Consider the following 69,252-nt stretch of genomic DNA (forward strand, 5'->3'; position numbering starts at 1 on the left):
GAGACCAAATCTCATCCACCCATTTAATCACATCTAATGGTTATTAAAAATTAGAACTTATCTACTTTTTTATTCAATCAAATTGCCAAAAGGTTAGTTTTGGAATTACGTTGCCATGATCCTCGCCTACGGCTCCGTCAAATGGTGGAAAATCTTCACCCCCGACCAGTGCTCCGGCATCAAACGCTTCGTCGCCTCTTCGTCGTCCCTCTCCTCTCCTTCCACTTCATCTCCACCAACAACCCCTACGCCATGAACTACCGCTTCATCGCCACCGACACGCTCCAGAAGCTTATCGTCCTCGCTGTCTGGTCGAGGATCAGCGCCCGAGCTTCCCTCGACTAGTCCATCACCCTCTTTTCCCTCTCCACCCTCCCCAACAGCCCTCGTCGTGGGCATCCCCTTGCTCAAAGGCATGTACGGCGCCGACTCCGGCAACCTCATGGTCCAGATCGTCGTCTTCCAGTGCATCATCTGGTACAAGCTCGATCCTTAATCTCCGAGCAGTTCCCTGACACCACTGCTTCAGTCATCTCCTTCCGTGTCGACACGGATGTCATTTCGCTGTACGTGAGAGAGCCGCTGGAGACGCAAGTTGAAGTTGGCGAGGATGGGAAGCTTTATCTTATAATAATTGTACTTCATCTTATAATGAAATAACTTCACCCGAGAAATGGAAACATTTCAGTTAAAACCTCCCTCCTCCATCGTCTACATCTCACTCACAGCATCTTTCTCCAGTGCCTCTACCTTCGCCGGCGAGTGGCGGCAGGCCACCCGTCATTCCCCCTCTCACTCACATCTGGCATCTCTCTCTCTCTCTCTCACCATCTGCTCTTGCTCAAACTCGTTCACTCTCATCCCCGTCTCCAATTTCGAACCCTAGCCATCCGAAAAATCCTCTCCATCAATCTCCTCTCTCAGCAACTTATAGCCACCCTTGATTCGTGACATCCGGTGTTGGTAACCGCCATAACTCGGCTCTCCCTACTCGCGGTACAACATTGTTGTTCAGGCACCGACTCGAGGTCAGTCTCGGGTTGAATTTCACCCGCAACTCGGCCCCGATATAGTGTGCCACCACCGCCGCTACTACACTACCGTCGTTCAATCACTTCATCTTATAATCACTGTACTTCATCTTATAATGAAATAACTTCACACGAGAAATGGAAACATTTCAGTTAAAATGAGCCAAAATTTGAACAGTCCAAAATAAATAACTTCATCTTATGATGTAATTTATCCATCTTATAATTGCATTGCTTCATCTTATAATCAAATAACTTCACCCGAGAAATGAAAATAACTTATAATAATGTATTATGACTAAATAGCCCATGGTATGAAGTAAATTGCTCTTAGGATGAATGATGGAAATTATTTGTACAATATCTCATCTCATCCATCAAAAATTAGATCCAATGGCTAATATTTGGTCTCTAGTTCTACACTAAGGAAGTGTTGTGCATATAAGGGGACTCTATATATATATATATATATATATATATATATATATATATATATATATATATATATAGATGTGTGATCAAATACAAACCCCTATCTATAGTACAAACTACAAACTTTAATCCTACACACTCCTTGTAAGTAATCAATGGTTAGTAATGGGATCCATATGTCAATGTCAACGCCTAATACAAATTCTGTCACTGGGGGGAATGTCAACGCCTAATACAAATTCTGCCACTGGGGGAATGTCAATGTCAACAACTAATACAAATTCTGTCACTAGGGGGGAATGTCAACGCCTAAATTTTGTATAGTTTGTATTATAGAGGTCTTGTAGATTATATATATATATATATAGGGATGTATTCATTTCCTTTTTGTATCTTTTGTTATATTGTTCTTTTTAATCTCAGCCCCACGATTTTGTCATGCGACGGTTAGATTGATGCCACGTGTCATTTAATAATGAAGATTTTTAGTTGAATAATGCACACCTACTAATAATGCACCATTATAGTGTAATAATGCACACCGACTAATAATGCAAATTTTTCATCAAATAATGCAGATCATCACAACCATTCAATTCAAGGATCCAAGGGCTGTGATTAAAAAGAACATTGGACTGAAAAGCTGCGAAGGACCTTAACATATATATATATATATATATATATATATATATATATAGAGAGAGAGAGAGAGAGAGAGTTTTAATCTATGAAAACTATATTTAAATACAGAAACACAGAACAATATCATGCGTAGAGCATGTTTAGGTCATTGTTAGTTTATGTTTAAGTCATACTAACAAAGCATGACCTAAAATGATCTTAACATGACATTAAACTCAAATCTTATAATATGACCTAAAACTGCTTAATTATGACCTTCCGTGTTTTTGGTTAATTATTGACCATCAGATCATCTAATCCTAGGGCCAACATTTGGGCTACATTTCTAGATTTAAACACATACTTGTTTTGATAATCTCCCTATACATACATATATATATATATAGAGAGAGAGAGTAGTGATCTATGGCAAACACCCCTTAACCAAATAACTAGAGAACAAATAATAGCCACAAGATCAAAAAAATCAAGGGCTTATATTAATTTTTGAATTTAATGAGATTTTAGCTCCCTTAATCACAAATTTACTCCATAATAACAAGTCAGGGGTATTATTGTCATTGCACATCGAATTAAATCCAAAATCATGTTAGGTGCGAAAATTGAATTGATTTGAAAACCGTGTCTCGTCATCTTTTCACACAGCGTCTTCGTCTCTCTTCTCCTATCTGTTTAGCATCGTAAAATCGTCGATTAAACCGCATTCGCCATCGCCGTCGCCGATTAAACCGTATTCAAGTCGTCAACATCATCTACTTTGTCGAACAAATGGATACAACTCAAAAGGATTTTTCGAAAAGTAAATTTCCTACTGATTAACAATCATTTCTAGGTTTTATTTTAGATCTGATTTATATTTGTATTTTTTGTAGCTTTTGAACGAGCGAAGAAAAATACAACCGGAAGTTCCGGTTCTATTCACTCAGGTTCGAACCGTGAGTCATTCCTACTATTTATTGTGATTATGAAAACCGTAGTTTCTGTGTATTGTGATTATGAAAACCGTAGTTTCTGTGTTTAGATTTATAGTTGTTTCACTAATGTTAAGTGATTATGAAAACCGTAGTTTTTGTGGTTAGATTTATAGTTGTTTCACCGATGTTAACTGATTATGAAAATCGTATGGCCTTTGTATTATGTTTACTTGGTTAGATTTATAGTTGTTTTGCAAATAAGAGTGAAGTGAAATCATAATAAGAGTAATGTGTTTTGTGAACAAGAGTGAAGTGTTTTGTGAACAAGAGTGATGTGTTTTGTGAAAAAGAGTGAAGTGTTTTCTGAACAAGAGTGATGTGTTTTGTGAACAAGAGTGAAGTGTTTTCTGAACAAGAGTGATGTGTTTTGTGAACAAGGGTGAAGTAAAATCAGAATAAGAGTGATGTGTTTTTTGAACAAGAGTTATGTGTTTTCTGAACAAGAGTGAATTAAAATCAGAATAAGAGTGATGTGTTTTGTGAACAAGAGTGAAGTGTTTTCTGAACAAGAGTGATGTGTCTTTGATTTTTTGCTATATTGATTTTTTTTCTCATATCCATGAAGCTGCTGCAGCCGAAATAAGGTCTAAGATGCATGAGGATAGAACGCAACAAATTGTTGCACCTACAACTGAAATAAGGACAAAAAATCAACAAGATGTCCTTCAAACAACAACTTCTCCCGAAATAAGGTCCAAAAAGAAACATGATATGCAGAAACCAGAGAGTGAGTTATTTAATTATTTATGTATTGGGCATAGTCATTAATGTATAATATTGAGCTATATTAAGTGTGTATTCATGAATTTGATCACTTTTCTTGTATGTCTTCCAGCCTCAAAGCGTGGGAGGTCATAATGCATCGACGAACCAGAAATGTCTGCCAGAAAGAAACAGGCTAAAGCAAAGAGTGTTAAATCTATTACATGTAAAATCAGAAGACCTAAATTGGTCGTAAAGATAGGGGTGAAAGTTCTGGTTGATGCCATTGAGAAAATGAACTCCAAACAAATAGCTGCTCTGGAAGAGATGGGTTTTGGACAGCTTGTGCATTTGAAGATACGATGTATTCCTGCTGACATGGCATTTTCACTACTTGAAAATTTTAATCATGACAACTGCTCCAAAATAAAACTTGTTGATGATCAACCATTACACATCACTGAGAAGGATGTGTATGCTACGTTAGGACTGCCAAGAGGAGAGTTGATGATTAAAAGAGAAAAGAAGCATGAAATGAATGATGTGATGAAGACTATTGTCAAGGCTAAGAAGGACAAAGCAATAACCCCAGCTGATTTGCAAGAGCAACTTGATAGTGATCTAGAAGGTGGTGAGTGGTTTAAGAAAATATTTTTTATTCTGTTGGACAATGTTTTGATCTCACCAACTACCAACGGAAAATGTCTTGGTCGTATCTTGGACGATATTGGCAACATTTCAAATGTGAGGCAGTACAATTGGTGCAGCTACGTGTTGGATACGCTAATCACAACACATGATAGCTGGAAACTCAAGAACAAATCCACCCCATTCACTGGACCAATCACTTTCCTCTTGGTGAGTTTTCTATTTTAACCACTCCTTTATAGTGAAGTAAAAACATGCTTAGAGTGAAGTAAAATCATATTTAAAGTGATGTTTTACACGGTTAAGTAGTAAATGCAAGGTTAGAGTGATGTGTTTTTTATACATGAGTGAAGCAAAATCAGAATAAGAGTGATGTATTTTGTGAACAAGAGTGAAGTAAAATGTGAATAAGAGTGAAGTGTTTTGTGAACAAGAGTAAAGTAAAATCAGAACAAGAGTGAAGTGATTTGTGAACAAGAGTGAAGTAAAATCAGAACAAGAGTGATGTGTTTTGTGAACAAGAGTGAAGTAAAATCAGAATAAGAGTGATGTGTTTTGTGAACAAGAGTGAAGTAAAATGAGAATAAGAGTGAAGTGTTTTGTGAACAAGAGTGAAGTAAAATCATAACAAGAGTGATGTGTTTTATGAATAAGAGTGAAGTAAAATCAGAATAAGAGTGAAGTCCTTGGAATGCATTTTATTATTAATCTGTTTTTGCAGGCATGCTATGTAGATAGGATTGTCTACAGAACAAGACTGGTGGTTAGAAGATTCCCAACTGTCCGTAACCGGACAGAATCCATTCTTAAGGAGAGAGGACATATGGAATTCGATAATGGAGGCACCATTGGAAGAGGAAGCATAGAAAGTATCATTGATCCTGTCTCCATTGAATCTTTATATACCAACAAGGATTCAATAACTGTCACTACCTCTGTTCCTTCAACTGATGAAGCCCCCCCTTTCAACTGATGAAGCCCCCCTTCAAGTGATCAAGTTCATTCGTCTGATGAAATTAAAAGTTCAATTAGGGAGGCTGCAGATGCTATTAGTAAAATGATGAGGTATATAAAGGATGCTCCAGCAAATACCAATGACACCAATTGCTTCAAAGTTGCAGCTATAAATGCACTAAAGATGGTTGGTGTGGAGGTTGATCAAGAGGACCAAGCTGTGTCTAAGCCAATTAAAACATGACACAAGCTATGGAAGAGGATCAATAAGATGATCCAGAATGAATTCAGCTTATGGAAAAAATGATGGAAGCCCAGGATGAAAAATGCAAATTAGTGAATGAAGGCACATCAATTTTGCCTGATATTAACTTGGGAAAGAAACCAGTAAGTTGAAGATTTGGAACAGAAACCATGGATATTTTAAACAATTTGATTGTGGTCTGTTGTATTTTAATACTTGACATTTGATTCAGAGTGAACTAAAAACAATTTGTATTATGTTTTGTACTAATGCATAATATTTATGTACTTTTTTGAGGTTTTATTCTTATGTTATATCACATTTAACTATTTGCAGGAGACAAATGAATTTTATGAAGATGTAGCTAAAGCAACATCACAAAACACACAGATGAAGGTATAAAAAAGTGCTTCGAGTGATGTGTTCCATTGTTAAGTGAGGTTTATGCTGGGGTTTGGAGCCCCTTGCACAGCGGAAGTCATGCATTCACAAATAAATCAGATCTACGGATCTATTTGACCGATTATGGGATTAATTAACTACATGTTAAACACAGAATTGCATCCAAGAACACACATAATTCATGTAAAAGGAATAAAAACCTAAAACATGAATTCCTACGGTTTAGAATTACCGATCTGATTCTCCACATAATCGACGATTGCTTGCGCCTTCTCCACGTGATGTTCTTCGTACTCAACCACAAATCTTCTAATCTGTATCCCGAACTCAGATAATGACCTTTGGGTGGACAAAGCTTGTCAGAATCGAAAAGGGCTTGATTATAAAGAAGACAGAATATCAGTTTTCTCAAAAACCAATTTTTTGTCCACTCCCACAGGGGAGCACGAAAATTAATGATAAAAAATCTCATTTAATCTCCTTTCTAATCTCCTTTTATAAAGAGTTATGATGGGCCAGATTAGGGATCCATGGAGGTTGGACTTGGGCCAAACCTGTTGGACTTTTACTAATTAAATTGAGCCCCAATTTAATACAAGTCCAATAGAATATTATTATCATCCAATTTAGTATAATAATATTGACTGCCCGTCCAATCCCAAATTACGAGTAATCCGGGCTTTACCTCTTTAATTAATTATTTCCCGTGTTTAAGATATAAATATCCATTAATTAATTTAAGTCTGCTATTTGACTATAATTAATTAATATCTTTTTTCCAAGAGTTGTCTAGTTCAAAATCTTTATTTATTATTCTGGAATAAATTCCAACCGACCGGGTTTCTGAATAATAAAACCTTTTTCGAACACCTCTTGAGGATATTATCAAACTGGACTTACCCAGTACACGATTCATTGCAATAACAATACTAGCACCTCTAGACATTGATCACCACTACCCAAGATACCAGGATTCTTGGATTGCGAAAAATCCGCACCATTTGATAAATCAAAGTAGTGCATAATCAATATCGTATGCTCAATGTTATAATAACATGATTAAGAAATAACAATCACCGAGACCTCGTCTTTCAGTAAATAGCAAGAAAGACATATCTCAACTGTTAGATCCTTCAGTGCTATACCACACCAATGTCGTTTATTTCCTAAGGTAAGGAAACATGCGGACTGACACTGCAACCTTTCATGATAGGTAGCCAAAGCCTATCTAGGTTGTGAAATTCTATTTCTCTTCTACAAAGGACCGACTAAGTCACCTTCTGTGAACGTCGTTCACGACCAGTCTACTATGTAGAAGAATTAGACTTATTTGCTTCTTATGCATTTAAATGTTTGAGAAACATCTTATAAATGCATAAGCAAACACCAATGTGATAAAATTAATCCTTCTCGAAATATGCTTTTCAGTATACCAGTCCTAACAATCTCCCACTTATACTCAAAATCATGCTTTCGAGTATACCACTGCCAAAACTCTCACACTTATACTCTAAGCAGGTCTCGGGCCATGATACATAGAACTACCGTACTTTTCACTTCATGTATAAAACATGTTGCCATGTAGGCATTTTGTGCAAAGTTCTGCCAGGTTGTTCTCTGATGATATCTTGGAAACCATAACGTCTTGCTGCGCACTTAATCCTTAATTAATTTGATATTTCATCTCTATGTGATTGCTTAGCTTTAACAGATCGTGTTTCCCTTGAGTTAGACATATGACTAGAGTAATTATAACAAAATATAATACTCATACACATACTCGGAATCACGGTCAAAGCTATTAGGAAGTTACTGAGATTAACAACTACTTAGTAGTTACTGATGAAACCACACTTGTAATTTTTATGATAGAGTCTATGATGTAATCACACTCCTTCATGACTCAGTTTTCAACTCCTAACGTTAACACATAGTCAGAGGATAACTCGATCATCAATCAATTATAAAATCGAGTCGATGTAACCTAAACGACATAACATGGATGTCTGGTAAACTAGAGCATACCGTTTAGTCTTCTTCAAGTACTATAGTATATTCTTTACCCAATCCAATGTCCTTGGCCATGGTTAAAATGATATCATGCTTCTATGCCAACAACGGCAAAGCTAATATCTAACTTAATACACATCATAGCATATATGAGACTTCCAATTATGGAACTTGTCTCATTCTTCTTGATCTCATTCAATGTCAAAAAACACTTGACTAGAGACAAAATAATTCCGTCTAGAAAAAGAAAAACTTTTTCTTGGAATTTTCAATGCTAAAGTGTCTAAGTATTGTGTAGATGTAGGATTCTTTAAGAAAACATACATTCTTTTCTAGCAATCTAATGACACAGATGCTTAGAATGTAACTAGATTATCTTAAATCCATCATCCTTAAACTGGGTAGACGACCAGTTTCCTACGCTAGATAACCCTCTTAGTTGTTTATCAACTTTTATAGATGTTATCATCGTAGAGTACCAAGAATACCAAATATAGTGCACTTTCAACTTTCTTGCCTTGTATTACATAACCATTAAGATATTCCATGCAAATGATCTCCTCAAGACTTCTACTTAAAGAAAACTGTCTTGGCAATCATAGTACATACATCCTAATTTATGTAGGCTACAATAGACAATATACATATCGACTTAGGCAAAAATAGCAGGCGAGAATATAATTCTCTCTGGGTATAACCCTTTGCCATTATTCTAGTCTTTTGAGATCCATGTTTACACTTGCAGGTCCACTAGCTCCCACTGACTGAAATAGTCTATGGGTAGTATCGCAAGTCTTGCAAACATTCTTGTCTATTTGAAATTGTTATTCAGAATCTATCATCTTATCAAGAATGATTATCTGAATAAGTCATTGCGTCCTTGTAGTTACAGGGATTATGTTCAAGATGATCTAAGATTGAGTCTTAAGACTCTTTTAGATCCATGAACTTATTATGTTCGCAAAGAGCGCTCCCATTACGACACGACTCTTACAATCTTAGACACAAACGTTGATTTTCTTAGTGCATAAGTTTCTAATGGTATGACTTCTTGGTTAAGATGGAAAATAGATATTCTCATTATCTTGAGAATTATCATGTTTGTTAGGCTTGTAGTTCTCCACATAATCTTCATCAAAGAATCTAGTATTCGTGTAAACAAACACATATCTTGCCTTGAAGATTATAGAACATGTACCTTTTATATCATTTGGGACAACCTTAAAACATACCTCAGTATACAACTCCAATTACTTGGATACCTTTTCCAAAACATGTGTTGGAATAACTCCACACCTTGTGATGTGGTGAACTAGACTTGCCTCTAGTCCACAACTCGTGTGTTGTAGAAGGTACTGATGTTATGGTAGTTTCTTTAAGGTATGACTCATTGTTTCCAACGTATATCTCATCAATGATAAGGTGTTATTGAGTAAAACTGTTCACTTATCGAACTTGTCTTCGAGAGACTTCGATATCTTCTTATATGACTATCCCATTCTTTAGAAGAATGCTTGGAGTAGTCAACTAGGATTTAACTCCTACCACTGATCTTAACTCATGTGCTCGTCTCCTATGGTGTAAACCATTTAGACTTACTAGTCTTTTTATGTTGCATCTCTATAAGAATTCTGAATCCCTTGAACCACCAAAAGATTCTAACTTATTGTGCATCAACCAGACTTACTTGACTTTCAAGCTATTTAATAAGTAAGCTGTTAAAATTTCGATAGTCACTTGAGTTAGACAAAATCAGTTTGAACAATTACTAAGTACTTTCTTGGCCTTATTTTTAAGTACCATAAATACTTTATCATTCATTGTTTAAGAAGTTAAACTGTCGTGTTAAACTCAATCTTGTTGCATTTATATAGTTTAGGTACTATGATGTATAATTTATTTTTCTATGGTACTATGATAGATATTCGATCCACATTTCTCAACAATGCACGCATTATCAAATGACATCGAACATCGTTTAATCATTAACAAGTTTAGAAACTGAATATAAATTCATTCTAAACAAGACTGTACCAATAAAATAAAATCTCTAACATCAAAATAAAACAATAAAGTGAGCATAAATAAATAGCTCTCACTGCAACAACTGCCCAACTGGATCTAGATCTCTCTTTTAGAAATTGCATTGTTATCTAAGTATTGACCTTCTGTAGAAGAGGTCAATCCGACTCACAATGCATCTTCTCTTTGCATTCACCAAAATTTTTCTGGTCTTTCTTGTTTTCAGCAGACATTGATGACAATTCGGCTTTTCCCTCTTTCCATTACTAGTCTTCTGTTCGATTGAACTAAGACATAGGAAAGATCAGCTTTAACGAATTTGTCATCTATCATGTTATCTTCCTCTATTAGTAATAAAGTGAATATCATCTAGAAGGTTTCCAACTATTAAGTAACAACCTTCATATAATCACTTCCTATTATATTTGGCGATGAACTGAGTGTAGAAACTATTTGAGTAACTGAATCAGAAGATTCCTCAAAACATTCTATCTCTTGTGGATATTCCAATAGAATCTGGACATCGTTCTTATTGGATATTCATCTTTCATCAATATAAATCAAGACGTGTCTTACTACTTAAAAGAAAGTAGTTTGACCTTCTATCTCAAAGAACTTGTCAGGTACATGCATGAAATGCATTCTTAAACTTTCTTTATAGAATTTTGTCAAGGAAATAGAGGACATGAATTGGTGAATACAAACTTTAAGTTTTCAGCAATGAGAATCTTATCCATTTTATATTTCCAGTCTACATAATTTTGGCCTTCGAGTTTGATTTCTTTAAGGTTCGCAGACATTATTAAGAATTTGGCTGAGAAGAAATAAAACTATTTATCACATACTATGCTTAATACATAATCGCAAAGAACCACAAAACAATTTATGTATCTCGCAAACGTGAAAACCAAAATAAGTACGCCTCTAGGGAGGTCATACAAATGTGGATTCCAACAATTTCCTGGTCACAATACCGACGGATAGTCCAGAGACCACTAAGGTGGCATGGCCGCCAAATATTACCTAAGCATTTACCATAAATATTTGCATCTAAGAATTTCATTTCTGTTTTGATACTCCTTCTATGGAAGGTTGTACGCCACTAACAAAATTCCATAGCTATCTTATAAATATGTTTAAACACATGAACTTGCAATTTCGTAGGATTACGGCTCCCACTAGGGTGAGTCACGATAATATTAGAAACATGCTTCCAGTTTAAACAATTTACCATTAAGAAGTCTAATCTTATGAACTTGCTATTTCGTAGGATTATTGCTCCCACTAAGGTGGGTCGCGATAATATTAGAAACTGCTTCATATATAGACCAATTTATGTAGACCATATACAACGCACTGTTGTAATTATCGCTTAGTCATTTTAAACATGGTTTTTGCATAATTATCACATAAGTAGATGAGGCAGACAATCCACTTAAAACAGATAATCACCAAATAAACAGATAAATCCATTTAATAATATGATAATTAATCTTAATGGATAATTATTGATATGATTTAATAAATCTAGGGAGATTTAATTAAATAATTAATTCTTTATCTTATCCAAAATAGGAATTTCGGATTTGATATGATTTATTTGGATAATGACTATCCAAACTAATTTAGGATTTATTTAGATAGAATGGAATCTATCTAAATCCTTTTAGGATTATTCTAGATTTTACATGGATAAAATCAAATCCTAAAATTCAAGATAAAACTGACCTTGGATTATCATTATCTAAATCTTACCAGGATATTTCAGGATAAAAACAAATTTCTCCAAATCCGTAAGAAGAAGATAAAATCCAATCATTCTAAGATTTAAACTATCTTAGATTATTTAGAATACGAAACTAGAGTATATCATATCTATTATGATTTATTCTAGATAAAATTAACTTTATCAAAATCCAATTAGATTAGGATTATCTTATATTATCTTTATCCAAATTTATCTAGGATATTTTTTAAATATAAATAAATATATATTTATATCCATAAAATTAGGATAAACTAGAATTAATATTAATTAATTCAACTAGGATTTAACTAGATAGAACTAAATCTATCTTAAATCCAAAAGATAATTACAATACTGGATTAACAATTATCTAAATCTTCTAAGATATATTCTAGACAAATATAAATCTATCAATATCTATAAGATAAAGATACATTTAATTATCTAAATCTAATAGGATATTTTCTAAATAGAATTAATTCTACAAACATCCACAAGATAAAGATAAACATGGATTTTAATTATCCAAATCTACTAAGATATATTCTAGATAGATATAGATCTATCAATATCTACAAGATATGGATAAACTTAATTAATATTTATCTTAGTCAATCAAGGATTCAACAAGATAGAATAAAATCTATCTAAATCCATATGTCAGAAATAAATTTAATTATTCATCCAAATTTATCTAGGATTTATCTAGATAGAATCAAATCTATCCAAATCCATAAAATAAGGATATAATCCAAACTTAATTAATTTATCTAGTCTATCTAGGATTTATTTAGATAGAATTAAATCTATATAAGTCCATAAGACAAAATAAAATTAATTATAACTATCCTAATTTATCTAGGATTTATCTAGTAGAATTTAATCTATCTAAATCCATAAAATAAGGATAAATATCTAATTAATTCATAATTTAATTAAGATTAAATTTTAGATATACTCAATTCTTATTCACAATTAATCTTGAATCTAGCCAAAATTAAGTTTTGTAGGGTTTAGGAAAACCCTAACTAATTTCGAAACTTTCTCCAAACTAGTTCCTAGGATTTGGGAAACCCTAACTAATTTGGAAAGTTGCGCTTCCACACGAGCTCGGGAAACGTCCCCAACGAGCTCCCACTCGTTCCGCCACCTGGGCTGCTTAGCATACTGCCCAGCCCGACGTTGCTGATGGAGCTGCTCACGGAGGGACGCCGCTGCTGCCCGACGTCAACGCTGCTGCGTCGTCGTCGCTGCATTGTTTCCCCACTGATGCGTCGCTCCCACTTCTTCGTAGCTGCTGTGACAACAGCCTCCTCCCAGCCCGGGAACTGCCCACGAAGGGCTCCCACTCGAAACGCCACCGCTGCTGTAACTTCTGATCAGCCGTTAAGCTGCGTATGCTGCTGCACGAGTGACACCCAGCCGCCATGTTGGTGTCCGTAGCAGCCTCCGTGACGCCACAACCTGTTCAGCTGTCAAGGCGTCTCCGCGAATATCGCGGTGCAATTCTCCACGATTTGAATTATTCCATACTCGCTCACGCGAAAAAAATGCAACAAACAAACAAATTTAGCGGTGGATTCATGCGGTGATGCATAACTGAATTCACCAAATTATATGTATAGATATAATTATTACGTGTATCTAATCATTAAACAAACAAAAGTGAATTAAATCACTTAGTCATCACGTAATGATTAAAAGCTTATAGATGTCAAAAACTTCCACATTCTAGCCTTCTTTGATCGCTAGCCCAACCGGCACCAAATACATGCGCCGGTCGTTGTTGAACCGGGTCTTCATGTTCTTAGGTTTTTAGTCATCGAAAACCAAATGAAGAAACACAAGCAATCAAACAATTCATATAACATGAAATTAATCCACATACTCAGAGCCAAAAATTGGCTCTGATACCAATTGCTGGGGTTTGGAGCCCCTTGCCCAGCGGAAGTCATGCGTTCACAAATAAATCAGATCTACGGATCTATTTGACCGATTATGGGATTAATTAACTACATGTTAAACACAGAATTGCATCCAAGAATGCACATAATTCATGTAAAAGGAATAAAAACCTAAAACATGAATTCCTACGGTTTAGAATTGCCGATCTGATTCTCCAAAGAATCGACGATTGCTTGCGCCTTCTCCACGTGATGTTCTTCGTACTCAACCACAAATCTTTTAATCTGTATCCCGAACTCAGATAATGACCTTTGGGTGGGCAAATCTTGTCAGAATCGAAAAGGGCTTGATTAGAAAGAAGACTTCTATCAGTTTTCTCAAAAACCGATTTTTTGTCCACTCCCACAGGGGAGCACGAAAATTAATGATAAAAAATCTCATTTAATCTCCTTTCTAATCTCCTTTTATAAAGAGTTATGATGGGCCAGATTAGGGATCCATGGAGGTTGGACTTGGGCCAAACCTGTTGGACTTTTACTAATTAAATTGAGCCACAATTTAATACAAGTCCAATAGAATATTATTATCATCCACTATAGTATAATAATATTGATTGCCCGTCCAATCCCAAATTACGAGTAATCCGGGCTTTACCTCTTTAATTTATTATTTCCCGTGTTTAAGATATAAATATCTATTAATTAATTTAAGTCTGCTATTTGACTATAATTAATTAATTTTTTTTTTCCAAGAGTTGTCTAGTTCAAAATCTTTATTTATTATTCTGGAATAAATTCCAACCGTCCGGGTTTCTGAATAATAAAACATTTTTCGAACACCTCTTGAGGATATTATCAATCTGGACTTACCCAGTACACGATTCATTGCAATAACAATACTAGCACCTCTAGACATTGATCACCACTACCCAAGATACCAGGATTCTTGGATTGCGAAAAATTCGCACCATTTGATAAATCAAAGTAGTGCATAATCAATATCGTATGCTCAATGTTATATCAACATGATTAAGAAATAACAATCACCGAGACCTCGTCTTTCAGTAAATAGCAAGAAAGACTTATCTCAACTGTTAGATCCTTCAGTGCTATACCACACCAGTGTCGTTAATTTCCTAAGGTAAGGAAACATGCGGACTGACACTGCAACCTTTCATGATAGGTAGCCAAAGCCTATCTAGGTTGTGAAATTCTATTTCTCTTCTACAAAGGACCGACTGAGTCACCTTCTGTGAACGTCGTTCACGACCAGTCTACTATGTAGAAAAATTAGACTTATTTGCTTCTTATACATTTAAATGTTTGAGAAACATCTTATAAATGCATAAACAAACACCAATGTGATAAAATTAATTCTATTTAAATGATTGTAGAGTTTATTGTATACAAGCAATTCTATCCGTGCAACATGCTCGAAATATGCTTTTCAGTATAACAATCCTAACAGTTTATGTGTTGCATGTGTAAAGTGATGTGTTTTGTTAACAAGAGTGAAGTGAAATTAGAATAAGAGTGATGTATTTTGTGAACAAGAGTGAAGTAAAATGTGAATAAGAGTGTAGTGTTTTGTGAACAAGAGTAAAGTAAAATCAGAACAAGAGTGAAGTGATTTGTGAACAAGAGTGAAGTAAAATCAGAACAAGAGTGATGTGTTTTGTGAACAAGAGTGAAGTAAATTCAGAATAAGAGTGATGTGTTTTGTGAACAAGAGTGAAGTAAAATGAGAATAAGAGTGAAGTATTTTGTGAACAAGACTTAAATAAAATCATAACAAGAGTGATGTGTTTTATGAACAAGAGTGAAGTAAAATCAGAATAATGCATTTTATTATTAATCTGTTTTTGCAGGCATGCTATGTAGATAGGGTTGTCTACAGAATAAGACTAGTGGTTAGAAGATTCCCAACTGTCCGTAACTGGACAGAATCCATTCTTAAGGAGAGAGGACAGATGGAATTCGATAATGGAGGCACCATTGGAAGAGGAAGCATAGAAAGTATCATTGATCCTGTCTCCATTGAATCTTTATATGCCAACAAAGATTCAATAACTGTCACTACCTTTGTCCCTTCAACTGATGAAGCTCCTTTACCTAATGAAGCCCCCCCTTTCAACTGATGAAGCCCCCCTTCAAGTGATCAAGTTCCTTCGTCTGATGAAATTAAAAGTTCAATTAGGGAGGCTGCAGATACTATTAGTAAAATGATGAGGTATATAAAGAATGCTCCAGCAAATACCAATGACACCAATTGCTTCAAAGTTACAGCTATAAATGCACTAAAGATGGTTGGTATGGAGGTTGATCATGAGGACCAAGCTGTGTCTAAGCCAATTGAAAACATGACACAAGCTATGGAAGAGGATCAATAAGATGATCCAGAATGGATTCAGCTTATGGAAAAAATGATGGAAGCCCATGATGAAAAATGCAAATTAGTGAATGAAGGCACATCAATTTTGCCTGATATTAACTTGGGAAAGAAACCAGTAAGTTGAAGATTTGGAACAGAAACCATGGATATTTTAAACAATTTGATTGTGGTCTATTGTATTTTAACACATGACATTTGATTCAGAGTGAACTAAAAATAATTTGTATTATGTTCTGTACTAATGCATAATATTTATTTACTTTTCTGAGTTTTTATTCTTATGTTATATCACATTTCACTATTTGCAGGAGACAAATGAATTTTATGATGTAGCTAAAGCAACATCACAAAACACACAGATGAAGGTATAAAAAAGTGCTTCGAGTGATGTGTTCCATTGTTAAGTGAGGTTTATGTGTTGCATGTGTAAAGTGATGTGTTTTGTTAACAAGAGTGAAGTGAAATTAGAATAAGAGTGATGTGTTTTGTGAACAAGAGTGAAGTGTTTTCTGAATAAGAGTGATGTGTTTGTTACAAGAGTGAAGTGAAATCAGAATAAGAGTGATGTGTTTTGTGAACAAGAGTGAAGTGTTTTCTGAACAAGAGTGATGTGTTTTGTGAACAAGAGTGAAGTGAAATCAGAATAAGAGTGATGTGTTTTGTGAACAAGAGTGAAGTGTTTTCTGAACAAGAGTCATGTGTATTGTGAACAAGAGTGAAGTGAAATCAGAATAAGAGTGATATGTTTTGTTAACAAGAGTGAAGTGAAATAAGAATAAGATTGATGTGTTTTTTGAACAAGAGTGAAGTAAAATCGAAGTAAGAATGATGTGTGTTATGAACAAGAGTGAAGTGTTTTCTGAACAAGAGTGATGTGATTTGTGAACAAGAGTGAAGTGAAATCTGAATAAGAGTGATGTGTTTTCATTTCTTATTATGAAAATAGGAAGACATTGTGGATGCCCAAATTGCATCTGCAATAGAAGCATGCATGGAGATATATGCTGATGATGATTGTGTTCAATCAGAGTTGAATGTATCTGGCAAAAATCCTTCAACCGAAATAGTAGTTTACAATCCAGACATGGTAAGTGTTAAACAATGATATATCTCATTCATTCACCAACACTTTTAACAAACATCAATTGAACTATATGTCTTATATAGTGAAGTTTTCATATCATTCTTGCCCTGACAGACAACTGCTAGGATTGAACAAATGGAAATACGTTCAAAAGCTAAGAAGAGAATATCAACTGCATTGAAATCTCCATTCCATGAAAGGGTGGTTCAGGCCAAAACCAAGTTTACCTTGAAGGAATCACAAATCTTTTTGTGGATTATGACAACATATGAATCAAATGAGTAAGATTTATATTATAGTTCTGATTTAGAAGAAAAATATACAAAAGATGTGCTAACACACACACATATTTGAACAGAGGGACGCCATAGTGTATGATGATAATATCATAATGGTAACAAAAAGAGAATTCTGTTCACTATTGTCACATACGCTAATAGAAGTGGGTACGATCAGTGCATGGGCTTCTTATTTGAATAATATGGAAGAATACATGGCTCTATCTTCATCAAGGCGCCTCTTTTTCACAACATATCCATCCGTAAGAATAATATAAATTTTGAAAAATTAATTGCATGGTATATGTTCATTATAAAGCATGTTTACTTTACTACTAATCATATTCATTTCACTATATGATATTTAAACTTCATAAGTATATATGCACTATATTCTGATTTCACTTCACTCTTGTTCAGAAAACACTTCACTCTTGTTCACAAAACACATCACTCTTGCTTCGATTTCACTTCGCTCTTGTTCACAAAACACATTACTCTTACTTCGATTTTTACTTCACTCTTGTTTACAAAACACTTCACTTTTATTTCTTATTTACAAAACACTTAACTCTTATTCTGATTTCACTTCACTATTGTACACAATACACAGTCATTAGTTCTGTAAAACAGGACACAAAGTGATTTATTTCCATCCAGATTTGACTTGTCTCATCTTTCAGCTGTATACAGTTGTTCACCGGCCTGATGGGGTCGACCTCATGAATCTAATTGATAGATTCTGTGACAATTTACAAACCGAGGTTGAACAAATTCCGTATTTCAAATGGGGCGATGTAGATTTGGTAAATACAGAACACAATTGATTCTTTGTTATATTCACTAATTGTTTTTATTATGAAATTATTATTATTATTTATGCAGGTGTTCTTTCCAATATGTGCTGCAGAACATTACTATACCATATGCTTCAGATTTAGTACTAAAAGTATAGTGGTGATTGACAATTCGAAGAATGCTGACGATGAGGACGTATTAATCAAATATGGTAGCATACCTGCAAATGTGGTAAGTATACATAATATATAGTGAAGTATTTTTGTGAATGCAGTGAAGTATAGTACTCTTTATAGTGAACTACATCTGATATTCATAATGATATATTGCAGAGATTGTATTTTTGTCATTATTTGACAAAAATGGTGTATCACAACCAAAGCAAATCAATAAAGGATGTGAGCATAGTAAGGCTCAAAATGCCTTGGAGAACAACATCAAATGTAGAAGATTGTGGAGTTTCTTTGATGCGACATTTGGAATATTATTATGGTGAGCGTGAACAAGATTGGAAGTGTGGATTAACTGCAAGAAGCACGGGAATACTCCAAAGACTAAGAACAAAGTATTGCAGCGCAGTAGTATTGTCGGAAAAAAACCATGAGGCATTGAATATCTTGTCACTAGCATCAAAGCATTATAAAGAATATGAGAAAACAAATAAAATAGATGTGGGAAAAATGATTGTAAAGTTCAAGCGTTCATGAACTATTGTAGAAAACTTCATTTAAATTCAATAGCAAGTACTTATTGTACATTAATATCTTGTTGACTATTTAATTCATTGTTGTGTTGTATCTACTTACTTCACTGAATAAGGAACTAGTGTTTTGTGAACAAGAGTGAAGTAAAATCCGAATAAGAATGATGTGTTTTGTGAACAAGAGTGAAGTGAAATCAGAATAAGAGTGATGTGTTTTGTGAACAAGAGTGAAGTGAAACGAGAATAAGAGTAATGTGTTTTGTGAACAAGAGTGAAGTAAATCGAAGTAAGCGTGATGTGTTTTGTGAACAAGAGTGAAGTAAAATTACAGTAAGAATGATGTTTTGTAAACAAGAGTGAAGTAAAATCATAACAAGAGTGAAGTGTTTTCTGAACAAGAGTGAAGTAAAATCAGAACAAGAGTGATGTAAAATCAGAATAAGAGTGAAGTGTTTTCTGAACAAGAGTGATGTAAAATCAGAATAAGAGTGAAGTGTTTTGTAAACAAGAGTGAAGTAAAATCAGAATAAGAGTGAAGTGTTTTGTAAACAAGAGTGAAGTAAAATCAGAATAAGAGTGAAGTGTTTTATAAACAAGAGTGAAGTAAAATGGGTTTAGGATTTAGATAAAATCGAAGTAAGATTGATTTATTTTGTGAATGTATATGTTGTGATGAACTTACTGACACTTGAGGTTAACACAAAAACCAAATTTGCATTGAGATAAAATTCACTCAAAAGTGTAATAAAATGAATAATTAGTGTTCTAAAAATGGTACAAAGTGAACTATTACTATTCAAATCCTCATTGCCTCTGATTTTCCTTCTCATTAACTTTTTTGCAGTTCCTAGAATCATGGTGTCCAATCTCATGACAGTTTCCACACTTTCGGTCTGGTTTCATTGCTAACTTTATTGCTGACTCCCTCTTCGATTTCTTCCTACTTCCACTTCCCTTTGTACTAACAACCTCGGGAGGATGAACTTCAATATTGTTCGGAACATGTGAGCCATAGAAGTTCTCAATCATTGCTCTCTTCTATGTGGAAGACAGAACAACATCTTCTCCAAGAAGTTGCTTCTTACCTTCTTCAATAATTGCAGCGAATGCATTGATTTGATCAATGTTCCCTTCAATGCTTTGTGTTGTTTCAATGTATAATGCATACAAGTTTCTAAATGCAATCTTCTTCTTGTCCACAGCAAGGTGTATTTCTTGATCATCACAAAAACCTCCATGTATTGGCTTCACAAACTGTGACTTCAACCATCTTCCTCCACGCAACTTCTCGGGTATCAACTTAACAAAATTATGTTTCAACACACAAAATATATGGCTGCACAATAGACCAAGTCTTTCAAATTTTTTGCATCCACACAAATAGGTGTCATCAACAATGGAGTAAGTCACTGTCCATGAGTTTGAATCCTTGTCCTTTATGTCATATACTTTAATATCTCTATTGGTAGACACTCCTAGAGTTGCACAAGACAAATAGAAACATGCATATACTATCTCTTCTTGAATTTCATTATAAGCACTACCACTATATATCGTTGATGCATGTTTCTCGATTTCCAATCCTATTCGCAAAATAGGATCATAGTATTCAAGCTTTGCACATTGTTCAGCTTACGGTAATCGATGCACATTCGCCAACCCGTGACTAGCCTCGTTGGGATCAACTCATTCCTCTCATTCTGAACTACTTGGATGCCCGACTTCTTTGGGACCATGTGGATCGGACTGACCCACTCACTGTCCGGTACTGAATAGATAATTCCTAGCGATAACAACTTCAAGATTTCCTTCAATATCTCTTCTCGCATGTTAGGGTTTACCTTCCTTTGAGCATCTCGATGTGCCTTCGCTCCTTCCTCCAACCTAATGTGGTGCATGCAGACGTCGGGGCTAATTCCAACTAAATCTGTAAGACTCCATCCAATCGCCTTCTTGTTCTTGCTCAGCATGGTCAGTAGCCTAGCCTCTTGTTCCTTCGTAAGGCTGCTATTGATGATCACGGGATATGAGTTCTCCTCTCCAAGGAAGGCATACTTCAAATTCGGTGGCAACTTCTTCAGCTCAACTTGGGGTGGAAGTGTGTCTTCGGGTAGAGGGTTTTTCTCAGTCTCTCCTTCTTTTTCTAAATCTCCCACTGATGGTTCTTCTATACTGACTGGTAGCTCAGCCCCTGCGGCTCCAATGAACTCCGATTTCTGACAGAATTCCTTGATCGCTACTTCTATTTCTTCATCAGTCAACCCTTGGCTACTGATCAGATCACACCATGCAGCAGCTTCTATGTCAGCCTGTTCATAAACATCTAAAGCCTGGAGTTTCTCCTGCAATAGTTCGGTCTCAAGAAAATCTTGGACTAGGGGGTCAATCACTTCAACATAGCATAGATTTTCAGAATCGATGGGTTTCTTCATGGCATCATTTATATCGAAGGTAAACTTCTCCCCATGAAAATCAATGCAAATAGTCCCCTCAGCCATATCCATTATTGTCTTGGCCGTTCTCAGAAAAGGTCTTCCTAACAAGACTCCACTAGACTCCCTCGCTTCATGCTCACTCATATTGATCACATAAAAATCAGCAGGGTATGTAAAATCATGCACTCTTACTAACACATTTTCTAAAACTCCCTCAGGACTTATGCACGACCTATCAGCCAGTTGGATCAACACCCTAGTATTTGACAGTCTCACTCCTTTCAACCGGTTATAGATAGACAGTGGCATGAAATTTATAGATGCCCCCAAATCACACATTGCATGTTCGACCTTCACATCTCCTACAGTTATGGGTAGGGTGAACATACCTGGGTCGGCTCTCTTGGGTGGTAACTTCTCTTGCACTATTGCTGACGCTATCCCTTCCACCATAATCTTGCCATCCTTCTGGGCTCTCCCGGCTATGAAGTCCTTTATGAATTTCCCGAGAGGGGGTAGCTTCACGGCTTGGAGGAATGGTATGGTGACATCCAACTTCCCAAAAATCGACAAGTAGTCAACATGGTTCTCTTTCTTCCTCTTTGTAACAAATCGGAATGGGAATGGTTTCTCCCCTTTTTTCTCCTCTATTGGTCCCTCAGCAACCTTCTTGGAGTCTTTCTTGGGTAGTTCCTGGGTCTGGGCCTCCATTCTGGGCTCTTCCTCTTGAGGAGGTTCCTTCCTGGTCAGTAGGGTGTCGGGTTCACCTCTTACACTTGGTGTATTATCCAAGAAGAATAGATCCTGCATCCGAGGCATAGGTCTCCATAATTCTTCTGCTGAAATGGTATCGCCTCCTATATTCGTTCCATTGGATCCTCCACTAGGTCGTTTCGGTTGAAGCGCGTCATAAGTAGTTCCTGACCTCAACGTAACCTTACTCACATTTGCCTTTTCGGGCATTTGGACTGTAGATGGGAGTTTCCCCGCATTTCCCTTCAAATCACCCATCGAACTGGCCAGTTGGGCTAACTGCTTGTTCATCATATCCATGTTCGCCTTATGTTCCTTTTGGGCATTTTGCATCCCCTGCACGACCTCATTATGGGATTGCAATTCTCCTTTGATGCTCTGTTGTGACGCTAGCATTTCACCCATCATGTCCTCAACGGATCTCCTTGGCCTGTTCGAATTTTGGAAATGACTCGGCCCTTGGTGTTGATAGTTCTGGGAGTTTTGCTGGCCTTGATTAGGCGGGTATTGGTTATACTGGGCAGGAGAGGTGTACTGATCTTGAGGATATTGATTCTGGTGCTGGCCTTGGAATTGATTTTGGTTCTGATGGTGTTGGGGTCCTGGGTTCGGCTGATTTTGGAAATTTTGGAAGTTTCTCTGGTGGGGCGGCACATAGACAGGGTTCGGGTTCTGGTTTTGTGGGCTTTGGTTTTGGGATTGTTAGTTTCTTCCTGACCAATTGGGCTAGTAGTCTGGGTTTGCTGGTCCACGGTTAGGGTTTTGGTTCGGATGGGGGTTATACTGGTTCTGACCTTGGTTCTGATTTTGGATTCCGTCACCCCATCGGAAGTTTGGATGATCCCTCCATGGTGCATCCCGTTGTCTACCTTGAATCCAATGCCCACTAGAATTGAAGTACCCTGCAGCATTAACTTGCTCCATATTCCCGAAGTCATTAGGCTGATCATAGTTCGGTCCTTGATTTCCCTGCTCTGCACCCTTGTAATTCCCAGCTGGGGAAGGTGGTGGAGTGCTCTTCTCGATCGCACTCAGAAGTGACTTCTTCAGCTCATCCATTTTCAAATCCATTTTCTGCTCCAGCTTATTTTCCTGATCAGTAAACGAGGCAACAACAGCCCGCTCTCGGTTGTATCCTTCCCTTGAATGGTCATACTCTTTCTTTGCATTCAGGAGCTTCCTTAGGACTCTCTTCGCTTCGCTGACCCGTAATTGCGTGAAGCTTCCTCCTGACGATGAATTTTCCAGGTCCTTGGTTACCGCGTTCATACCTTCGTAGAAAGTATGATGTACCTCAATGTCCGCCATGCGATGGTTGGGACATGATTCCAAAAGACCCATGTATCTTGCCCAATAATCACTCAAGGGTTCATCATACCCTTGCTTTACATTAGTTATTTTCCTCTTCAGCGCGCTTGTCTTGGATGACGGAAAAAACTTGCCCAGGAATGCTGACTTGAAATCGGCCCAAGTCTCAATAGAGTTGGGGGGCAGGCGCATGAACCAGGTGTTAGCTTCCCCCTTGAGCACAAATGGCAAAGCCTTCAGCCTATAATCATCCTTAGTCGCTCCTGCTGGTCTCCTCTGCGCCCTACAAATTTTACAAAACTCATGAAGAAACTCATACGGCCCTTCATAGCTCTTCCGACAGTATGTAGGCAGGATCGCGATCACATGAGGCTTCACATCGCAGGCGGTTTGCCCTGGAGTAACGACTATGGCTTGCGGGGGCTCTCCTTCAGTATGTGCGTTCAACGTCCCGATCTCCGGGTCTTCATCTCCCTGGTTGGCCATTTCCCTTGGGTTGGCTTCCAACAGTGGTTTCTCTTCTGGTATTGGTCCCTCTATGGTGCCCTTCTCTTCGTCACTACTCGTGCCTAGGTCAGACAAGGTGGTCGACAGGCCAGAACGAGTGGTTACGAGTATAGTTCCTCGCTTGAGTATTTTCGGCCTCCACTGATCAGGAGACGAGCTACTGCTCATAAACTGAAATGAAAAGAAAAAGGAAAATTATACACAATATATACACCAAAGTATCACACACAATAGCAACTCAAAAACGCCATCCATAGGCGCCATTTGAAAGGACAGCAGGGGTGTGTAGGTGTCGTTCAAGCAAGGATATATCCTACTGGTCAGGATAGAGATCCTAACTAAGCCTAGACCCTGGTTTCAAAGAATCCCAACCCACTCCTACTGAGCAGTATAGTGGTGATAAGGGTCGAATCCCACAGAGATGGTGCGTTTAAACTACCGCGGTGATATTTGGAAAGGTTGGTTAGCTACCACGCTTGGGTTGAGTCTCTACCTAGACGGGAAATTAAGATGGTGTCCTACTAACTAGGAAGGGTGAATGGTGGTCGACATGTAGTGGTGTACGTGGAATTATGTTGGATGCGGTGTAACAGAAAATATGCAGAAAGTACTAGGTTTCTATAAAAGGCTAAATAGAAAAGCAGAGAATAAGTGGTAGTTGTGGTGACTAGGCTGACAGATCTGCAGGGTGTACTAAAAGTGAAGGACAAAAAGCAAAAAGCATTCTAAAAAGCAAAGTGGTCCCAAACTTGGATATGGACATCATCTTCTTCAACAAACACAAACTAAAATCAGAAAACAAACCAGATTCAGCACCATAAAAACACAGATTAATAACTCACGAACACAGATCTACAATCAAAAATTCCAAAACGAAAATCAAACATCAAAACTGAAATCCCGCCTACTGATCATCATGGAAGAAATCAGGAAACACATAACTGCACCTTGCATGAAACAAACCTCTATGAAGTAAAAGTAAACAGATTATGCTAACTCGAAGAAATAAACTACTAACTGGAAACACACGATTCGATACTCAAAACGACCAGAAACTCTAGATCTAAGCTAACTAGGCAGAAGGAAAAGAAAGCAGCTCGACAAACTGAACAGAAATCAACTTCATAGCATTAAACATTGTTCGGATCTTCAACAAAATACTTCAAAGCAGTGAAATTCAAAAGCAGCAAAGATCCAACGCAAGGAAAATGCAAGTAAATTAAACTACGAAAGCGAAATAAAAGTGTTTTGCCACTCCGGGCGATGGAACTCCTAAACTATGATCTTGCTGGCTGGAATAAGGATGACTGGTACTCCGAGAACATCTGGGCGTCAGGTGATCATGGCTGCAGCGAGGCAAGAAGCGGGATACGGCTGAAAGACTGGTATTACCGAGAGAACTCTCTACCTAAAGATGGTGGTGAATGAGTGAATGTGTATATCTTCTCTCTCCTTCTTGGCTTCCTTTTATAGGGAGGCTTACCCTTGATTTTAGGGTAAATCCTCATTGCAAGTTGACTTCTTTGCCCTCAATTGTGGGTAATCCGTCCCAGCTATCCGTCTTCTCCATCTCAAGCCGTTTCAGCACGAATACTGATCAGTATGAGATCATGCTGGCGCCCTTTTTCACCTGAACATTCCGAAACTTCCCTACTGGCTAGAACACTTAACCTGCACACTATGAGCAACTGTTTTGCAGATATAATCAATTTTGCACATCATACTGACCAGTAACCAAGGCCTAGAATACGACTTATCAGCACAACATCTTCTTCTCTCGATTCCGAAGAACCTTGATCCCGAGGATGTGTCCCGCGTCTCCCATATCCTTCATCTCAAACTGGTTTGATAACCATGTTCGAACTGATGACAACATCTTTTTATTGTTTCCAATTAGAAGAATGTCATCTACATATAAAACTAAGAACACCACATTCCCCTTATCAACTTTCTTATACACGCAGCATTCACTTGGGCACTTTTCGAATCCAAACTTGCAAACAGTTTGATCGAAACATTGGTTCCACGATCTAGATGCTTGCTTGAGGCCATAAATGGCCTTCTTAAGCTTCCAAACCATGTGTTCTTTGCCCTTTATGGCATATCCTTTGGGTTGTTCCATGTAGATGGTCTCCTCAAGACTGCCGTTTAGAAATGCAGTCTTAACGTCCATCTGCCATACATCCCAATCCATATAAGCTGCAATAGACAACAGTATCCGGATCGATTTGAGCATGGCCACTGGGGAGAAGGTCTCATCATAATCAATGCCTTTCTTTTGGGTATACCCCTTGGCCACTAGTCTTGCTTTGAAGACTTTAACTTGTCCATCGGGTCCACGTTTACGTTTATATATCCACTTGCTCCCAATGGCAGTACAACCTTCAGGTAGGACGGACAAATCGTAGACGTCTTTGTCTATCATAGATTATAGTTCCGAATCCATTGCTTTTACCCATTCGCAATGATCGATATCTTCCTGCGCCTCCGCAAAGTTCCAGGGATCTAATACATTGTTGTCCAAGGAGTGATCCATAGATTCTCCCAAACCAATGTATCTGTCGGGCTCATGTGAGACCCTCCCACTGCGGCGCGGCACTATAATATTTTGAGTAGAAGTTGAAGTTTCGGGAATTGTTTGTACACTTGGTACTTGTTCTTGGTTAATGGAACTTGTGACAGAAGTTAGCTCATCAAGAGCCACTTCACTGCTGGGTTTATGATTCATTACATAGTCTTCCTCTAAGAATGTCGCATGAGTGCTCACAATGACTTTCTTATCTCGGAGACTAAAGAATTCATAACCTTTCGTTCCTTTGGGGTATCCTATATACAAACATACCTCCGTCCTAGATCCTAGCTTAGTTGGATCCTTTTCCAATACATGAGTCGGGCAACCCCAAACCTTGAGATGTGCTAGATTGGGCTTACGCCCAGTCCACAACTCATATGGAGTTTTAGGTACGAATTTTGATGGTAAATTGTCTAAAATGTGACTTGCGGAAAGCAAGGCATGTCCCCAAAATGAAATAGGCAGACGTGCATAACTCATCATCGATCGAACAATGTTTAATAAGGTCATGTTCCTTCTTTCAGCCACGCCGTTCTGCTGGGGCGTGCCCGGCGCAGTCAGTTGGGATTGAATTCCCACTTCCCATAAGTAGTCCAAAAATTCGACACTAAGGTATTCGCCTCCACGATCAGATCGTAGGCATTTGATATTCTTCCCATGATACTTCTCCACAAGAGTCTTAAAGTCTTTAAACTTGTCAAAAGACTCTGACTTGTGACGCATCAAGTAGACATATCCAATTTTCGAGAAGTCATCAATAAATGTGATGAAGTATCGAAAACCACCTCTTGCCTCAGTTGACATTGGTCCACATACATCGGAATGAACGAGCTCAAGTACTTCCTTGGACCTATTGCCCTTAGCCTTAAAAGGCCTCTTGGTCATCTTGCCTTCTAAGCATGACTCACACTTATGAAAAGGTTCCTCCTCTAGACCTTTGATAAGATCTTGTTGAACAAGAGAATGGATCCTCATTTCATTGGCATGACCAAGTCTAAGGTGCCACAAGTACGTTTCGTTCATTGAACTTGAAGGTTCCTTTCGTTTCTTTGAAATTTTCGATGTTGTATTGAGTTCTGATTTGCGATTATTAAACTGTGTAGAAGTGATTGTGTACAGATTGTTTTCCATGATACCACGACAGATATAAGAACCATCTTTCTTAATAACGCAGTTGTCATTAAAAGAAATCAAATATCCATCATAAACCAATTTAGAAACTGAAATTAAATTTCTTCTAAAAGAAGGTATCAACAAAACATTCTTCAAAATAAAAAATCTATCACTACTAAAACGCAAATAGATGTCTCCCACTGCAACGGCCGCCACTTTGGTAGCGTCGCCCAGCTGGACTTTGATCTCACGATCATGTAGCCGTCTTGTCACCTGCATTAAGTCAGGATCAAAACAAATATGATCAGTGGCTCCTGTGTCAATAACCCAAGTGCAAATTGATGTCGAAGTCAAACAAGACTCGACAACTAGAGCCTGGTGCATACCTGTAGCCTTGCCCCGTTTAGGACAGTCTGGCTTCTAATGCCCCTTTTCTCCACACTTGAAACACTTCCCCGTGGGCTTCTTGTTAGCCCTCTTCTTCTTCTTTCCCTTAGCTATCTTGGCCGGTCCTGAGTTCGGTGCCTCCCTTTTTCCTTTGCTAGGCTTTAAGCCAGAGGAACGAGGCGCCGAAATCATCATGGCCGCCTTAGCCTGGACCATAAGGTCCTCTGCCGACTAAAGTTCAGTCAACAGCTCTGCCAAGGTGTAATTCCTTTTGTTCATCTCGAAGTTGAGCTTGAACTGTTGGAAGCTAGGGGGAAGACTTTGAAGGATGATAGTCACCTGGGACTCGGGATCGATCTTCCCTCCCAATACCTCAATTTGGTTGAGGTGGCCCATCATCTCGAGGACGTGGTCCCTCACAGACGAGCCTTCCTTCATTGTCTTCGACATGATACTCCGAAAGGCTTGAGACTTAGCCGTTCGATTCTGAGTACCAAAAAATATTTTTGAGATTCTGCATAATCTGTTTCCATGGCTGAATGCTGATGCTTGAGTACCGAAGACATAGAAGCCAAAATGTAGCACTTAGCCATCTCATTCGCCTTATGCCACCGTCTGTGTGCATCTCTGACTCCTGCCGCAGCGTTAGCCGGTGGCACTGGAGGTCGCGGGTGGTGAGCACAAAGATGTATTCATCTGCTGTGAGAACGATGTCCAAATTTTGTTTCCATTCTATGTAATTTTGGCCCTCGAGTTTATTTTCTTTGAGAATTGCGGAAAGAGGATTAAACGACATAATGACGATTTGATTTGCACTGCAAAACAGAGTATTTTACTATTGTCATAAACTTATGTAAGAAGTTTGATTAGATTAACCATAAAACTTTTCAAAATCTTACAACTGTAAAATTAAAATTTTGTACCCTCCAGAGGAAGTCAATACGCATTAAAATCTTACAATTTTACTGGTCACAACACCGACGAATAGTCCAGAGACCACAGAGTGGCATGGCCGCCTAATGTTGCCTAAGCTAGACCATCTTTTTAGCATTACAGAGTCTTGTTTCTACAACACACTCCCATAACAATGATTATGTGCTGCTAACAAGATCAAGCTATCTCATAAATTCTGTATGAACTTCTGAATCTCGTAGTTTCTTAGGATTATTGTCCCCACAGAGCAGGTGACGATAATATTGGAAACTACATTCTAGTTCATACAATTTATATTTGAGAAGTCCGCCCTCATGAACTTGCTATTTTCTTAGGATTATTGTCCCCACAGAGCAGGTGGCGATAATATTAGAAAAAAGCTTCATAAATTGCAGACCAATTGATGGAGACCATATACAAACGTTGAGTTCGTAATTATAGCTTAGATATTTTAGGTTATGGTTTTACTTTAATTATCCTTAGCCTTGAGCCAGTTTAAGGCTTAATTAAATTTTGTTGGTATTTAATCTACTGGATAATTAAATCTTTTATTAATTGGTATCTTCATTTAGGGAATAATTATTCTAGAATATAATTCTTATTCATGTCTACTATAAGATTTTACTAAAATAAATGAATTATTTAATTCTTAATAAAACATGAAAAATTAAATTCAAATTAATTCCATGTTCAAGATTAGGAAGAGATATTTCATTATTTAATGTATTCATACATATCTATCCTTTTTAGGATCTTAGATATATGAATATTAGGAAACTATTAAATTATTCTTATCTATATCATCTAGGAATCAAAATATTATTATTTATTTCCATACATATAGAAAATAATAAAAATATTCCTTAAATCTAGATAAATATTAAGAAATTATTAAATTATTCTCATCTATATCATCTAGGAATAAAATAATATTATTTATTTCCATAGATATAGATAATAATAAAAATATTCCTAAAATCTAGGTAAATCTTCCAAAAAGATTTTATTTCCATTAAATAATAATATTTTAATGATATCTTCTAATAAAATAATTAAATAATCATTAAAATAATCTTTCATCGTTATCTCATCGTACGAGGTTCGCACGAACGATGAACGACGAAAATCCGATGAGTTTGTCGTCGAATCACGATGCACGCAGCGTCTCGGACACCGGCGCGCAGGTGGCGCACCAGCGTCTCGGCCCGTCGAGCCTTCGGGTGTCATCGCGTCTCGGCCAGCTGCGAGCGCCCGTCTCGATCGTGTCGACCGTCGGGTGCTGACGCTCCTCAGCCGTCTCGGCACGTCGGGTGATGCGTTCCTCAGCCAGGAGCTAGCGCGGTGGCGCGGCTCCTCTCGGCCAGTGGCTCGTCGCCCGTCGCGGCCTGTCCTAGGCACGACGCTCCCACTGCCTCGGCACACGTCGCTCGTCGTACGTCTCGGCCAGGCGTCTCGACGGATGGCGCGAGCTCTCAGCCAGGCGTCTCGACGGCTGGCATGAGCTCTCAGCCAGCTCGGACCTTCTGCCTAGGGTTCGGCCTGGTGTCTCGTGGTGTCTCGGTGGCTCTCGGACTAGCCACCACTCCGCACCAGTCACCGCCGCGTCGACCTTGACCCGGGTTCCGTCTGGTGCGTGTGGTCTCGGCCGGCGGCGTGCACAAGTCCCCACTGGTCTGCGCGTCGCCCCGTGATCACGGCTCCCACTGTCTCGACATCCCTACCTCGATCGCACTTGGTGCGTTCGAGCAATTCAAGTTCTTTGATTCGATAGTTCTTGAGTTCATCATGCATAAAATTAAACAAAAACACCAAGAACATGCTTCGCAATCAAATAACACATGCATACATGAATTTCGCGAAATTTAAATCTAAATAATCAGAGCCAAAGACTGGCTCTGATACCAACTGAAGGGGCTGGCAGCGGAAGCGTGCGTTCAAAACGGATCACATGAATTTGATCTATTTAGCAGATTATTTAGACAAAATCTATTCGCGTAATTATCACATGTATCATGCTCATAACTTGAATTAAAACATGCTTTAGCACATAAAATTCCTAAAACATGTTACTACGGAATTAGCCAATTTACCTTGTTGATTCAATCAAGAATCGATGATGGCTTGCTCCGTCTCCACGTGAAGATCTTCAATACAAGACCTCGGATCTTCTGACTGGTGTCCCGGACTATACGCTGATATTTGTGTGGGCAAATCTCACTAACGTACTAGGACTCGAATATTGGAAGACAGAAACTGCTCACGGAGGAAGCATAATTTTCGAGATCTCTCTTTAGAGGGGGGGACAAAAATTTTGACAATAATTGTTGTGTATTTTCTGTCTCCTTTATTCTCCTATTTATATTAAGTCACACATTGGGCCCAGTCAGGGATCTAAGGAAGAATTTGGAACAGGCCTCACCCAATTAGCTTTTTACTAATTAAATTGAACCCACAATTTAATATAAGCTTATATTGGAATATTACGAGCAGCCACTACAGAAGTAATATTGCACTGCCTTCCAAATCTGAAATTACAAGTATTCCGGGTTTCCTTTAATTGCATTTGATTTATTTCCCGCGCTTAAGATAGAAACATCCATTAATTAATTAATGTCTGCTATAGACTTAATTAATTAACATATTTTGAATTCCAAGAGTGGACTTAGCAAGAAACTCTTATTTATTATTCATAGAGTAATCAAACTCCAACTAGCTAGGTTCCGAATAATAAAACCTCGTTTCGAGCTCCTCTTGTGGATGTTATCAAACGAGAGTCTCCTCGCGCACGTTTCAACATAATAGCAATCCTAGCACCTCTAGATAATGATCACCACTACCCAATATACCTGGATCGTTGGGTTATGAAAAAACCGCACCTTTGGTAAGTCAAAGTAGTGGATCCTCAATATCGTATGCTCAATGCTAACGTACATTGATTAAGAAATTAATTTTCAAGACCTCGTCTTTCAGTATATAGCATAAAGACTCGTCTTGCTGTTAGATCCATTCAGTGCTATACCACACCAACGTCATCTTATTTCAATAAGGTTTAGAAATAATCGGGCTGACATTGCAACCTTTCGCGATAGGTAGTCTAGGCCTATTATGGTTGTGAAATTCTTATTTTTCTTTGTTTAGAACTGACCGTGTTACCTTAAATTGGACGACGCCCACAACCGGTCTACTAAAATAAAGACTTAGACTTTGTTGCGTTTGCTCATACATTTAAATATGCAATAAACAACCATTAAATGTAAAACATAACAACATTATGACAAAAATAATCTGTTGCATTTATTGGAAAATAACCATTAGGGTTTTACAGTATGCAATCACATGAAAGGTGATTTCTAGTATACAAAACCCTAACATTTTGCTTATGTATTGCTTATGTATTTATGACATGTTGAAATGTGTTTTCCATTTAAATACATAGTTTAAGCAAAATGAGTCTAAGTCTTCTGCATAGTAGACGAGTTGTGAGCAGCGTTCACAGTAGGTAACTTGTCGGTTCTTGCAGAAGGAAAATTGGTTCACAACCTAGATAGGCTTTGACTACCTATCGTGAAAGGTTGCGACGTCAGTCCGAAAGTTTTCTTACCTAAGGAAATGAACGACGTATGTTTGGTGTAGCACTGAAAGGATCAAACAGTGAGATAAGTCTTTCTTGGCTATTTACTGAAAGACGAGGTCTCGGTGATTGTCGTTTACTAATCATTGTTGACATAACATTGAGCATACGATATTAATTGAAAACTACTTTGACTTATCAAATGGCGAGGGAATTTCGTTGTCCAAAAATCCTGATAGATTGGGTAATGATCATTAATGTCTGAGTGGTTCTAGTATTGTTATTGCAATGAATCGTGTGCAAAACCAAACTAAATAGATGTAAATCTTTACATCTAGGTTTCAATCGGATAAAAGCATGTTTAGGTTACAATCGGATAAATCGTGTGCAAGTGGTTCTAGGTTACAATCGGATAAAAGCATGTTTAGATGTAAATCTTTCAATCAAACTAAATAGATTTCCACTGCAAAACCAACAATTGGTATCAGAGCCAGTTTTTAGGCTCTGATTGTTTGATTTACTACGTGCTTTGATTGTATGAATAGCATGTTTAATGTTTCGATGCATGTTTAAGTGTTCTTTTAAATTCTTTGTCGAATTGTTGAACTGTGAACATTCGAAACATTCGAATTAGGGTTCTTGTGTCACCCATGGCCATAGAACAACTCCTAAATTTGAAAATTGGACACTTGGTTGTGTCCTACGAATCCATTCCTAGTGCTGGACAATCATGTATTTCCTAAACCTAATGGAAAAGGATAAGTATTAAAATTAATATTATTATTATTTAATAATAATCGATTAATATTAATTAAAGAAAATATTTGATTAATTATTTATAATTTATTAATTATTAATTAATCAAATTATTTAATTATCTTAGTTTAATTTCATGGATTTAATAGAACTACCTATTAATTTGAAATTAATATAAGTGAACTTTCTGCCTAATTCACTTAAGTGATAATTAAAAGAAAAACCATACCTTAAAATAACTAAGCAATAATTACGATCTCTGTCGTATATGGTCTCCAAAGAATTAGTCTATGTATGAAGCAGTTTCTAATATTAACGTGACTCACCTTAGTGGGAGCCTTAATCCTAAGAAATAGCAAGTTCATTGGTTAGACTTCTCAAAATAAAGTTCAATTTTATCTAGACGTGATTTCCAATATTATCGCGACCCACCTTAGTGGGAGCTTTAATCCTAAGAAATTGCAGAGTTCAGAAGATTAAATTAACTTGTGAGATAACTGTAGAATTTTATTTGTGGCGTGCGACCTTCCCTAGAAGGAGTATCAATACGGAAATGAAATCCTTGGGGTGAATATTCAATGGTACAGGCTTAGGCAACGTTTGGTGGCCATGCCACCTTAATGGTCTCTGGACTATTCGTCGATGTTGTGACCAGAATTTTGTTAAATATGAATCGTTTACTTGACCTCCCTACAGGCGTACTTAATTCTATTTAAGTGTTGTGAGAATCTAAACTGTTTTAATGGTTTTTACTCTTTAGAATCTTACATAGTTTGTAACAATAAGCTATTCATTTTCTCAGCTAAATCCAAATCAAGATGTCGTTCAATCCTCTTTCCGCTATTCTTAAAGAACACAAACTCGAAGGTCATAACTATATCGTATGGAAACAAAACTTAGATATCGTTCTCACTGCCGAAGAGTACAAATATGTGCTCACTACTGAATGTCCACCTGAACCTGCTGCAAATGCTTCTGCAGCAGTGAAAGAAACATACAGAAAGTGGTGTAAAGCCAATGAGATGACGAAGTGCTACATGTTGGCTTCTATGTCAACAGTACTTCAACATCAGCATCAAGGCATGAACACTGCTACTGAGATTATGAACAATCTTAATAACCTTTTTGGTACTCAGAAACGAGCGGCTAAATCTTTAGCCTTTCGAAGCATCATGACTAAGGTTATGAAGGAGGGCACATCTGTGATGGACCATGTCCTCGAGATGATTATCCACCTCAATCAAATTGAGGTTTTGGGATGGATCATTGATCCCGAGTCCCAAGTAACTATAATCCTTCAGAGTTTTCCAGCTAGTTATCAGCAGTTCAAGCTCAATTTCGAGGTGAACAAGAGGGCTTACACCCTAGCTGAACTGTTGACTGAGTTGCAGTCAGCGGAGGATCTTATGGTCCAGACAAAGGCTGCTATGATGAGTTCTAGGCCGCCTTCCTCAGGCTCTAAGCCAGGTAAGGGGAAGAAGAAATCCCAGAATGTTGTAGCACCAAAGATAGCTTAGGACAAAAAGAAACGGGTGAACACGAACAAGAAGCAAAAAGGCAAGTGTTTCAAATGCGGCGAAAAGGGGCATTGGAAGCCGGATTGTCCTAAAAAGAGCAATGGCTCAGGTATGCACCAAGTTTTCGTTGTAGAATCATATTTAGCAGTTGTATCTACTCAGAAATGGGTGGTTGATACTGGAGCTACTTATCATGTTTGCTTTGATCCTGATTTAATGCAGGTAACAAGGCAGTTGAATGAAACAGAGATCGAGATCCAGTTGAGCGATGCTACGAGAGTGGCAGCCGTTGCAGTGGGAGACGTTTAGTTACGTTTTTCTAGTGATAGAGTCTTAGTGTTGAACAATGTTTTGTTGATACCTTCGTTTAGAAGAAATTTAATTTCAATTTCTAAACTTTTTTCTAATGGATATTCGATTTCATTTGATGATTCATGCATTATCAAGAAATGTGTTTCTTATATCTGTCGTGGTATCATGGAAAACAACCTTTACACTATAATGTCTACACAGTATATGCAACATAAAACTGAATCTAACTCAACATCGAAAGTTTCTCGAAAAGAAAATCTCCTTCTGTTTCAATGAACGAAACGTACTTATGGCACCTTAGACTTGGTCATGCTAACCCTACTAGGATTCAAGCGTTGGTAGACCAAGGTCTGCTTAAGGATCTAGAAATAGAACCTTATACAAATTGTGAATCATGTATGGACGGCAAGATGACTAAGAGATCATTTAAGGTCAAGGGTAATAGGGTCAAGGAAGTACTTGAGCTCATTCATTCTGATGTGTGTGGTCCAATGACTACTCAAGCTAGAGGAGGCTTTCAGTATTTCATCACCTTCATTGATGACTACTCAAAAGTTGGATATGTCTATTTGATGCGTCACAAGTCGGAATCTTTTAAAAATTTCAAAGAATTCAGGGCACTTGTGGAGGCGCGACATGGTAAGACAATCAAGGCTCTACGGTCTGACCGTGGAGGCGAGTACCTTAGTAGTGAGTTCTTGGACTACTTATCAGAAGCGGGAATTGAATCCCAATTGACTGCGCCTGGCACACCCCAGCAGAACGGCGTAGCTGAACGAAGGAGTAGAACCCTCTTAGAAATGGTTCGATCGATGATGAGTTATTCTAAGTTACCTATTTCGTTCTCGGGACACGCGTTGCTCACAGCAAGCTATACCTTGAACAACTTACCATCCAAATCAGTACCTACAACACCACATGAGTTGTGGACTGGACGAAAATCTAGTCTAAGACATCTCAGAGTGTGGGGTTGTCCAGCACACGTGTTGGAGAAAGATCCAACGAAGTTGGAGTCTCGTACTGAGGTATGTTTGTTTGTAGGGTATCCCAGTGGAACGAAAGGCTATGAATTCTATAGTCTACGAGATAAGAAGGTATTTGTTAGCACAAATGCTAAGTTCTTTGAAGAAGACTACGTGATGAATCATAAGCCCAGCAGTGAAGTAGCTCTTGAGGAACTAAGAGATAATTCAGTTTCCACAAGCAAAGAACCAATAACACAAGTACAATCTATACCTAAGATATCAACTTCTGTACCACAATTGTAGAGCCTCGTCGTAGTGGGAGGGTTCCTCGTGAACCAGAAAGGTACATTGGTTTGGGTGAGTCATTTGACTTAGACCCAGACAACAATGTATCAGACCCATGGAACTTTAAAGAGGCGATGGCAGATTCGGATAGTCATTTCTGGAAAGAAGGAATGGATTCTGAACTACAATCAATGATAGACAAAGACGTTTATGATTTACTAGTCCTACCTGAAGGTTGTACTGCCATTGGGAGCAAATGGATTTACAAACGGAAACGAGGACCTGACGGACGAGTTAAAGTCTTCAAAGCAAGACTAGTAGCTAAGGGTTATACCCAGAGAGAAGGTATCGATTACGATGAGACCTTTTCGCCAGTAGCTATGCTCAAGTCAATCCGAATTCTTTGGTCTATCGCAGCCTACATGAATTGGGAGGTTTGGCAGATGGACGTCAAGACAGCTTTCCTAAATGGAAGTCTTGAGGAGACCATCTACATGGAACAACCCGAGGGATATGTAGTCAAGGGCAAAGAACACATGGTGTGGAAGCTTAAGAAGGCCATTTATGGCCTCAAGCAAGCATCCCGATCATGGAATATGTGTTTTGACCAAACTGTTAAGTCTTTTGGCTTTGAACAGTGCCCAGATGAGAGCTGCGTGTACAAGAAAGTTGAAGGTAAGAATGTAGTGTTCATGGTACTCTACGTAGATGACATACTGTTGATTGGAAACAGTAAGAAAATGTTGTCAGACGTGAGAGATTGGCTTTCAAGTCAATTTGAGATGAAAGATATGGGAGAAACTGGACACATCCTAGGCATTAAAGTGCTTAGGAACTGCCAGAAAAGGATGTTGTGCCTATCTCAAGAATCTTACATCGATACGATAGTTAAACGTTTTAGTATGCAAGATTCCAAGAAAGGTTTTCTACCTTTTAGCCATGGAATCACCCTGTCTCAAGATATGTGTCCCAAAACACCTATTGAGATAGAAGCTATGAGAAGGATACCTTATGCATCAGCTGTTGGGAGTCTCATGTATGCTATGTTTTGCACAAGGCCTTATATTTGTTTTGCCGTTGACATGGTAGCAAGGTATCAGTCAAACCCTAGTCAAGGATACTGGATTGCAGTAAAGAAAATACTCAAGTATCTGAGAAGAACTAAGGAGTATTCTCTAGTTTACCAGGCATCCGAGATATATCCTTTGGGTTACACTGATTCAGACTTTCAGTCTGATCGGGATTCGAGAAAATCAACCTCTGGATATGTGTTTACTTTAGGAGGTGGAGCCGTAATTTGGAAGAGTGTGAAGCAGAAATGCATCGCAGACTCTACCATGGAAGCTGAATATGTGGCAGCATCAGAAGCCGCAGAGGAAGCAGTATGGTTCAGAAACTTTCTTATTGACTTGAATGTGATTCCGAGAGCATCACTGTTTATTGTGATAATTATGGTGTTGTGGCAAACTCAAGGGAACCACGAGCCCACAAGGCAAGCAAACACATAGAAAGGAAATATCACATCATTCGTGATATAGTGTGGAGATGAGACATTGAAGTGGTCAAGATCGCATCAGAAAACAACTTGGCAGGTCCATTCACAAAGGCACTTCCAGCCAGGACGTTTGAACGTCACGTGAAAGGATTAGGTGTTCGATTGACCTAGACCCGCTTTCAGTATAAGTGGGAGGATTTTGCAGTTTTGGTATACTCGAAAGTTGTTTTGAGTATAAGTGGGAGATTGTTAGAGTTTAGTATATTGAAAGCATCTTTCGAATGCTTGTATATGTAATAACTCTTTTATCCATCCATTTGTTACCATTTTGTGAGAAAGAATATTTTGTTACAATGTATTTTTCTTATGTATTTATGACATGTTGAAATGCGTTTTCCATTTAAATACATAGTTTAAGCAAAATGAGTCTAAGTCTTCTGCATAGTAGACGAGTTGTGAGCAGCGTTCACAGTAGGTAACTTGTCGGTTCTTGCAGAAGGAAAATTGTTTCACAACCTAGATAGGCTTTGACTACCTATCGTGAAAGGTTGCAACGTCAGTCCAAAGGTTTCCTTACCTAAGGAAATGAACGACGTCGGTGCGGTATAGCACTGAAAGGATCAAACAGTGAGATAAGTCTTTCTTGGCTATTTACTAAAAGACGAGGTCTCGGTGATTGTCGTTTCTTAATCATTGTTAACATAACATTGAGCATATGATATTAATTGAAAACTACATTGACTTATCAAATGGTGAGGGAATTTCGTTGTCCAAGAATCCTGATAGATTGGGTAATGATCATTAATGTCTAAGTGGTGCTAGTATTGTTATTGTAATGAATCGTGTGCTGGGAGAGGCTAGTATGATAATATCCTCAAGAGGTGTTTAGAAAAATGTTTTATTATTCAGAAAACTGGCCAGTTGGAATTTATTCCATGAATAATAAATAATGTTTCTAAACTAGACCACTCTTGGAAAAAGAAATTAATTAATAATAGTCAGATAGCACACTTGATATTAATTAATGGATATTTATATCTTTAACACGGGAAATGATTTAATTAAAGAGGAAGTCTCGGAATACTCGTAATTTCGGTATGGACGGGCAGTCAATATTATATCTATAGTGGATGATAATAATATTTAAGTTTGGGCTTGAATTAAATTGCTTTTAATTTAATTAGTGAAACCTGAACTGTGGCCCAATCCAATTCTCCACAGATCCCTAGTCTGGCCCAAAAATAATTAACTTAATATAAAAGGGAGAAGAAGAGAAGACAGATTAATTCAATCTATCGTAAAAATTCGATCTCTACAATCTGTAGAGAGAAAATTATCGTTTTTTAGGGTTCTTCTTCCGTAGAGATTTATGTCTTCAATTCTTCTCCAGCTTTTGAGGATTTGACAAGCTTTGCCCACACAAAGGTCAAATTCGAGTTAATAGGGAACAGATCAGAAGATCCGTGGTTGAGATAAATTGAAGAAGGTGACTGAATTAACTCTTGAATTCCTACGGTATGTTGTATTTAAATGCATATATTCAGTACAGTCTGTGATTATATGCTTATGAACATGTTTCTAGTTTACAATCGGATTAAAGCATGTTTAGATGTAAATCTTTCAATCAAACTAAGTAGATTTCCGCTGCAAAACCAACAGAAGCATCGTTATGTCCGACGACGTGTTAACGGGTGCAACGGGGGACACAGTGGATGGAACGGTGGCAACGGCGGTAGACGGGTCAATCGACATCTCCAAGCAAAGGTGTTGATTAAGTTCAGTTGGTGTGTGTAAACTCCGTTAGTGGCAAGATTATCTCGTCTTGCGATTGTTGTTGAAATGAGATACAAACTTGTCGGGCAAAAAATTACACGAAAATAAAGGAAAAATTACACGGAAAATAACTAAATAAATTACACGGAAAACTTGTGGAAATTGGTAATCCGAGTCGAGGAGTCCTCTTTCCGCAAGACGAGATACGCCCCGGTAGTGCTCACGGGAGTAAGGCAGGGGCAGAGCTTCGACGGGGAAGATAATGCAGAGAGGGAGAGAGCGTGAATGCAAGATGCTTGTGTATGTTCTGTATAGAATGCAATGGATGCATGCCTATTTATAGGCAAAGTCCACCTACAGGGCATTGATGGAGTCAACAGCCATTATGTGTGCCATGACGGCTTGACTGTAACCGCCGGGGGTTATTCACTGGTGCACTAGCCAGTGGGAGTTGAAGAGACACGACGGACCTGAACATGTTGCACGGCGGGATACACCATGGACCGTCGGGGGTCCATCGGGGACCTTTTGTCTCACTTATGCGTCGGGGTCTAGCGGGGACCTTTTGTCTCCCGTTGTGCGCCGGGGTCCAGCGGGAACCTTTTGTCTCCCTTCATGCGTCGAGGTCCAGCGGGACAATGATGTGGACCAGGACCCGTCGGGGATAGCATGGAGTTTGGGGTGGTCTAAAAAGAACAAGAGAGACTTGAACCACGCTCAACGACCAGCTCCAAAGAACAACCCAAAGACCAATTGCCAAGGCACCAGGCACCCGGGGCACGGGTCACGGGTCACAGTGCGCGGGTCGTGGGGGCGGCGGCGGCGCGTGTGGCCTCTGTCACCCGTCTTATTCCACAATATTTATTACACATGATAATTCATCTGATTAAATACTTCATAAAAGAAGTTTATCATCCCCGATGTGGGATAATTAACACCTAGTTAATTAATCCCTTAGTCTTTTCACATAGCTCATTTCTAGCTTTATTGTGACCAACTTTAATATATTATTTTTCACTCATCGGGAATCGGATTTGAGAAAATGAATAAACTACGGTCATCTATTCGGAACTTAGATCGACATTATTGCATTTAATTTCACAAAATTAAATGTCTTGTAACATTCATTATTAGTCAAAAATCATTTGAGTAATCACGATTACAACGAGTACATGAATAGATACATGCAAGAATTGACCAACCGTGCAAATTACTACTTTTTCAACACAAGGTTCATCATTTACACAGGCAAAACTTGCACAAAGTTTCCTTCAAAATTAATTGCCCATGAGATAAAAGTTTGAAATCCGAATGTATATAATTTCCTAATTCGGTATTCTTCCCTTTTTCCATACTAATAATATGTATATCTAGCATGTAAAATTTCAACTTAGAATACTTAATCAAATATCACTACAATATACAAGATATTATTTTGGTGTTGTACGTAGTGTTCTTCATTCATAGGTAGAAAACAAACATTAAACCAGGATTTACATAATTAACTCAGACAATCACGATAATTTCCAGCGATTTCATAAATGACTAAAAATTAGAGAGACAAATAGTCTAAAGAGGAAAATAAGAGAAATGGAGAGCATATTGGTCATTAAACGCTATTTTTTAAGTGATTTTAGTACTCTTATCAAGTAAATTCACTGATATTTTAAATTTGTAACATTTATGAATAATATTAATTTCAACTATCGAAATAAACTGTTCTAGCACATTCGCAAAAACAAGGAATTTGGTGGAGTGCTTATAAGTAATACTCCGTATTATTATGATACTCATATGTCCTACACAGTATAAAATTAATTATCTTCGCCCACAAAAAATAGACCTAGTTATGTATGGCACGGGTTTTAGTATACAATTGATAAAGTAAACGGGAAAATGAAAAAAATAAGATAGAAATAGTGTTAATGGATTATGAGGTCTATATTATTAGCAAAATTTAAATCTTTAAAATCTTCCATATTTATAAATTGTTCTAGTTTTGGTGAATGATCCAAAATAGTAAAACTAGACTATTATTTTTCTCGTCGGAGTAGTATTATAATATAATCGATGCGTATTTAATTCAGACTTTGGATTTTCATAGTCAAATTAGCTTATTCCCAAGGAAACTCAACGGGGGCGGATCGACATTTTAACGTTGAGATCTTGTCCATAATAACAAATCTTCCAAGGACAGTTACTTCACACTTCTAATTTATTTTTAATATATATGAGTTGTTATTTCTCTAATGAAAGATTGGTTTTACTTTCAAAGTCAGTGTATGGGTCCATGTGATGAACTAGAATTGCCATTACCGTACGGCGTACGTCAAAGCTAGCCCTTATTTAATAGGAGTACTAGTTATATTTTGTCAGTCCCATAAAAATATATACACTTTTTATTTTCATCCGTCCTAAAAAAATATGAATATTTTCATTTATGAAAAATTATCCCAATTTATTATTTATATATATCAAGTTATTTACAACTTATACCATGATTAAAATACTTAAAATAATGTGTGACTAATTATTCAATAACACTTCTTTAACTATCATTCAACTCATCTCTCTTGCTTTACCAATTTTTTCTTAATTCCCGTGTCATATCTAGGAATGGAAAAAAATTCTGAAATACCGCACTTACGGTACTGAAAAATATCAAAAATACCGGTTTACAAAAAATTTGAAAATCCTACGTTTAAATATTTTGCATATAAAATAGATTATTTTTGCATAATGGTATTACGGTATATCGTACCATACTTAAGTATACTGCAATAACGGTAAGGTATCGGTATAAAAAATTAACCGTACCGAAATTTGAAAATCCTACGTTTAAATATTTTGAATATAAAATAGATTAATTTTGCATAACAGTATTACGGTATACCGTACCACACTTCAGTATACCGCAATAACGGTAAGGTATCGATATCAAAAATTAACCATACTGAATATTGGGTATACCAGATTATGGTATGGTGTCAGTATGATATTTTGTTGTATCGCAGTTTTTAGTATGATATTCGATATGACATTCTCAGTATGATATACTGTATCAATCCACTCCAAATCATATGATACTCATATTTTTATGGGATAACATGAGTATAAAAGTTCATCAAAATTTTATTAATAAAAGCCAGTCTATATAATATCTTCCTAGAAGTATTATTGATTAATGATGATCCATTTTTTAAATTATTTTCAGAAGTCAATTCAATGCATCCATATATTTAATTCATTAAGTAACTAGATTGTACTTTTCTTATGCTAGTTCTTTATCTTTTACATTGACCATTTCAAATCGAAAGTGTGTCATAGCCTCCACAATTAAGTTTCTAGATGTGTGCTCATTATCTCAAAGCCTATGCCCATGTCTAACGTAAATTATCTCAGAAAACAACATACTATTATTTTTTTTCTTTTATTTGATTTTATTTTCTATTAATTTCTATATTTTATTTCATTTTCTATTTTATTCTCTCATCGTTTATTATATTTAACAAAATTTTCTTGAATCTCGTATCCTAAAGAAATGCCAGAGGAACGAAGAGAGTGTAATACAATCCAAACTAATCTATTAGTATGATGCTTTATAGCTTATCTCCACCCAAGTCTCCAATCCTCTCTTACCATTTCACCTCATTGCTTTTTCTCTCTTTTCTTTTCCCTCTCAGTCAAATATTACTAATCAGAGTGCAGAAGAGAAAGAGGAGATGGCTTATCCTGCTGTGGTTTCTCTCAAACAAACCATACATCACCTCCTAATCTCTCCTCATATTTCCATCCTCTCTCCCACTCGACAAACCTTACAAGATGCACACAAACACCTCACATCCATCCAACAATCCCTCACACGATCCATTGACATCAACTGCGGAAGTGAGAAAAGGAACAAACTAAACACTTTAGACTCACAAATCAGAGAAGCTGCTCACCAACTACAAGACTCCCTCGAATCCCACACCTCAAACCTCTTCCTCTCAATCCAACACCACATTTCCTCTCCGTTAAAGATAGACTTGCACCACGAAATCACTTCCTTCACCGAAACAGCAAAGGAACTGGAGAAGAACTACATTGAAGAGTTAGAAATCCCTAATTCCGAGGAAGAAAACTCAGCTGAAATTGTTACGAATTCGGCTGTAAAGATGGTCGGTATGTCCGATGCAATCGCCGATATGAAAGAGCACCTCCTCAGAATCACGCGGCCGGACTACTTCGGCGTTTACGTCTTCTTTGGTGGAGCCGGCAACGGTAGATCCATCGTTGCTAGGGGCGTTTACGACGCCGTATGCAGAGGGGGTGACACGCATCCACTCAAACAAATGTTTCTCGATGTCATCGCTCGAATAAGAGGACGACGCTCGATCTACTGGCACTACGACAAAAATACCAGTTAAGGATGTTTTTTTAATTCAATTAAAGACATTAATTTATTTTTCAATATATACCACAAACGCTTCAAAAAAGCGTGTGGTGTTTTGTTAGGAGTGAAAGGCGGAAATGAGGCAGGGAGCACGAGTTATGCTCACTAATCAGACTAATAATTTGTAAATGCAGAGAAAGAGAGGAATGATTACTTTGATTGAAGGGAATGTAAAGAAATAACAATCCTCCGCAGAGGCCTACGACCAAGTCGTCCAATATAAATGATCTCTCTAAGATGATCAGCTACTCCAACTGACCTGCCTTATATAGGCGGCTAAACAAATCTACAATAATTCAAAATAACAATAAAATCTCAGAAATTGAACTAACTAATCAGGCGAGATAATATTGGGATTTCCCCTCTAACCACTTCCCTATTATTCTAGCCAAACCTCTCCCCTCCAACAAACATCCGTATCAACTACCTCACTCTCGAAACAGCCTTGTCCTCAAGGCTATGTTAAAATTCAAAATACATCACTCTGACCGGTGGAGGTTCAAACTCATGCTTTCGAGTAGTAGCCAGAGCATCGAACCATAGAAGAATGCCAACTATATGTAGGAATCGCAGCATGACCAGATAGGAGAATGGAGCGCCTGCCAATGAAAATAGAGATCCTGGAAAGGAAATCGCCGTAGGTGTGGATTGGTGGGCAGCGGAAACTAAACATCGCAGCACGAGTGAAAGGTGGAAACGAGGCAGGGAGTACGAGTTATGCTCACTAATCAGACTAATAATTTGTAAATGCAGAGAAAGAGATGAACGATTACTTTGATTGAAGGGATTGTAAAGAAAGAACAATCCTCCGCAGAGGCCTACGACCAAGTCGTCCAATATAAATGATCTCTCTAAGATGATCAGCTACTCCTACTGACCTGCCTTATATAGGCGGCTAAACAAATCTAAAATAATTCAAAATAACAATAAAATCTCTGAAATTGAACTAACTAATCAGGCGAGATGATATTAGGATTTCCCCTCTAACCACTTCCCTATTATTCCGGCCAAACCTCTCCCCTCCAACAAACATCCATATCAACTACCTCACTCTCGAAACAGCCTTGTCCTCAAGGCTATGTTAAAATTCAAAATACATCACTCTGACCGGTGGAGGTTCAAACTCATGCTTTCGAGTAGTAGCCAGAGCATCGAACCATAGAAGATTGCCAACTATATGTAGGAATCCCAGCATGACCAGATAGGAGAATGGAGCGTCTGCCAATGAAAATAGAGATCCTGGAAAGGAAACCGCCATAGGTGTGGACTGGTGGGCAGCGGAAACTAAACATCGCCGCAAGGACGAGAACGGAGATTGAAACTGCAAAATGTAAGGTGGACAACAACGGTGCTGTCACTAGTGCTAGTGTAGGTGGAGTTGCTGGTGTAAGTGGACTGGGAGGAGATGGTGGAGGCACCAAAACTGGAGGTGGAATGGGTTGTTGTACTGTCAAGGGTGTGCACATTTGTTGTATAGGTAGGGGCTGTTGGATGGCGTGTAGAGTATTCTCCTTGGCTGTTGTAGGCGGACTAGAGGACAACATCGAAGTTGTTACCTTTGCTAGTGTAGGTGGACGGGGAGGAGATGGTACTGCGGCGAATGCTTCATATACATTCAACGCCCCATTGCCGCCAAAGCGTTTCATCAACTCCCTTGCAAACCGAGCCCACGTCAAATCCGGAACTCGCAGTCGCAACAACTGGTACCAAGGGAGGGCAGCGCCTGCCAAAGCCACCATTGCGACGCCCACCAGGTCCTCGGAGGCGGTTCCCGAGATCAAGAAGTATTGCTCCGCCCGTGCAAGCTAAGCGAGGGCGTCCGAGCCATCGAAGGTGGGCATGGGTGACGTCGAAGTACCACCGGCGGTTGTCGTCTTTGACCCCTGATTCGGTGAGGTGGATCAGTCGTCGGGGTTGGAAGTGTCCTTGAGTTTCAGCGAAGCGAAACCCGTGCGCATCTCCTGAAGCATGGCGGTCAGTTCGGTTCGAATCGCTGTTACCTGGTCATCAGTGCGGCGAAACTGAGCATTCAGTTCCTTCACTGCCGCGTCCAACAAGAGTCTACCCTGCTGCAAATCATACGTCGCCTTCTCCAATTCATCCAGTCGCGTGTCCGCACGAGAGTTCACCATCGTTCACCGCACCAATTATTAGGAGTGAAAGGCGGAAAGGAGGCAGGGAGCACAAATTATGCTCACTAATCAGACTAATAATTTGTAAATGCAGAGAAAGAGATGAACGATTACTTTGATTGAAGGGAATGTAAAGAAATAACAATCCTCCGCAGAGGCCTACGACCAAGTCGTCCAATATAAATGATCTCTCTAAGATGATCAGCTACTACTACTGACTTGCCTTATATAGGCGGCTAAACAAATCTACAATAATTCAAAATAACAATAAAATCTCTGAAATTGAACTAACTAATCAGGCGAGATAATATTGGGATTTCCCCTCTAACCACTTCCCTATTATTTTGGCCAAACCTCTCCCCTCCAACAAACATCCGTATCATGTTTCAACTAAAATTAGAGGACGCAGATGGAACGCTTTCTTTTGCGTCCTCAATTGTTTTTATTTTTTAAAATTTTTGAACGCAAATAATTGTGTCTCGATTTTGTATCCTTAATAATTAAGTTTTTTTATAGTGTGCGGTGCGAGGGTGAAGATTGGCGCAACATATCAACTCAAACAAGTCCTTGTAAACATCATCGCTCAAATAAATTGTACTACTTCCGTCGCTGAAAAGTATGAACTCTATTTTTGAAATTCTGTCTCAAATTATGAACATTATAATTTTGGAAATTCTTTTCTCTTTAACGAGGTGGGGCTCATTCATCACTAATCTTTGAAAACTTTTTATATCTATTTCTCTTAATTTATAAAATATGCTTTAAAACTCATAGCTAACCAAATGTTTTATACATTTCAGGGACGGATTGAGTAGTACCGAGCAAAAAAATCTGGTTTCAGAAGTGGAATTAGGGCAACATCTCGCCGCGAGCCTGAAAGGGAGGAGATACATCATTGCTTTAGACGATGTGAGGGATACCGAGGTTTTGGCGCGGCTGAGGAGGTGGCTGCCGGAGCAGAACAACGGGAGCATAGTGCTCGTGACGACGGGCGTGGTTGAAGTTGCCGAATTTGATGATAGTTTTTTTCGATTTGAAATTCCTGTGGTTTTGAATGAGGCGATCAGCTGGAGGTGCATTAAGGGGTTAATTGAGAGCCGCGGGTGGGTGGTGACGACTGCGTTTGAGGAGGCCGGGAAGAAGATTGCGGATAATTGTAGAGGGTACCGGATTGTCGTGGCCAAGGTTATGGTGGCGCTGCTGAGATCGGAGAAGTCGCTTAACTTGTGGAACAAGTTAGCCGCAGATAAAGATGATCCCATTTTCAAGGTTGATGATGAGATATTGGAGGTAATCAACATTTCTCACCGTTTATTTATCTTTTCTTGCTTCTTTTTATTCTTGCTATTAAGTTATGAGAATATTAATTTTGCTAGAAGATACTCCCCTTGTTCTATAAATTGAGTGATTGAAATAACACGAAAATTTAATATTGGGTTAAGTAAGAGAGATAGGAAGAATAGTTAAAATATTATTAATGGATATTGGAATACATATTATTATTAGTGTTTAATGAGCTATAATGGTGGACCATAATGATATAAGCAGTAAATAAATTAGTGTATGTGAGTAATGAATTGGGGATAACTTTCCAAAAATTGAAATTCTGATATTTTTATGGAACAGACGAAAAAAGAAAATACATATACTTTTATGGGATAGATGGATCATTTATAGACTATTAATTTTGGTATGAAGATATTTATTTTGGTAGAATATTGATTTATTTATTTTATCTTGCTTGTGGAACAAGCTAGCCGCGGATTACGTGTACATAACACGACAATCAATATAGTGGATTTTGAGTAATTTTTTATTACTTTATAGAGTCAACATAATCTCCTAGGCTAATTTGGTGTAAATACAAAACTCATACAAAACGTATTACATTTGTTTCATATTAGTACAAAAAGTTTGAAGTTGACATAAATCATACAAAAAGTTTCTTTCGTGTTTCAATTTAATACATTCCGTATATGTGTTTAAAAGTTGTTAACTTTTACTTATATGACATATAAACCATGAAACAATGATAAAAATTTTGTACCAATATAAAACAATCAAAAAACTTTTTGTATGCTTTATGTCAACTTCAAACTTTTTGTACTAATATGAAACAAATGTAATACATTTTGTATGAAACAATGATGACATTTTGTACTGCACATAGACAAAGAATTAACGCCGTTTAAACACATATAACATAATGTACTAAATTGAAACACGAAAGAAACTTTTTGTATGATTTATGTCAACTTCAAACCTTTTGTACTAATATGAAACAAAGGTGATACATATTTTATGAGTTATGTATTTACCCCGATATACATCAATTTATAGACAAAATTAATAAAATACTATATAAAATTGATCTTGTAGGGCCTTCGCATGAAAATAATTGATGAAATTAGTGTACTGTTAAAAATAGGATCAAATCGATTAGGTCGACTTGTTAGCTATGAACGAATGCTTGATTCGGTCGTTTTTGAACCAATAAAATTGGTCGGTTCGATCGTGAGTTGCTCTAATATTAATAACATACTATAATTAATTTTATTATACTTGTAAACAAAATGATAGCGATCAAATTAAACTTAAATCATTCCATAAAACACATCAATTTCAAGTTTAAGATTTGAAGATATTACTACAATTACGCGTGGAAAATTTGCACAATTCGAAAAAATTGGCAACTTTTTAAACCAGTTTTAAAGATGGTGAAAATAGCTGATTTTGTAAAAGTTCATAATTTTCTGATCAATTTTTCTATATATATTTTTTTAATTCCAATCAGCGCTATATATGTGTGCACGTGTGTTACATATGATATGTGTGTGCGTCTGTTGTCTAAAAATAGAGCATCATATTTTCGGGTTGGATATTTATTCAACTTTTATATAAGTCATATATTGAATTATTGATTTCCATCATGATCATTTTCAATAATTTACTATATATGTTATTCGAATTTTTTCTTGGAAGTTATTATACATAAAACATTTAATTTTGTTTATTGACGATCACTTAAAACACGGATTTGAATTACATAAGCAGAACTAGTCTTAAACTTAACTAATAGTACTTGTAATATTAGTAGGACTTGCAACAACAAAAAAACTTCACCTAATATTAATAACACCAATTATATTTTTAATAATGTCATTTTAGTATCTAAAAAATTTCTCATTTTATATTGAACATAATTTTATAAACTATATTGTCAGGCAAGTGAAATCAAGAAAGGTTTGCATGAGGAAAATGTAAGAGAGTGCGATTTTCTCTTTGATGTATCCATTTTGATCAATAGAGTTAAGAGAAATCTTTATCCAAAAAGATTTTTTTCCCCAATGGGAATCATGGCAATCTATGGAATGGCTGGAATTGGCAAAACTACTCTTATCAGGAATATTTTTGAAGATTCCTCAATTTTGGGTAGTTTCGATCACCATGTGTGGATTAATATAGGTCAGAAGTATCAATCAAAAGAGATTTTGGTTGATATTCTACATCAAATTTATCCACACATAGATAGAAGATTAATAAAAGAGGGTGAAAAATTAGTCAAGAATTTGTGCGCGCAATTATCCGATAAGAAATGTCTCATTGTATTAGACGATCTATGGAGACAAGAGCCTGTCCATTTCTTGAAAAAGTCCATTCCGAACATCAAGGGTGAACTCGTGGTTACAACTAGGATGCTCAAAGTAGGGTTTTTTGGGCCGTGTGATATGGCTTACAAACTGCGGTTATTGAATAAAGAAGAAAGTTGGGATCTTCTTCGTGAGAAGGTGTTTGTTGAGGAGCGATGCCCTTCTCAACTTGAAAAGATAGGAAAGAAGATTGCAGAGAATTGTGAAGGTCTTCCTCTTCTTATTCTCGCAGTTGCTGATTTTCTATCAAAATCTGAGAAAACCCTAGAGCAGTGGAACAAGGTCGCGGAGAAAAATAATCAGAATGTAATGAATGCACAAATTGAAATTTCAAAAGGGTTGCTTCCAAGTTATGAGGCTTTACCTCAACAACTAAAAGTGTGCTTTCTTTATATGGGAGTTTTTCCGCGTAATCATGAGATCCCTACTTCCACACTCATGAAATTGTGGTTTGCAGACGGATTTATTGAACCAATTTTTTCGCAAACTACAAAAGATTTTGCATCAAACTGCTTGAAGGAGCTTGATCAGAGCAGTATGGTTATGGTAAAGAAGGGGTCGGATTTGGAAAGTAATAAGAGTTGTAATCTCCATTCTGTCTATTGGCATCTATCTTGCAATATTGCTAGGGAAAGCAAGTTTTTCCATGCCATGGATAATTACCTTGATAAATCAACGAAAAGTTTAAATGACCAACGCAGATTATGCATCCGCAAAAGCATTTTATTGGGAATCAAAGATGTATATAACACAGTGGCTTCTGCTTCTGCTTCTGCTTCACGCGCTTTGCTATGCACTGGTCCGCCTCATCCATATCCTGTTCCATTGTGTTTTGGTTCAAGATTGTTGACGATTATTGAAGCTCTTGGAATCCGTCTATACGATTTTCCAGATGAAGTAGTGAAGCAAATCCATCTAAGGTACATTGCCCTCACTTGTGATGGGAATCTCCCACCTTCCATTTCCAAACTTTGGAGTCTTCAATTCTTGATTGTTAGGAAATATTTGAGTATCAAAAACTCAAAAAGTTCTTCATATTTGCCAAATGAAATATGGGATATGAAGGAACTAAAACATCTTGAGGTCTCAGGAAGTAAGCTCTCTAACCCTAGTTGTGGAGCCCTTTTGCCTAACCTCTCATCACTCTTGGATGTTAGTGTTCATAATTGTGAAAAGGAGATTTTGAAAAGAATACCTAATGTGAAAAAATTAGGCATTCAAATTGAGTTGGAACCGGATGAGGAGAGCAATCCATTTCACAACTTGAATTTTATTGCAAATCTAGGTAAACTAGAATCACTTAAATGCGTCGTTGTGAATCCTGAGCTAGGGCCAGACTTCATTTCCCCTCCCGCTCCTTATTCTATGCTTCCGTTGAGCCTAAAAAAGTTGTGTCTAAGTGGTCTTGGATATCCTTGGAAGTACATGAATATAATTGGTAGTTTGCCAAATCTCAAGGTGTTGAAGTTGCAATGCCATGCTTTTCAAGGACCATTCTGGGAAATCGGTTATACCGAATTCCCAAAACTAAAGTTCCTTTCAATTGAAGATACTGATCTAGTTCAATGGAATATCATATTTCCAAGTGCCTACTTCCTTCAGCATATAAGCATCAAACACTGTTACAATCTAGAACAATTGCCTTCTTCTTTGATTGACAATGTTCAAATGTTGGAAGTAATTGATAGCCACCCTCTAGCTGTGAACTGGGCCAAGAAAATGAAGGAAGAAAATTGGGAGATAAGAAAGATGAAAAGTCTTGAAGTTCGTATTCAATGTTCGTGGTATGATGAAAAATAAAAACGACGACCGTGCCAACTGATGAAAGGTTAGCTCATTGATTTTGTATTGGAATTATACTTCATGGTCTACTTTAATTGTTGGATTGCAGTCAAAAGAACTTCTTTTCGTATGACAATAAATTTAAAAATTGCAGTCATAATAGAAGCAGATATAAGACCTTTGATCATTAGCACTAATCGCTCTAAATAATTTTAATGTTACAATCTATCAAGGTATAAATTAAATTTTTGTTTTAGAGAAAATCATAACAGCACCATTATGACTCATTTTGGTTGGAAACAACATATAATTTTGTTTTAGCTTATATTACTACTCCCTCCGTCCCCTAATAGGAGTCGTTATTTGACCGGGCACGAGTTTTAAGAAATATAAATAAAAGTTGGTTGAAAAAGTTAGTGGAATGTGGGACCCACTTTTTTTATATTGGTTTTATAATAAAATGTGAGTGGAGTGAGTTAGTGGAATGTGGGACCTACTACCATTTATGGTAAAAATAAAGAGTGACTCTTAATGGGGGACGGCCCAAAAAAGAAATTAGCGACTCTTATTCGGGGACGGAGGGAGTAACATCTAAAGCATTTTAATTTTTGTTTTAGAAATGCTTATGTATCATGAATTGAGAAAATATTATTTGTCCAGTGTATATAATAGACAAATCTTGTTTGGCATAAAGGTGGTGTACTAGCCATGCTAATCATCAAAGTTGATGTTTAATGATAAAACTGTTAACAAATTTGAATTCTTATTGAAGCCAAGACATCTGGTTGGAAAGATCACTTTTGGTGTCCCAAGTATATTGGGAAAAGAAAGTGTGGAGTCTCAAGAATATTGGAAAAAGTCACTTTAGAGTTTCAAGGAATATAACATTAATAGTGTTATAGTTCCAATTGTTTAGTTCTTAGGTACATTACTTCTCTAGTCCTATAAATAGGGATGTACTATGTATCAACAAAACAATCCAAATTCAAATCAATAAAAATGTAGTCTTCAAGAGTTATTCAGTTTTATTTTCCGCATTTTACTTTTCAACATGGTATCAGAGCAGGTTCGATCCTTGCATGGATCGATCTGTCTCTATGAAAAAAAAAATGTGTAGTTGAATCTGTGTTCATCCTAAACCCCAAAATCTCAAAAAAAAAATCACCAAATTCAAGCCTTCTATCCACCGAAGAAATTAATTTTTCAGCCACTCTCTACTCAACTCCAAAGCCATAGCATGAGCCAAACCTCCCTCAAACAAGATAGGAATCGTCCAACCGAGAGGGAGAGAAAGCAAACAGCTGAACAATTCTTCTTCGAACAGAGGGAAGAACCGATGCTGTCAAACATGCTGCAGAGGATTTGAGCACAGGTTTATTCCTATAGATGGAAATAACATTCACAGGTGAATTTCCTGTAGATTTGAGCACAGGTTTAGAGGATGAGAAGGAGAATAAAAGACCTATGAAGTTAATACTGATATCAATAGCATCTGATGTTCTCATCTCACCCTTTATCAATGGAGGCGTACTTTTTTATGGAAAGACTAAAGAGTAAGAAGAAAAAGTGATGACCTAGAATTACCTGTGATAAAAATGGAGACTATTGTGCTAACAACAAATAATTTCTCCACGGAAAAGCTAATTGGGATTGGAGGATTTGGTTTTGTTACAAGGGAACATGCCATCCCGAGAAGAAATCGCAGTCAAAAGATTGTCGAGATCCTCACACCAAGGTCTTGAAGAGTTCACAAATGAAGTTATGGTGATTGCAAAACCTCGTCAAACTTTTAGGATGCTGCATTGAAGAGGAAAGGATGCTAATATACGCCAAGGAATCAAGAGTCACCGAGATGGAGACGCCAAAAGGAAAAGAGTTCAATGCTGGTCACCGATAGAGCGTCGCTGCCCTGCCGCCGTCAAGAGAAGAAATCAGCAGAAGAATCCTCGGTTTGTCCGGTCGAGGGGGAGAATAAGTATCCGACCGAAAAACCCGTCTCCAAATTTATGTTACCCGAGAAGACAAAGAAGACCGCCGGAGAAGGCGAGTGAATGGCGTGGGGTAGACATAAGGGCGCCAGGAAGAATGCTGAAAAGAGAGCAGCGAAAGCTGCCCGTAGAATATGGACCGCCAGGAAGAGCGAGGCAGTGATCGAGCAGATGCCGTCAAGAAAGCCGTGCCGGAAATGGAGAAAAGGTGGCCTGCCCTGATGAGAGAGGAGAAGCTACTGCCAAGAGAGGCTGCGAACATATATAATAGCATCCAGCCGAGGGGGAGATAGCAGCAACTGAAAGGATATGGGCTAGATTAGATTAATATGGATTAAATAATTATAGTTGGGCTACAATTATAATTAGTCCATAAGCCCAACAATCATGAAACCCCAATGACTCTTTGTCTATATAATGGTTATTTATTCTCCATTGTGGGAGATGAGAGATATCGTAACATTAGAGAGAAAATACGTAAAGCTTTGTAGAGAATTCCTAGCTTTCTCTATAGAGCGATTGTACCGAGGAATTGTTCCTGCATCGGATCAGAATACACGTGGACCTCGATAGTAGTGGATTCAACTTGCAGGACACAATCGTAGAAGAAAACACAACAAGTAAGATTTAGTTTCGTTGTGTTTTACATGCTCAACTTGCAATATGATTATGAATCTAGATCTGTTATTCTTGTCTGCAATTTCCGCTGCGCTCATTAGATGAATACAAGAATTCCTAACAGTGGTATCAGAGCCCGGGGCTCGATTCATAATTTGTTTTGTAATTTGATTATATGTGGCGATTTCGGAAATCAAACTTTTATACTAGGTTTAACCGTTTCAAAAACTGAGAAATTAGATTTCAAAGATTAGAAATTAGATTTCAAACTTGGGAAATCAGATTTCAAATGGGAATCAGAATTCCACAATTTAGGAAATTAGATTTCAAACTTGGGAAATCAGATTTCAAAGATTGAATTTCGAGAATTGTTTGAAAAATTGGGAATCAGATTTCCACAATTTGGGAAATTAAAGAAAACGTGAATTGCGATAAGATCTTTACAACGCCATGAGTGAAGAAGATATTGAGAGTTGTATAGATCAAACAGAGCGTCTCTGCGATTTCTGCAACGGATTCGGCCAAGATCTGCTTCAGCTGCGACCTCGAGGTCCACTCCACAAGAAGCACAACCGCTCCCTCCTCTGCAGTTCCTCTGCCAGAACTACGACTGGGAGATCCACAACACCTTCGCCTCCATCCACGACCGCTGCCCGCTCGAAGGCTTCTCCGGCAGTCCTTCCTGCTCAGGTTTCTAGGGTTGCAAGAAGAATAATTTAGATCTCGGCGCCGGAAACGAATTTCTGGATATGTTGGTGTGGGAGACGCCGAGTGTCGTCTCGTCACCCTCGATGATTTGATCGTTTCCAATAATTATGATGATTCGGTCGTTGTGAAGGGGGCGTCTGTTCTTTTCCTAGAACCCTAGAGCCTAGCGGGTTTTGAAGATCCGGGTCGGATCCGAATCGTGGTTTTGATTACTGTAAATCACATTATTAATTTAGAATTAATAATATTAATCAAGCCAATAAATTAATTACTGTCATTATTTTGAATGATAATAGTAAATATGTTTTTAATATTATTTTAGAATTAATATTAAATATCTGTTTATATTAGTTTGGAATTGATATAGATCAGATGATAAATTTATTAATTGGATTAATGGATTAATGAGCTAGAATTTGTTAATATTATTATTTTGGAATAATAAATAATATATGTGCTTGATGATGATTTGGAGTTATTACTTGATTTACAAATTTATTAATTTAGAATTAATATAGATTGAATTAATTTCGTTAATTAGATTAACAAATTGGGTCATAGTTATCATCTGGAAATGATAATATATACTCCACAGCACAATATTAATTTGGAATTAGTATTAAATATGCATAATTATATTAATTTAGAATTAATATAATTAAATCCACATTTAATTAGGGAATAAAATTTGATTTTATTCGTTGAGCATTATTTGATATCCTATGTGATAAGCATGTTTTTTGATTTATGCTTATTTATTATAACTATATTAGTTAGAGATCGTTTTATTATCTGAGTAGGCCGCGCCCAGTATGCGTAGTCCGTGTTATACTATGTCTGGGTAGGCGGCGCCCAGTATTTGTAGTCCGTGTTATACTATGTCTGGGTAGGCGGCGCCCAGTAATTGTTTGAAATTTAATATTGGATATTATATTCACAAAACTAGTATCACACTCTTCCCCACAAAATATAAGTCTTGTTTTTGAAATAAACGCATCGTCCATCACAATTGTTTGATGCTCCTAGCCTTTTCGACCACGAGTTTTACGCCCCCGCGTTTACTCTAAATCTACAAGGTTTAGGCTCATTCATAGATGCATGGTTGGCATCGCGTGATGGGGTTGACTTGCTTAAATTATTTTGAGTAGCCCTCGCAGCCAGAATAATTTATGGACGTATATTAATTAGATTAATAAACCAAGAATTGTAAAATTGTTGTTACAATTGGCTTGGAGGCCTACCTGGTGATATTATTGTAGTCATCAGCCCTCGCAGAGGCTGCAATAATATAGACTTGGATCTTCGACCACTAAAATTTATATTAGATATAAATTCGTATTTTATGTTTGGGGGACATAATATATGTTAAAATTAGTGGGAGCTAATCAATACAATAAACCCTTGTTTGATTAGTGATGCGATTGTGATCTTTGTATGCTTTTCTAATTTGCTTTTCGTTTTATTTTCTGTTCAGATAATATGTCAAACTTATCTTATGAGTGTATGCTGGAAACAAACAAATTGACTAGGTCAAATTTCACGGAGTGGCAGAGAGACTGCCCAAAACTCATGGCTCAAGGTGCAATGAGTGGGAGCTCAGCTATGTTTGTCATTGAGATAAATATGTCTATGAATAACTCACAATCCTGGGTATTGGATACCGCTTGTGGTTCACACATTTGTAATAATGTGCAAGGTTTAATTGACAGCAGGAAAGTGAGGCCTGAGGAAGTAGACCTACGTGTTGGAAATGGAGCAAAAGTTGCTGCCGAACGCGTGGGAACTTATAGATTAGATCTTCCCTCAGGACATAGACTAGATTTACATAATTGTTATTTTGTTCCAGTTATTTCAAAGAATATTATTTCCATTCCGATGTTGGACATCGAAGGTTTTTCCTTCCATTTTGCAAACAGCAGGTGCTCGTTTTCTAATAATGGATTGTTTTATGGAAATGCCTCTTTAGAGAATGGATTATATATGCTTGAATGCAAACGGGATATTCTCAATGTGCAAAATAAAAGACTTAAGCTATGTAATACGGATAATGCTACTTATCTTTGGCATTGTAGACTTGGTCATATCAATGAGAAAAGGACAGCGAGATTGAGAAAGTTAGACTATCTAAATTCATTTGATTTTGAATCATATGGTGCTTGTGAATTCTGTCTCAAAGGAAAGATGACTAATAAGCCACTTTCTGGGAAAGGGGTGCGTGCTAATGATGTGCTAGAGTTGATCCACACAGATGTGTGCGGACCGTTTCCAACTCCAGCAAAAGGTGGTTATTCGTACTTCATTACTTTCACTGATGATTTGACAAGGTATGGATATGTGTATCTTATGAAACACAAATCTGAGGCCTTTGAGAAATTTATAGAGTTTAAGTGTGAAGTTGAGAAACAACTTGGGAAAAGTATAAAAACTCTTCGATCAGATCGAGGAGGGGAATACTTAAGCCGAGAATTTCTTGATTACTTGAAATCGCATGGAATTCAGTCGGACTGGACACCTCCTGGTACACCACAAATGAATGGAGTATCTGAAAGGAGAAACCGAACATTATTAGATATGGTTCGATCCATGATGAGTTTAGCTAGTCTTCCTTTATTTCTCTGGGGTCATGCTTTATTGACTGCTATTTACATTCTGAATAGAGTTCCATCTAAATCAGTTGAGAAAACACCATATGAGTTATGGTATGGCAAAAACCCTGTCTTAACTATATGCGGACCTTGGGTTGTCCAGCTTTTGTTAAGAAACAAATGACTAATAAGTTGGAATCTAAAAGTGAGAAGTGTTACTTTGTGGGATATCCTAAACAAACTAGGGGATACGATTTCTATTGTCCTGAAAATCACAAGGTGATAACATCAAGGAATGTGACGTTCCTTGAAGACAGTTATGTCTGCAAGGAACAAGGTCAAAATACAGTAGATCTTGAAGTAGATCTTGAAGAAATTCAAGAACCACAAGTTAACAATGAGGATGATGTATTGTCAAATGGTTTGAACAATAACTCAGTGGGAGTTTTTGAAGATCTATTGGGAGGGGAAAATACTATTAGAGGAGACCTTAGAGGGACTCTCGAAGAACCTCCTCAAGACAATGAGATGCATCAAATACAAGATGATACAATAGTTGCATCACCTCTACCTCAAGAAGATCATAGTGATATTCCTGGGCCTACTCACAATCAGAATGAACAGCCCGAGCCAGAAGAAAACCAACTCAATAGGTCTAGAAGGATTCGTCGTGCACCAGAGAGACTGAATCTAATGGTTGAGAACCAAGATGATGAAGTTGATTTAGATGATGATGAGCCTAAGACCTATACCGAGGCGGTGTCGGACACCGATCGAGAGAAGTGGCTTGAAGCCTTGATATCTGAAATGGACTCGATGTACTTCAACTTAGTCTGGGAACTAGTTGACTTGCCAGATGGGGTTTACCCCATAGGTTGCAAATGGATCTTCAAAAAGAAGAGAGATGCAAATGGCAAAGTACAAACCTACAAGGCTAGGTTAGTGGCAAAGGGTTATAGTCAGCGCGAAGGCATTGACTATGATGAAACGTTTTCGCCAGTTGCTAAGATCAAGTCCATTAGGATATTACTTGCAATTGCTGCATACTACAATTTCGACATTTGGCAAATGGATGTCAAAACCGCATTTCTCAATGGAGAATTAGAAGGCGATGTCTATATGACACAGCCAGAAGGTTTTGTATCGAAAGAAAGGTCGAATGCAGTGTGCAAGCTAAAGAAGTCCATCTATGGACTTAAGCAAGCTTCGAGGAGTTGGAATATTTGTTTTGACAGAACAATCAAATCGTTTGGTTTTGTCAGAAGCAAAGAGGACCCATGTGTTTATAGTAAACGCGAGAATGGTAACGTTGTCTTCCTTATCATATATGTTGATGACATCTTGATTATGGGAAGCGATCGTTCCATGATGCAATCTGTGAAAGAATGGTTGTCTAGTTCCTTTATGATGAAGGATCTGGGTGATGCTTCCTACATCCTTGGAATCAAGATCTATCGAGATAGACCGAATAGGATGTTGGGATTATCACAATCCACTTACGTAGACAAGTTGCTAAGGCGCTTCTCAATGGAGAATTCTAAGAAAGGTTTTCTTCCTATGGGACATGGCATTGTATTGTCAAAGAAGGATTGTCCTTCTAATGACAAAGAAAGAGACAACATGAAAAGGATCCCGTATGCTTCGGCTATAGGATCTATTATGTATGCCATGATTTCTACTAGGCCAGATGTGGCCTATGCGCTTAGCATGACAGGCAGATTTCAGCAAAATCCCGGTGAGGAACATTGGAAAACCGTTAAGACTATTCTTAAGTACCTTAGAAGGACTAAAGAATATTTCTTAGTCTATGGTGGACAACCAGAGTTATCAGTTACTGGGTACACTGATGCTAGTTTCCAAACAGACCATAACGACTATAAGTCTCAGTCTGGATATGTTTTTGTCCTCAATGGTGGAGCAGTGAGTTGGAATAGTTCCAAACAAGGTACAACTGCCGATTCCACCACCGAAGCCGAGTATATTGCTGCATCTGAAGCTGCCAAAGAAGCTGTTGCTTTGTTAGAGTTCGTTAAAGAACTGGGTGTCATTCCGAGTGCCAATAGTGCAATACCTTTGTATTGTGACAACACTGGTGCTGTTGCGCAAGCAAAAGAACCCAGAGCTACGAACAGGAACAAGCATGTTCCCAGAAGATATCATCTGATCAGAGAAATAATTGAAAGAGGCGACATAAAATTAGAAAGAGTACCCACTGATGATAACTTGGCTGATCCTTTCACCAAACCGTTATGTATAGCAAACACAACAAGCACTTTGAGAGCTTAGGTGTTATGCATGTTGGTAGATGGCTTTGAATCAGTGGGAGTTACAGTTTTATATGTCTTAGAAACATTTTGTGTTGAGACAATATTACTTGATCACATTATATGAAAATTTTATTTCCTATGGGTTTTGTGGACTTATTGGAATAATTGTTTTAAATGTTTGATTTTATTCTAAATATTTGTTCCCTTGAATTGTGACTGTCGTTAATGGTGTGAGACATTAATGATATAGTATAATTCTAAAATAGCCCTAACCAATGATCATCAAGAATGGGATATTGGTGATATGTTATAGGTTAGCATGGGGTTTGCATCACATTCTTCGAGAATGTAGTTGTTCTCACAACTATGAGATATTAGATACTCGTGATGGACACATGGTATACTTTGTAGAGTATTGGTATACCCTACTGTTAGGGTACATCATAAGATAAATGGAAATGGTAGTTGAGCCAAGAATGAGATTCATTCCTCGATTAGAATTTCGAGAGAACACTCAAATTCTCTATATTACTTGACCATTAAGTCATTGGCCAATGCAAAGACATATTCAATTAAAGTAATTGAATATGATCGAATGGGTCATTTAATAAAGATGAGATAAAGTGGTTGAGCTATTTGGATGACACATGACAAATCTTAGGCTCAATCGGGTGGTTCGTGAATGAAAGGATGTTACTATAAACTTTGTGTAAAGGCTTGTTTACCGAATTCACGTAAACGTCCTTCATATATCGAGCTACGCTGCCAACGCAGTCTAGGAGTTTTGTGCAGACTTCGATTAGATCGTCGTCGATAATGAGGGCCTAAAGGGTCACACTATAAGTGTATTTGGATCCGCTCAAGGGTACAAAGTTGGAACTGCGTATTATATCTAATGCTAGTCCAAGTGGGAGATTGAAAGGATATGGGCTAGATTAGATTAATATGGATTAAATAATTATAGTTGGGCTACAATTATAATTAGTCCATAAGCCCAACAATCATGAAACCCCAATGACTCTTTGTCTATATAATGGTTATTTATTCTCCATTGTGGGAGATGGGAGATATCGTAACATTAGAGAGAAAATACGTAAAGCTTTGTAGAGAATTCCTAGCTTTCTCTATAGAGCGATTGTACCGAGGAATTGTTCCTGCATCGGATCAGAATACACGTGGACCTCGATAGTAGAGGATTCAACTTGCAGGACACAATCGTAGAAGAAAACACAACAAGTAAGATTTAGTTTCGTTGTGTTTTACATGCTCAACTTGCAATATGATTATGAATCTAGATCTGTTATTCTTGTCTGCAATTTCCGCTGCGCTCATTAGATGAATACAAGAATTCCTAACAGTGGTATCAGAGCCCGGGGCTCGATTCATAATTTGTTTTGTAATTTGATTATATGTGGCGATTTCGGAAATCAAACTTTTATACTAGGTTTAACCGTTTCAAAAACTGAGAAATTAGATTTCAAAGATTAGAAATTAGATTTCAAACTTGGGAAATCAGATTTCAAATGGGAATCAGAATTCCACAATTTAGGAAATTAGATTTCAAACTTGGGAAATCAGATTTCAAAGATTGAATTTCGAGAATTGTTTGAAAAATTGGGAATCAGATTTCCACAATTTGGGAAATTAAAGAAAACGTGAATTGCGATAAGATCTTTACAACGCCATGAGTGAAGAAGATATTGAGAGTTGTATAGATCAAACAGAGCGTCTCTGCGATTTCTGCAACGGATTCGGCCAAGATCTGCTTCAGCTGCGACCTCGAGGTCCACTCCACAAGAAGCACAACCGCTCCCTCCTCTGCAGTTCCTCTGCCAGAACTACGACTGGGAGATCCACAACACCTTCGCCTCCATCCACGACCGCCGCCCGCTCGAAGGCTTCTCCGGCAGTCCTTCCTGCTCAGGTTTCTAGGGTTGCAAGAAGAATAATTTAGATCTCGGCGCCGGAAACGAATTTCTGGATATGTTGGTGTGGGAGACGCCGAGTGTCGTCTCGTCACCCTCGATGATTTGATCGTTTCCAATAATTATGATGATTCGGTCGTTGTGAAGGGGGCGTCTGTTCTTTTCCTAGAACCCTAGAGCCTAGCGGGTTTTGAAGATCCGGGTCGGATCCGAATCGTGGTTTTGATTACTGTAAATCACATTATTAATTTAGAATTAATAATATTAATCAAGCCAATAAATTAATTACTGTCATTATTTTGAATGATAATAGTAAATATGTTTTTAATATTATTTTAGAATTAATATTAAATATCTGTTTATATTAGTTTGGAATTGATATAGATCAGATGATAAATTTATTAATTGGATTAATGGATTAATGAGCTAGAATTTGTTAATATTATTATTTTGGAATAATAAATAATATATGTGCTTGATGATGATTTGGAGTTATTACTTGATTTACAAATTTATTAATTTAGAATTAATATAGATTGAATTAATTTCGTTAATTAGATTAACAAATTGGGTCATAGTTATCATCTGGAAATGATAATATATACTCCACAGCACAATATTAATTTGGAATTAGTATTAAATATGCATAATTATATTAATTTAGAATTAATATAATTAAATCCACATTTAATTAGGGAATAAAATTTGATTTTATTCGTTGAGCATTATTTGATATCCTATGTGATAAGCATGTTTTTTGATTTATGCTTATTTATTATAACTATAGTAGTTAGAGATCGTTTTATTGTCTGAGTAGGCCGCGCCCAGTATGCGTAGTCCGTGTTATACTATGTCTGGGTAGGCGGCGCCCAGTATTTGTAGTCCGTGTTATACTATGTCTGGGTAGGCGGCGCCCAGTAATTGTTTGAAATTTAATATTGGATATTATATTCACAAAACTAGTATCACACTCTTCCCCACAAAATATAAGTCTTGTTTTTGAAATAAACGCATCGTCCATCACAATTGTTTGATGCTCCTAGCCTTTTCGACCACGAGTTTTACGCCCTCGCGTTTACTCTAAATCTACAAGGTTTAGGCTCATTCATAGATGCATGGTTGGCATCGCGTGATGGGGTTGACTTGCTTAAATTATTTTGAGTAGCCCTCGCAGCCAGAATAATTTATGGACGTATATTAATTAGATTAATAAACCAAGAATTGTAAAATTGTTGTTACAATTGGCTTGGAGGCCTACCTGGTGATATTATTGTAGTCATCAGCCCTCGCAGAGGCTGCAATAATATAGACTTGGATCTTCGACCACTAAAATTTATATTAGATATAAATTCGTATTTTATGTTTGGGGGACATAATATATGTTAAAATTAGTGGGAGCTAATCAATACAATAAACCCTTGTTTGATTAGTGATGCGATTGTGATCTTTGTATGCTTTTCTAATTTGCTTTTCGTTTTATTTTCTGTTCAGATAATATGTCAAACTTATCTTATGAGTGTATGCTGGAAACAAACAAATTGACTAGGTCAAATTTCACGGAGTGGCAGAGAGACTGCCCAAAACTCATGGCTCAAGGTGCAATGAGTGGGAGCTCAGCTATGTTTGTCATTGAGATAAATATGTCTATGAATAACTCACAATCCTGGGTATTGGATACCGCTTGTGGTTCACACATTTGTAATAATGTGCAAGGTTTAATTGACAGCAGGAAAGTGAGGCCTGAGGAAGTAGACCTACGTGTTGGAAATGGAGCAAAAGTTGCTGCCGAACGCGTGGGAACTTATAGATTAGATCTTCCCTCAGGACATAGACTAGATTTACATAATTGTTATTTTGTTCCAGTTATTTCAAAGAATATTATTTCCATTCCGATGTTGGACATCGAAGGTTTTTCCTTCCATTTTGCAAACAGCAGGTGCTCGTTTTCTAATAATGGATTGTTTTATGGAAATGCCTCTTTAGAGAATGGATTATATATGCTTGAATGCAAACGGGATATTCTCAATGTGCAAAATAAAAGACTTAAGCTATGTAATACGGATAATGCTACTTATCTTTGGCATTGTAGACTTGGTCATATCAATGAGAAAAGGACAGCGAGATTGAGAAAGTTAGACTATCTAAATTCATTTGATTTTGAATCATATGGTGCTTGTGAATTCTGTCTCAAAGGAAAGATGACTAATAAGCCACTTTCTAGGAAAGGGGTGCGTGCTAATGATGTGCTAGAGTTGATCCACACAGATGTGTGCGGACCGTTTCCAACTCCAGCAAAAGGTGGTTATTCGTACTTCATTACTTTCACTGATGATTTGACAAGGTATGGATATGTGTATCTTATGAAACACAAATCTGAGGCCTTTGAGAAATTTATAGAGTTTAAGTGTGAAGTTGAGAAACAACTTGGGAAAAGTATAAAAACTCTTCGATCAGATCGAGGAGGGGAATACTTAAGCCGAGAATTTCTTGATTACTTGAAATCGCATGGAATTCAGTCGGACTGGACACCTCCTGGTACACCACAAATGAATGGAGTATCTGAAAGGAGAAACCGAACATTATTAGATATGGTTCGATCCATGATGAGTTTAGCTAGTCTTCCTTTATTTCTCTGGGGTCATGCTTTATTGACTGCTATTTACATTCTGAATAGAGTTCCATCTAAATCAGTTGAGAAAACACCATATGAGTTATGGTATGGCAAAAACCCTGTCTTAACTATATGCGGACCTTGGGTTGTCCAGCTTTTGTTAAGAAACAAATGACTAATAAGTTGGAATCTAAAAGTGAGAAGTGTTACTTTGTGGGATATCCTAAACAAACTAGGGGATACGATTTCTATTGTCCTGAAAATCACAAGGTGATAACATCAAGGAATGTGACGTTCCTTGAAGACAGTTATGTCTGCAAGGAACAAGGTCAAAATACAGTAGATCTTGAAGTAGATCTTGAAGAAATTCAAGAACCACAAGTTAACAATGAGGATGATGTATTGTCAAATGGTTTGAACAATAACTCAGTGGGAGTTTTTGATGATCTATTGGGAGGGGAAAATACTATTAGAGGAGACCTTAGAGGGACTCTCGAAGAACCTCCTCAAGACAATGAGATGCATCAAATACAAGATGATACAATAGTTGCATCACCTCTACCTCAAGAAGATCATAGTGATATTCCTGGGCCTACTCACAATCAGAATGAACAGCCCGAGCCAGAAGAAAACCAACTCAATAGGTCTAGAAGGATTCGTCGTGCACCTGAGAGACTGAATCTAATGGTTGAGAACCAAGATGATGAAGTTGATTTAGATGATGATGAGCCTAAGACCTATACCGAGGCGGTGTCGGACACCGATCGAGAGAAGTGGCTTGAAGCCTTGATATCTGAAATGGACTCGATGTACTTCAACTTAGTCTGGGAACTAGTTGACTTGCCAGATGGGGTTTACCCCATAGGTTGCAAATGGATCTTCAAAAAGAAGAGAGATGCAAATGGCAAAGTACAAACCTACAAGGCTAGGTTAGTGGCAAAGGGTTATAGTCAGCGCGAAGGCATTGACTATGATGAAACGTTTTCGCCAGTTGCTAAGATCAAGTCCATTAGGATATTACTTGCAATTGCTGCATACTACAATTTCGACATTTGGCAAATGGATGTCAAAACCGCATTTCTCAATGGAGAATTAGAAGGCGATGTCTATATGACACAGCCAGAAGGTTTTGTATCGAAAGAAAGGTCGAATGCAGTGTGCAAGCTAAAGAAGTCCATCTATGGACTTAAGCAAGCTTCGAGGAGTTGGAATATTTGTTTTGACAGAACAATCAAATCGTTTGGTTTTGTCAGAAGCAAAGAGGACCCATGTGTTTATAGTAAACGCGAGAATGGTAACGTTGTCTTCCTTATCATATATGTTGATGACATCTTGATTATGGGAAGCGATCGTTCCATGATGCAATCTGTGAAAGAATGGTTGTCTAGTTCCTTTATGATGAAGGATCTGGGTGATGCTTCCTACATCCTTGGAATCAAGATCTATCGAGATAGACCGAATAGGATGTTGGGATTATCACAATCCACTTACGTAGACAAGTTGCTAAGGCGCTTCTCAATGGAGAATTCTAAGAAAGGTTTTCTTCCTATGGGACATGGCATTGTATTGTCAAAGAAGGATTGTCCTTCTAATGACAAAGAAAGAGACAACATGAAAAGGATCCCGTATGCTTCGGCTATAGGATCTATTATGAATGCCATGATTTCTACTAGGCCATATGTGGCCTATGCGCTTAGCATGACAGGCAGATTTCAGCAAAATCCCGGTGAGGAACATTGGAAAACCGTTAAGACTATTCTTAAGTACCTTAGAAGGACTAAAGAATATTTCTTAGTCTATGGTGGACAACCAGAGTTATCAGTTACTGGGTACACTGATGCTAGTTTCCAAACAGACCATAACGACTATAAGTCTCAGTCTGGATATGTTTTTGTCCTCAATGGTGGAGCAGTGAGTTGGAATAGTTCCAAACAAGGTACAACTGCCGATTCCACCACCGAAGCCGAGTATATTGCTGCATCTGAAGCTGCCAAAGAAGCTGTTGCTTTGTTAGAGTTCGTTAAAGAACTGGGTGTCATTCCGAGTGCCAATAGTGCAATACCTTTGTATTGTGACAACACTGGTGCTGTTGCGCAAGCAAAAGAACCCAGAGCTACGAACAGGAACAAGCATGTTCCCAGAAGATATCATCTGATCAGAGAAATAATTGAAAGAGGCGACATAAAATTAGAAAGAGTACCCACTGATGATAACTTGGCTGATCCTTTCACCAAACCGTTATGTATAGCAAACACAACAAGCACTTTGAGAGCTTAGGTGTTATGCATGTTGGTAGATGGCTTTGAATCAGTGGGAGTTACAGTTTTATATGTCTTAGAAACATTTTGTGTTGAGACAATATTATTTGATCACATTATATGAAAATTTTATTTCCTATGGGTTTTGTGCACTTATTGGAATAATTGTTTTAAATGTTTGATTTTATTCTAAATATTTGTTCCCTTGAATTGTGACTGTCGTTAATGGTGTGAGACATTAATGATATAGTATAATTCTAAAATAGCCCTAACCAATGATCATCAAGAATGAGATATTGGTGATATGTTATAGGTTAACATGGGGTTTGCATCACATTCTTCGAGAATGTAGTTGTTCTCACAACTATGAGATATTAGATACTCGTGATGGACACATGGTATACTTTGTAGAGTATTGGTATACCCTACTATTAAACTGTTTTGTGAAGTGTCTACAGTTTATTAGTACATGAAGTATGTAATAGTCCTTGGATCTGAGGTCATTACACATTTTGTTTGTTGAGTGGTGTGCTTTGACCTTGTACAACGCTTTGCCTCCCCTCGGAGGATTAAGACACGGACTTGTGTTGGGTACATCATAAGATAAATGGAAATGGTAGTTGAGCCAAGAATGAGATTCATTCCTCGATTAGAATTTCGAGAGAACACTCAAATTCTCTATATTACTTGACCATTAAGTCATTGGCCAATGCAAAGACATATTCAATTAAAGTAATTGAATATGATCGAATGGGTCATTTAATAAAGATGAGATAAAGTGGTTGAGCTATTTGGATGACACATGACAAATCTTAGGCTCAATCGGGTGGTTCGTGAATGAAAGGATGTTACTATAAACTTTGTGTAAAGGCTTGTTTACCGAATTCACGTAAACGTCCTTCATATATCGAGCTACGCTGCCAACGCAGTCTAGGAGTTTTGTGCAGACTTCGATTAGATCGTCGTCGATAATGAGGGCCTAAAGGGTCACACTATAAGTGTATTTGGATCCGCTCAAGGGTACAAAGTTGGAACTGCGTATTATATCTAATGCTAGTCCAAGTGGGAGATTGAAAGGATATGGGCTAGATTAGATTAATATGGATTAAATAATTATAGTTGGGCTACAATTATAATTAGTCCATAAGCCCAACAATCATGAAACCCTAATGACTCTTTGTCTATATAATGGTTATTTATTCTCCATTGTGGGAGATGAGAGATATCGTAACATTAGAGAGAAAATACGTAAAGCTTTGTAGAGAATTCCTAGCTTTCTCTATAGAGCGATTGTACCGAGGAATTGTTCCTGCATCGGATCAGAATACACGTGGACCTCGATAGTAGTGGATTCAACTTGCAGGACACATTCTTAGAAGAAAACACAACAACAAGTAAGATTTAGTTTCGTTGTGTTTTACATGCTCAACTTGCAATATGATTATGAATCTAGATCTGTTATTCTTGTCTGTAATTTCTGCTGCGCTCATTAGATGAATACAAGAATTCCTAACAGCAACTGCCTCACGATTCATAGCATCCGACATCATGAGTTACCGCTGATGGAGATTGTGGCTTCACGGCAAGAAAAGCAAATATATGTCCCATTCTCAATCTTGGATAGAATCTTGACATGACTGTTGAGATAACTGGGTGAGAAGGGTTTGGGTCAGTGCTGAAATCAGATATACTACAAAAATTGCTTGCTACCTTTGTTGCCAGATTGTGGAGCTCTTCAGAGTCTTGATCAGAAACCATCCATTCTGACAAGCACTCTTGACAGAAATCATCAGAACCATAATAGCTGCTTGCGTTGAGGCATCATTTTTTCATTTGGCTCATCTGCTTTACCAGAGAAGTGAATAAGCAAACGATCGATGGCAGCAGAAATTCGGAGGAATGAGAAGAAGAAAAGTCGAGAGGGCGAGAGCAGAAGCTCGTCAAGATGTCTTTCATGCAAAGGGTGGAGCCAACCAGAAGTGTCCGGCGATTACTTGTCGGAGTTACCGCCGCAGAACGAAAAGAGAAACAGAAAAGAAAATGAGGCACCGTTTGACCGTCCCTCAATATAGGGTTTTCACATAAAGAAGAAACATGGGCAAATTGGGCTAGCGTTGGGCTCAAGAAAGTTAAAAATTGAAAAGAGAAAGAATATGGGTTCATTGTATTTGAGCGGAATAGGCCAAGAATGGCATTCCAAAATGAAGCTTTGGGCTGCAAATTAAAATCAGTCCAAAGACGAGTAAGCTCCTCGACACGAGTCAAAACTGTCAGAATTAGCTTCTCGACACGAGTCAAAACTGTACGAATGAGCTCCTCGACAAGAGTAAAAACTATCAGTCAGAAAAAGAGCTTCTCGACACGAGTAAAAACTGTCAGTCAGAAAGAAAGCTCCTCGACACAAGTAAAAACTGTCAGTCAGAAAAAAATGATTTGGCTCCTAGATACGAGCTAAAACTGTCTAAGATGGCTCCCGGATATGAGTAAAAACTGTCTAGATTAGCTCCTTGGCACGAGTTAAAACTGTCAAAATTGAAGAGCTCTATGACACGAGTTAAAACTGTTAACAGAAAAATTGAAGAAACTCTTTGAAAAGAGCCTAAACTTTCAATGAAAAAAAACAAAGAAGCTCCTTGAAACGAGC

General features: G+C 37.6%; 2 protein-coding genes across 3 annotated transcripts; both read left to right on the top strand.

Annotated features, from left to right (window-relative positions):
• Positions 1-34,120: 34,120 nt before the first annotated feature.
• LOC121809008 lies at positions 34,121-34,819 on the top strand. The gene is made up of 2 exons (XM_042209559.1): positions 34,121-34,483; positions 34,604-34,819. The coding sequence occupies exons 1-2, from the start codon at positions 34,121-34,123 to the stop codon at positions 34,817-34,819; spliced, it is 579 nt and encodes a 192-aa protein (XP_042065493.1).
• Positions 34,820-43,211: 8,392 nt separating this feature from the next.
• LOC121807947 (putative late blight resistance protein homolog R1A-10) lies at positions 43,212-52,666 on the top strand. Of its 2 annotated transcripts, none has more exons than XM_042208282.1 (5): positions 43,212-44,053; positions 46,733-46,832; positions 47,017-47,506; positions 49,441-51,694; positions 52,421-52,666. In XM_042208282.1, exons 1-4 carry the CDS (start codon positions 43,372-43,374, stop codon positions 51,664-51,666), a joined length of 3,498 nt encoding a protein of 1,165 aa, XP_042064216.1. In that variant the 5' UTR covers positions 43,212-43,371; the 3' UTR covers positions 51,667-51,694; positions 52,421-52,666. The 2 variants fall into 2 exon arrangements, with proteins under 2 accessions (XP_042064216.1, XP_042064217.1); XM_042208283.1 differs by lacking the exon at positions 52,421-52,666 and having other exon boundaries at positions 49,441-50,786; positions 51,545-51,683.
• Positions 52,667-69,252: the final 16,586 nt, after the last annotated feature.

The sequence above is a fragment of the Salvia splendens genome, chromosome 6, assembly GCF_004379255.2.
Source record: "Salvia splendens isolate huo1 chromosome 6, SspV2, whole genome shotgun sequence".
In the NCBI taxonomy this organism is placed as follows: Eukaryota; Viridiplantae; Streptophyta; class Magnoliopsida; order Lamiales; family Lamiaceae; genus Salvia; species Salvia splendens.

Bases quoted from the DNA above. Each gene is read 5' to 3' on its own strand.
- LOC121809008 (XM_042209559.1), top strand. From the start codon at position 34,121: ATGTCGTTCAATCCTCTTTCCGCTATTCTTAAAGAACACAAACTCGAA. The intron at 34,484-34,603 runs GTTATGAAGGAG...ATAATCCTTCAG, and splicing joins TTCGAAGCATCATGACTAAG to AGTTTTCCAGCTAGTTATCA.
- LOC121807947 (XM_042208282.1), top strand. From the start codon at position 43,372: ATGGCTTATCCTGCTGTGGTTTCTCTCAAACAAACCATACATCACCTC. The intron at 46,833-47,016 runs GTATGAACTCTA...TATACATTTCAG, and splicing joins ACTACTTCCGTCGCTGAAAA to GGACGGATTGAGTAGTACCG. The intron at 47,507-49,440 runs GTAATCAACATT...CTATATTGTCAG, and splicing joins TTGATGATGAGATATTGGAG to GCAAGTGAAATCAAGAAAGG.